Here is a 72,089-nt window from a genome sequence, read left to right on the forward strand (position 1 = left end):
CGCATCTCATCAGTAAAAACGCTCCTAGTATTATAAATACATCTCCAGCACATGCTCCTGTCCACCTTCTTCTCAAAACTAGCCCAATCGTGTTTCCAGGAGGACACCGTGATCTAAGCTGCTGTCGAATCATAACACAGGAACCGCTGGCCCAATCAGAACTCGTTACTTATTTCTGAAGGAGGGACTTTATAGAACAAGGAAGACATCAGCCCGTTTTTATGACAGTCAAAACAGCGGTATACAGATAGGTGAATTGTGTGAAAAATACTGTTTTTTCTTTTTTACACGCGAATCATGAACACATGTAATATTGCACACCATAAACATGATCAAAGCTTCAAAAAAGCACGAAAAACGGGACCTTTAAAGACCCTATCATACACCCGGCGCAAGCGACACAAGGCGCAGCACAAGTGTGTTTGCTAGTTTCAGTCCGGCAGCGTTCACATTTTCCCGTCCAGCGCCACATCGTTTAATTAGCAAATGCATTTGTCCCCATTTGTGCACCCATGGGTGGCTGGTCTAAAAAAAGAGGTGTGTTCAGGAGCTGAAAATAGACTGCGCCATAGACCAACTCAAACCTGGTCTAAAGTCTGGAGCAATGTTTTTACTTTGTTATTTAAAGAGTGTATGTATCATGGCCGCGGGAAGTGGGGGTGCTGGGGGTGCTGCAGCACCCCCTAGTGACGAGAGGGAGATAAAAAAAATGTAGGCCTATTAAAATATTTTGCACAATTTATAAATTCCTTATGAATATTTTAGAAAATGATTTTGACACACACAGTCTATTACGTATATTTTGGATTTTAATTTCATATTTTGAGGCCTAACCAACACAGGTTCGGAAGTTACGTTGTCAACGTCAGGCAGGCAGGTTTGGTCGCCGAGTAACGAGGTTTCCCGCTCGTTCCATGCAGAATACATTCATCTTTATATAATACAGCGCACCTCGACATTTGGACACCTGTAACCAGGGCACCCCGCCTGCATGTAGCTCAGGTAAGAGCATTGTGCTGCCGCGCTTGTAACATTTATTTTTTTTGGCAACAAGTGTGGGATCAGCTTTGACTAGCCAAGCAATTGTAAGTAGTAGCTACAGTATTTTTGTAAGGTGGTGGGGATGGAAATGGAGAGTATTATTTCGTTCGTGTGTTCTTTGCGTAATGGTTGTGGAGAACTGTTAAATAACGTTTAAATAGTCGGAGATTATTTCCTTGTGGTTTGTGTAAAAAGATTTTGGAGTTAATAGAGTTGCGTGTGACATAAACGTGCAGTGACTCAAGCCAGCTGACCAAATCGATTGCATTGTTTTAGCGTTATTGTGAAGTTTGATTAATATTATATTTTGTTGTAATATTATTTGTTGTATCTAAATAAGTTGCATGTATGTAACGTTATAGGCTCTCTGAAATTGTAATGAAAGTAATTATTTCGTTTTCTTTCGATTATTAAACTATTATTTCTGATTATGCTTCTGCTTCAGATTAATAACGCATTGCGCATATCTGAGAACTGATGTATGTGTGTTTCAGGCTGGCTGTGCACTGAAGTGTATATGACAATAAAGTAGTAAATCTCAATGTATTTATTTTTAAAATGTATTTTAAATAGGCCTATAGGCTCATAGGTTTTTTGTCAAAAAAAAAAAAAAAAAAATCACAGCACCCCCTGTTCAAAATTACTTCCCGCGGCCCTGGTATGTATAGATATATATATACTGTACTGTAGAGTAAACTGTTGATTTGTTAAGGTGTAAAGACGCTAGCCAGTAACATTACAGTATATTTGTAAAAAAATAAAAATAAAATTAAACATATTTTATGATGTATAGAGAACAGCAGAGCTCCAGAAAGCACATGTATGTCTCCAGAGTGGATTTACATAAACCATATACACCTTGTAGCTAAACAAATGAGATTTTACCACATGGGAACCGTGTTTTGGTTTATAATATTCACCTTTGTAAACACCCTCGCCGCTGCTCTCCTTCACGTTCAATGATGACGTATCCCTTTCGCGTGGCATTCTGGGATTGAAAAGTATCCCTCGATGAACCCTTCAGAATCTGGGCTGAAGGAGTACGACTAACGGGGATTTCTTGACTACTGTTTTATGAATACTGAGGTTTTTAAACGTACTTCTTTCTTCACATACAGTTTTTCTCTATTATGTATTAGATGAGTATGCATATTAAAACACAAATAACATATACGTACGTCCGAATCTCATGAGAATTAGTGCAATTCTCGCCTACTCTTTTATAAACACAAAAGATACAAACACACTCATTCGCTCGCCTGCTGCTTTTACCATACTATATAGTAGAGAAGTATGCCAGACACAGGCAGTGTGCAGTGCTGAGGAGACTCCAGAACAGGTCTGAGAGCAGCTGGTATATATAAACCCACAGAGATGAATCTGTGTAGATCTGTGCTTTAGCTGCATCAGGTGCTTCATTCCTGCTCCTAGAGAGTCACTCTATAACTCTAATTCAACGCACCTCCATCTACTAATCAATGTCTTTGAGTTAACTTGAACAACACAGCCATCTGTGTGGATGAGGAGCCCTGCTTCACATAAAATAAACTCATTAGAGACACTGAACCTGGGAAACTAACACTGAACTTGTAAATGGTTTGCAGCAACTTTTGGAAACATTTATACAAAAGGATAGATTTGAGGAACTCGGTTAAAGAAAGAAGAGGAAGTGCTGTGTGAATGTGTGAGAATTCACTGCGTCCGTCTAAACAGTGTTCAGAGATGATCTCAGATCAGTGTGTGTTAAACCAGTGCGGTCAAACTAACTGAGTTCCCACAAACAGATGAAAGATGACCATTATAGTGTTGAGAGGAGAGAAAAACTAACAGTTTATACAGCGCTTTCTTCACACACTTGTCTGCTCAGTGGTGCTGCTACAAAATACATACAGCTTTATATATTTACTAAAATTACAGAAGTTATATGTATTTTCAAGTTAAATATTCATAAAGGGCAAAGTTTTAATTCCTGTACATTCACTCTCAAGTGTGGATATTGAGACGAGACGAAAGATCAGTCAACATCTGAAAGACTCGCAGAGAACAAACACTTCTGACATCATGTCATCACATTTGATGATGTGTTAAAAACATTCACAGTTTGGTCATTTAACAACAAACCCATCATCTTTTACTGAAAGTCTTTGGAAGAGTTTGAAAAAGTAGATTTTCAAAACGCCAGACAGCAGGTTTGATCCACTGTGGCATTATGGGTATTATTTCTCTCAGTGTGAACACAATCATAGGAAGTGATTGATAGCGGAAACCTTTTCAGTAACAAACCAGTTTGATCAGTTTTCTATAAGTGAATGATTTTCTGTCTAGAGCTGAACTGCAGAAAGAAAGAAGTGAAACTAGGAGTAATGTGAAGAACGGCCTGTAGATCGTGTTCAGAGTAAATGTGTGTTGAGAGGTTAACAATAATCAGTTCTCACTGAAGAACATGTTTCACCACCGCTGTGGCGTCTGGTTAGTGGTTATGGTTAGGTCTTAAGAAACAGCAGAGGAACAGGTTTCATCACAACACTGCATCAGTCAGCGCTCGGGTCTCGAGGGATAATCTTGACCTGTTGAGGTGGACACAGAAACACTGCAGGTTACATCGGCTCCAGCTGACCTCACTTCTCCATTACGACTGACATCATGTTACTAAATAACAACTCTAGAGTCATTTCAACACTCAGTCGGTCAGATCAGAGGAAGTTAAAACCACACGAGGAGCTGAGAGTATTTAAAGAAAGAGTTGAGAGCAAATGATGAAGAGAAAGAGAAAATGTCTGAGTGTCATCTGTGTCTGCTGGGACTGATCGCTCTCTCTTCACTTCTCACAGGTAAAGACATCTGTGTTTTCTCTTCAACACATTCAGTGCAATCAGTCTGAGAAAGAGTTTCTTGTGTTTGATACAGAACACACTGATTCTTCCTGAACACACTCAAACTAGACAGATTCACTCTCAAACATCTCTGAATTATTCTCTGATGAAGAGTGTGTTTGTGATTTGAACAGCTCTCTGATGAAGAACAAGAGTTTATTCTGGAGAGTGTGTTTGTAATAACTGCTGAAAAAGACTGATCTGAACCTTCTGCTTTCTGTCATTCATTTATTAATATATATCATAATGATCACTCAGATCTTCTTGTGTTTCAGGTGTCAGTGGAGAGGATGATGTTCATGTGTTCATCAGTTCTGGTGAAGATGTCCGTCTGCCCTGTAATAATGCTCTTCATGATGCTCTTCATGACTGCAAATCAACTACATGGAGCTATAACAGACATTCAGCAGCAGTTGAACTGATTGTTTTAGGGAAAAAGATGAAAGACACAGAGAGACACGAGAGACTGAGTCTGGGGTCTGACTGCTCTCTGAACATCAGGAAGATCTCAACAGAAGATTATGGACTTTACACCTGCCAACAATGGACTGGTGAGGGTGGACCACGACTAAGAAATGACACACATGTTTATCTGCATGTTCTTCATGGTAATTTAATGATTATTTGTTCAGTTTAAAAATGACAAATTCTTCATTTACTCTCTCGTGATGTTTGAAGAGTGTGTGATGTGTGTGTTATTCTGTGTTTCAGTCTCATCCTCACAGACTCAGATCAGTTCAGATCTCTCTGTGTCTCTCTCCTGTCGGCTGTATTCATATCTTCGAGTCTCTTGTGATGAATGGATCAGTTCTGAGGGAATTCATCTGTTCTTGGTGAATCAGGCTGGTGTTAAACCGGTGAGATCATCCTCATCAGATCACTGTATCATCACCCTGACTACAACACTCCTGAATGAAGATCACAACAGAGAGTGGAGATGTAATGTTACTCACAGAGATCAAGTCAAGACCTCAGTCACAATCACTGTCAAGAGATCAGGTGAGAAAACATCTCCTCTATCAGTGTTAGACTCTCATAATGTGGGTAATATTAAGGACTGTTAGTATTATTGAAGCAGAACAAAAGCTTGGTTCAGTCTGACAGAAGAAACTCAAAGCACTGCTGCAAACTAATGTACAAATATTACAGTCAGGAAGTTCTGCTGGAATTATTTAAACTTTATATGTAATGTTATGATCTGAGTTAAAATATGATTGTCATATTCTGATATTCTATGTCAGGGCTTTTCACACTTTCTAGTAAACCATGTTTTCAAGGATCCTCATAATTAACAGTGTTCAAGGCTAAAGTGAATGTGGCTGTGTGTGTAATATACTGGTTTTATTGGTGTAAACGGTCCATATTTGCACTATTACGTATTTTACTGAACAAAAACAGAAAAATTTGTATAAAATGAAAGTAAATTACAGGGGAATTCACTGCAAACAACATTTATTTGACATGTCGAACCTATAAAAAGGTATTTAAAGTGAAACTGAAGCTGTGTACGTCCCTCTCATTCAGAATGGATCATTTCCATGAATTAATCATTAGCTGCAGAGGAACATTTGGTTTCTAAACTATTATTAAAGAAGGTTTTTCTTAAAACAGCATCGATTCACAGGAGAATGTGTTTGGAAATGTGCCTCGAATGCTCACGCTGACTGTCACAGATATTAAACAGATATTAAACAAGTTAGCATTGCTAGAAATGATTGTTATATGCTTGAAAGCTTGAAGTGCATAATTTGAAGTGTCTGCTCTTTGCTTTTTTTGAGGTTAGTGCATGTTTTTGAATAAATGTTAGCATGTTTCAGATGATAAAAACATGACTTGTAGTTCAGAAAATACTGTATAGAAGATGATTTCTCAGAGATGCCTTGTTCTACAGTATGATGAATCTGAACTAACATTCATTCTCTACAGATCAACCTCAAACGATGACACCAGTCTCAAACTCTCAGGATCCCTCAACTACAAACACACCAGAAACTTCTACACACACAGGTACATGATGCTGCTGCTCTTCATTGAGGATGTTACTGAAGATCAGTGATATCAAGACAGGCACCCTGAAAATTCAGGCAGAGTTAACGATACACTGTGTGTGAATTTGCACATTATAATGTAACTCCTTAACCTGTTAACTGTCACTCACGTTTTTGAAGATAGACTTGAATGTGCATGATACAAACCTACATTTTTATAATTCATGACTGAAAACATTTTGTAACATGATTTTGATGTACCATTTACATGGTAATGCAATGTCTGATTTTAAAATGGGTTTTAAAGGATGCATTTTGAGATTTTATGTTTTCAAGTGATATATAACTTCTGATGATTTCTAAAATGTGATAGAGAAAAAGGCAACGAGGAAGTCTTTTTTTTAAAGAAAGGTCAAAACTCCTTTTGTAATGTATATTTCTGAGGGTGCACTCTTGTCATAAATTCATCTATTACTTTTCCTACATAATTCTTAACAAAAAATATTGGTAAAATATATATTTGGGAGTCTTAGACCTTTTCAACGATACATAGTTTGTCAAGATTAGATTAGATTTGATTGTAATATAGTATAGTCAACGTAGGCGTCCCGTATACAGGACGGGGTGACAATTAACAAGTGATTTGATGGTCTGTCTAAATACTCAATTCTGATTGGGTTAAAAAATTGTTTAATTCACAGATGGCCGTGCATTAACCCTCACACACACACATATACATATAAATATATTAATATATATATGTGGCAAAAGCAGTAAAGGGACAAAAGTTTGCCACCATGTGTCTGGGCCAGGGACATCTATTAAATACATTTACCCCTTTTTTTAAGCAACACTGGTCAGCTCACGAGTCATTGGCAGGAGACGCGGATATACAAAAATAATTTTATTACAATTAAAAAAGGGTTTTTATTACATAAGGTAGAAAACAGTTGCTGAATGCAACAGTTCACATAACTGACTCAATTACAAACTTTAAGAAAATCAAACAATGGGCAACCTGGGTCATCAAAGACATCCAAAGTTCAAGTTACAGGTACTGAGGTTTGACAGCAGGACAAAAGGGCACAATCTGTCTACACAGCAAACCACCCTTCACTTACACCTGTGACACATTCACACACAAAACCACTTCAACCAGCACTCGTGAAAGAAACACCAACACCAGGAATCTTACTCCTGCATTAGGCACTCAGCAATCAGGTTATACACTTAAAGACAGCGTGATGAATCCACAGATGGATTATAATAAGGAGAGCTGTCCACCCACAAATTACAAGTACTTAAATCCCCCAAAATAACCAATAAAACAAAGCAATAATCAATAATAACCTGCAGGCACCAGCCAATGGAAATGCTTCTCTATCGCTGCATTTCCTGCTCTTCAAAAAACAGTTTGTGAAAGCAGACTGCAGTTTTTTTTTTTCCAGTGCTGAGTCATTAAAGCTCAGATCCTCTCATTATAACAAAGTATATATAAACCTGATTCTAAAAAAGTTGGAACACTGTACAAAAAAAGTAAAATATAATTTACAAATCTCATAAACTTATTTTTGATTTTTGATATAAAATATAGAAAACATATCAAATGTTGAAAGTGAGACATTTTGAAATGTCATGCCAAATATTGGTTCATTTTGGATTTCATGAGAGCTACACATTCCAAAAAAGTTGGGACAGGTAGCAATAAGAGGCCGGAAAAGTTAAATGTCCATATAAGGAGCAGCTGGAGGACAATTTGCAACTTATTAGGTCAATTGGGAACATGATTGGGTATAAAAAGAGTCTCTCAGAGTGACAGTGTCTCTAAGAATCAAGATGGGCAGAGGATCACCAATTCCCCCAATGCTGCGGCGAAAAATAGTGGAGCAATATCAGAAAGCAGTTTCCCAGAGAAAAATTGCAGAGTTTGAAGTTATCATCATCTACAGTGCATAATATCATACAAAGATTCAGAGAATCTGGAACAATCTCTGTGTGTAAGAGTCAAGGCCTGAAAACCATACTGGATGCCCGTGATCTTCAGCCCTTAGACGGCACTGCATCATATACAGGAATGATACTGTAATGGAAATCACAACATGACCTCAGGAATACTTCCAGAAAAAAATGTCGATGAACACAATCCACCGTGCCATTCGCTGTTACCAGCTAAAACTCTACAGGTCAAAAAAGAAGCCATAATTAAACATGATCCAGAAGCGCAGGTGTTTTCTCTGGGCCAAGGCTCATTTAAAATGGACTGTGGCAAAGTGGAAAACTGTTCTGTGGTCAGACGAATCAAAATTTGAAGTACTTTTTGGGACGCCATGTCATCCGGACTAAAGAGGACAAGGACAACCCAAGTTGTTATCAGCGCTCAGTTCAGAAGCCTGCATCTCTGATGGTATGGGGTTGCATGAGTGTGTGTGGCATGGGCAGCTTACACATCTGGAAAGAAACCATCAATGCTGAAAGGTATATCCAAGTTCTAGAACAACATATGCTCCCATCCAGACGTCGTCTCTTTCAGGGAAGACCTTGCATTTTCCAACATGACAATGCCAGACCACATACTGCATCAATTACAACATCATGGATGTGTAGAAGTAGAGCAACTAGAAGCCTGTATTAGACAAGAATGGGACAACATTCCTATTCCTAAACTTGAGACACTTGTCTCCTCAGTGCCCAGACGTTTGCAGACTGTTATAAAAAGAAGAGGGGATGCCACACAGTGGTAAACATGGCCTTGTACACCAACTTTTTTGAGATGTTTGATGCCATGAAACTTAATCTACTTATTTTTCCCTTAAAATGATACATTTTCTCAGTTTAAACATTTGATATGTCATCTATGTTGTATTCTGAATAAAATATTGACATTTGAAACTTTCACATCATTGCATTCTGCTTATATTCACAATTTGTACAGTGTCCCAACTTTTTTGGAATCAGGTTTGTATCAAAATGTCTTCCAACCAATACAGTCTGTGTACTTTTTCTTTCATTCATTATTCTATTTCGGAATGAAAGATGAAATTTAGAAAAGGGTGTTTTGAAACGAAAATGAAAAATGATCAGTTATTGTATGTTTAAATGCTACGCTGAAAACCAAAAATTTGAACTGAACACACAAAATGCTGCCTGAAAAAGTAGAATATTGACTTATTTTTCAAATTCATTTTGCACTTTTAACAAACATTTTAAAAATGCACAAATTAATATAGAAAATATTAGATAAAAAAAGACATTGCAGAATCATGGGAAATTTATCATCATGAAAATATATATTGGGATATAATTTTGTCTTAACTTTGTGTGCTATATGTGTACACATGCCTTATATATTTTGACATATTTTTCCCTGTTCACTGATGGCATTCACATAATTCCGCATTTAGGCTGTACAGGGCTCTAGACTCATTCTTCCTACAGGTCGCTGTTTTGCACTTTAACAGTTGGTAGCACTAGAACATCATTTGCAGTCTTATTTTTTGTTGCTTTTTTGCTACAACATGCCATTCATCAATGCATGCTGATGAACCTTTATCATAGTTTATAATAATATGGTAACATAATTATTTTTTTTTTTTAAATAGTGACAATTTTGGTCGCAGTCTATGCGGATGTTTGGAGCATGCGGCTGTCACTGGTCCAACAGCACAATGAAAAACAAAATTGGTTAAATTCTGAATGAATTGGCCAAGAAAGCATGGTCTGCACTCCCTATAATAATTTTATGGCTGTCATTCATTTCAGTTTGTCATGATCTCAAAAATATCTGTTATAATCAACAAGGCTCGACAATAGGAGGAGTTTAGAGAGACTACATTTTAGAACTGTTTCGAACAAATTGTTTGAGAATTGTTTAAAAACCTATTGTAGAAGACTCCCAAAGCAATAACCTTAGAAAAGGCATAGGGACACTCTCAGATCATAAAAATATCAAAGCTAAAAGTTTTCATAAAGCAGTTATTGGAGCCACGCCAGTAGCGTGAAAGGGGCAAAGCATCTGTATAGAGACGCCAAAAAAGGTAGAAATTAAATTTAGCATTTATATACACTTTAAAAAGCACATTTATTTAATTTTTACAATTTTAATGAAATAAAAAAAAATTGTAATAAGTTTGTGTCTGCTAATTCTATTCATCAGTGTTTTAACCATTAAAGAAGAAAACGCATTTTCCGTATTTAATTTCCTGGTTTAAAAAAAAAACGAAAAACGAATGGAACACTGACCTTTTATAGTTTTTTTTACGATCCCAATACACCCACATAGGTCATTTGTCAAAATCCCTGAAATACAACCCATCAGAGCATGTACATTTGTGCTCCTATTAGCAACAGGACACTTTCATATTAATGCTTCGTACTCTTTTATCTGCTTCATAATTCAAGTTTCGTATAGCTCAGTGGGTTGAGCATTAAATTTTATGAAAATATGCAAACATGTGATAATGGGTTCGCCCGAGATCATATGTGCATAAAATGTATACTGTTAATCAAGATTTTGCATGATTTATGTGAGGGTAGTTTTAGGGACGGGGTTAGTTGTGGTCATTTGTATGAATTCATATGAATTAGCCACCTAGTAAAATATGTCGAAAATTGTCATGAGATCAGGTTGGACCATGTAAAAAGTCCACAAATAAAATTTAAATAAACATGCATTTTGATTGGTGATGACAGTCATACTTCATTTCATGATGACAAACACAACACGACACCATCATTATTCTTACACCCGCTGGAGGGCAGTAAACTTGAAAACATAAATATAAATCATAATAAGGTGCTTGCACAAACAACCTAGGGTCATTTTTTGTTGGAGGACTGCCTGATATAAATGTGAAATATTGTTTCACTGAATAAAATTAAGGCAACTATTTGCATTATCTTTTTAAAGTATTTTCAACTCATTTTATTCTTGTACGTTTCAAACTTGAACTTTTAATTGATGGCAACTCAATGTTTTCAAATGGCAAACTCTAGTTTTAAGTTCATCAAACATAAACAGTGTTGTCTTTAAATTAATATTTACCTATTTTGAAAAAAAGTTTTTTTTTTTACAACAGTGTAATTAAACATTAAACAGGCATCTCAAAACATAAATGTGTCAAACATTTATTCACTTTACAATGTACAACAGTGCAACAGTGCAAATTACAGAGTAATATTAACATTAATGGTAACACTTTAGATTAGAGACCAATTCTCTCTTGAAACTGCTGGATAACATTTAGAATAGGGAATACTATTCACCAGTTGTTTATAAGCATGCATATTGCTAGCATAGTGACTGTTTATTAGTCCTCATAAAGCACATAATGTATTAACATATTAACAAACTCATCCTCTCAACAAACTCAAAACATTCAATTCAGGTTAATACAGGTTAAAGGATTAGTTCACCCCAAAATTTTAATTTCCTGATAATTCACTCACCCCAACGCCATCCAAGATGTTCATGTCTTTCTTTCTTCAGTGGAAAATAAATTAAGTTTTTTGAGGAAAACATTTCAGGATTTTTCTTCACACAGTTGTCTTCAACGACAACCAGAATGTTGAAGTTCAAATCAATGCCGTTTCAAGGGGCTCTGCATGATCCCAGCTGAGGAAAGGGGTCTTATCTGGCTAAACGGTTGGTCATATACTTTTTAACCACAACTGTTCTTTGTGCTGGTCTGCGATGTGCCACATATTTAACACTCCGAAATGGATAAAAAATTATCTATACAAATATACAATTAATTCAAATAAACCTGAAAATAAAAATAGCAAATTATTATTTTGAGCTTTGCCAATGAATAATTAGCACATTAAACGTCACACTAGATTGATCACCGTCACAATTCTGCGCTAGTGGGAACGAGAACAGCAGGTAAGGGTAAATTTAACTCTCTTTCTACTCCCCCTCATTATTATTTGCTCACAAATTCTTTCTTCCACCTGAAATCAACCTAACAACAAAACTGTAAGTGCTAGCGCTAACATCTGTGGTCTCCATGTTTACTTCCGCACGATTTACGTTATATTACTCTTCTGCACATGCGGGCCACATTTTAAAAATAATGTGAACAGTCAGTCAAAAAAAATCTCTGCTCTGGTAATAATTCGGAATTGATCATTAAGGCCTGCAGTCTGAACGTAGCCTTTGTAGCTTTCTGTGTCACTTTCTCTGTGCTATAACTGTTGTTAAAATACTTCTGTATCTGTAATAGGTGAAAATAATGAAACAAGCTAATGAATAGAGATGCACAGTTTGACCGGAATTTGCTGATTTTCCCGTGACTCATGATTACCATCATGCAATATCAGCATCACGGCAGTTTCACACCGCAAGCGTGAGTGGCGCATATTTTTTTCAGCATGCATGTTAACCAATGAGTGCATTCACACCGGCAGCAGGAGTGTTGCATGTAGTGAAGCGGGGCTTTCGGCACTGAGTCTACTTTCTGCTGCACTGCTCACGCTCAATTAAAGTGAAAGTACCCCTTTGATGGACAAAAATTTAAATAATTACACACAAAAAGCCTTCAAAATGCACAAAATAAACCATGTGTCGTGTGTTTTAACAAAAAATTGGAGCATGTCAGAAAGTAAATGAATAATAAAAATAAAAAATTAATCGGAATCGGCTACAATCGATATCGGCAGGTCAAACTTGAAAAAACAGAAATCAGAATCCGCCTAGAAAATTGTAATCGGTGCATCTCCACTAATGACACAATCAAATCCGCAAACCCTAACTACAGACACAATCCAAATATTATTAGGTAATGTAAGGCCTAGCCTAATAAGAAAGAAATGGGTACTAACATTGGGTTCTTCTTTAAAGAACAAATTCTCAATTAAAGCTGCAAGCAGCGATGAACGGGCCCTCACACCTCACACGGGCTCACCGGCAGCGAGTGGCTTTAGTAAAAAGGTTAATGGTGAGAATTATGCATTTAAAGTCATAAATTTAAGTGGAATATATCCAAGTATATTCAATATATATGCCAATCTTCCTGTTGCCAGCAGGTGGCGCTATCATTATAATGGAATATTGACCTTCAGCTTTGTTCAGGCCAGGACTCTCATCAAACATGTGAAGTTTGGGGAAGATCGAACATTTTATTGCCTGAGTTACAACAACTTCTCTTGCTGTGGCGAGACATCAAATTTTGTCATGGTGCCATGGACAAGCCCTTTAACAAAAACTCAAGATTGCACAGGCCTTTAGATTAGACTGACCACAAAAAATACATTAATGTCCAAAAACTTCTAGGAGTAGTTTGTCGCAGCATAAAACATGTCACTTCCTGTTGCCTTCAGGTGGCGCTGAATATAATTGAATATGGGCATGTAGATCTATTCAGGTCAGGAGTCTATTCCAACATGTGAAGTTTGTGCAAGATTGCATTTTATGCCTTAGTTACAACAACTTTCATACCCATTGCAAGATTTTGAACTTTGTCACAGTGCCATGGACACGCCCTTTCACGAAAACCCAAGATTTTCACAATTTAACATTTCGCAGGCCTTTAGATTAGACTGACCAAAAAAAAGACATTGATGTCAAAACATTTCTAAGAGTAGTCTGTCACAGCTGCCAACCCATTTTGCCACACCCTTTTCTGAATCCTATATCAGACGAAATATTTCACCAGGTTTGATGCATATGCAAAGTTTCATGCCTTTTTGAGCATGTTTAAGCCCTCAAAAATGTGATACATTTGGGAGAAGAAGAAGAAGGGACAGAGCAGATACAAGAGGGTCCTCGCACCATCGGCGCTCAGGCTCTAAATATAGCGGCAAGCAGCGATGGCGGGCTCAAGCCATCAGTGCTAATGCCACCCCGGTGGCATCAGGAAAATGGTGCCTAGCGGGAACATGCATTTATAGTAGCCCTTTGGCAGTCAAGTTTTAAAGGATATGTCAGTTAAAGGGTTAATCCGAACTAGACTTTGAAATCACATTCACAGAACAATATATATTAACTTTAGTAACAGGTTACAATAAGGTTTCATTAATTAACATCAACTATGTTAACATGAACAATAATTATATAGCATTCATTAATGGCAGTTAATATTCCAAACTTAAACATTAAAACATTGTTTTCAAGCACATTTTACAAATTCCAAACCATATCAATCTTAATAACTATCATTAATTTATTTAATAATTTATGAGTGATATTGGTTTTTGGATCACCAGTAGTTCTTTCGGACTGGTCGATTCAATAAACTGGTTGAATAAAACGGTTCACCGGTTCTTTTGCGCTTAACATAATGACGTCATTGGCGATGATTGCCCTTGATTCAAGCCTTAGGTTTACCTACGCTCATAACTTTAGCCCAGAATCAGTTCAGAATCAATCATCAAAAGAAGCAGTTTGGTTCAGACGCTCTGTGTGTTGGTCTGCTTCATACTGAATCACACTTGCACAGTATCATCAGCTCCTCGGTTCTCGAATCGGATGCGTCCGACAGAAATGGTTCTTGACTCGAGAACGTATCAATCTTTTGTTCATTATCTGGCTTGGCTTGGTGTTTATCTTCAGTTCTCTCTTCACAGAAGTTCAGTCAGTGTACTGTTTGAGTAAATTAATTACTCTGGGATATTGGTTTGTTTTAACTCAGAGGGAGTGTCAGCCACATTAAAAAAGTTAACAGTTTAAAAAGTAATTAAACAGACACGGAAGAGACGACAATGATGAATAAAGTTGTAGTTTTTGCTATTTTTGGAACAAAATGTATTTTCGATGCTTCAAAAAATTCTAACTGACCCTCAGAAGATGTTTTTATAATCTTTCTGGACATGGACAGTATACCGTACACACAGTTTCAATGGAGGGACTGAGATCTCTCGGACTAAATCTAAAATATCTGTTAGCCAGCACCCCCCATTATGGGACTCACAGCTGAAAGTGCTCTACCTAACTTAATAATTGTAACCGTTTCCTACTTCAGTGTGTTACAAACATAACTGTGGTGTCTTAAGAAAGAAGACCCTTTGAGCTTTACTTTACTTTACTTATCACCACATTTGATAATGCTCAAAATATTAAAAGTTAAAGACACTGAAGTGCCTTGAATTTTTTTTTACCACACTTAGATATTTTATATTTGATATAAAAATACATGAAATGAGCCCTGGAGCAATCTAGAAAAGTAATGGGTTGAAAGCCCCATGTATCACGAGTTTCTATTTCCAATCTGAATAAGATATCATGAAAATATATCTGCTAATATTTTTCTGAGACTACTTTTAGTCCGGACCATCAGTAAGGTGGTTGCTATGAACATAGAACCATAAAAACATTATAGGTCCAGCATAGGAGACTGTTATGCGAGAGGTTTCCACCTAACCTCGATTGGGTGGAGAGCTGGTGGTTACAAGGGAATTAGGAAGGGGAGGATAAAAGCAGTAGTTAAAAATCCCTAAAGGGAACGAGTAGATATGCTGCCTCGTCTGGATCACACCCCTTAGGTTCTTAGGTTACCTCCTCATGACCCACGATTCCTCTTACCCCTGCCCACAGGTTGGGGAGGAGCGTGAGTCACGACACTAGCCTTCTGTGTCCGTCTTTGATCCTCAGATCAAGACAGGCCAGGACCCCTATGTTGTCTGGGCTCAGACCTGGACCTTCGGGGAATTATGGATCTGAAAGCAGCGGATTGCGCCTTGGTCTCCCTGAACCTCTTGATAACCACCTCAATGAAAACACCTGAACAGGAAAAAGGCTCTTGCCTCTATCCAGGTCTTTTAGCAGATCAGTCTGATATGCTTTTTTAATTTATTTTTTATTTATTTAGCCAGGAGAATCACACTGAGGTCTTTATATCTCTTTTTCCAGTGAGACCTGGTCAAGACAGGGGCACATTAAATTTCACATAAAAGAGTAACAATAAGACAAGACCACAATTTACAACAATCAAAAGCCAATTAAAACCAGATCAACTTAAACAATTACAAGTATCCGATAAAACATTTAGCAAAATACATTTAAAGATGCTTAGGGTTACAAGTGCTAAATCTCTCGGACTAAATCTAAAATATCTGTTAGCCAGCACCCCCCATTATGGGACTCACAGCTGAAAGTGCTCTACCTAACTTAATAATTGTAACCGTTTCCTACTTCAGTGTGTTACAAACATAACTGTGGTGTCTTAAGAAAGAAGACCCTTTGAGCTTTACTTTACTTTACTTATCACCACATTTGATAATGCTCAAAATATTAAAAGTTAAAGACACTGAAGTGCCTTGAATTTTTTTTTACCACACTTAGATATTTTATATTTGATATAAAAATACATGAAATGAGCCCTGGAGCAATCTAGAAAAGTAATGGGTTGAAAGCCCCATGTATCACGAGTTTCTATTTCCAATCTGAATAAGATATCATGAAAATATATCTGCTAATATTTTTCTGAGACTACTTTTAGTCCGGACCATCAGTAAGGTGGTTGCTATGAACATAGAACCATAAAAACATTATAGGTCCAGCATAGGAGACTGTTATGCGAGAGGTTTCCACCTAACCTCGATTGGGTGGAGAGCTGGTGGTTACAAGGGAATTAGGAAGGGGAGGATAAAAGCAGTAGTTAAAAATCCCTAAAGGGAACGAGTAGATATGCTGCCTCGTCTGGATCACACCCCTTAGGTTCTTAGGTTACCTCCTCATGACCCACGATTCCTCTTACCCCTGCCCACAGGTTGGGGAGGAGCGTGAGTCACGACACTAGCCTTCTGTGTCCGTCTTTGATCCTCAGATCAAGACAGGCCAGGACCCCTATGTTGTCTGGGCTCAGACCTGGACCTTCGGGGAATTATGGATCTGAAAGCAGCGGATTGCGCCTTGGTCTCCCTGAACCTCTTGATAACCACCTCAATGAAAACACCTGAACAGGAAAAAGGCTCTTGCCTCTATCCAGGTCTTTTAGCAGATCAGTCTGATATGCTTTTTTAATTTATTTTTTATTTATTTAGCCAGGAGAATCACACTGAGGTCTTTATATCTCTTTTTCCAGTGAGACCTGGTCAAGACAGGGGCACATTAAATTTCACATAAAAGAGTAACAATAAGACAAGACCACAATTTACAACAATCAAAAGCCAATTAAAACCAGATCAACTTAAACAATTACAAGTATCCGATAAAACATTTAGCAAAATACATTTAAAGATGCTTAGGGTTACAAGTGCATCTAAATTGAGTATATTTTGCAATTCATTCCAGGCCAAAAAGCACAAAAGGAAAATGCACATTTGCCGAATTCTGACAATACCCTTGGCACTTTTAGCCTAATATGTGAACCAGACCTAGTACAATCATTATTTCTGTAGTAAATTAAGAGATTTGATATATAAAAGGGTAATTTGCCTAACAAAGCTTTTGCGATAAATAAATACATATGATATATAAAAGGGTAATTTGCCTAACAACGCTTTTGCGATAAATAAATACATATGTAACTTTCTCCTTTGATGTAAGGATAACCATGAGCATATAAAATACAATGATGCATCTGTGACTCTGCACCAGAAACAAAGCATAAGGCTGCATGATACACAGAATCTATTTTCCTAAGTAGGGTTGTAGCTGCTTGCATATATAGAAGATCACCATAACTGAGTATAGATAAGAAGGCACTCTAATATTTTCTTTTGGGCCTCATAAGGAAAACATTTTTTTATAGATAGAATAGATAGAAGAAACCTAATTTAGGTGTAAGCTTCTTCAACAGTTTATCAATATGAACATCAAATGCTAATCTTTCATCCAGCCATATACCTATATATTTGTAGGAACTCACTCTTTCTAATGGTATACCATTTGTATTTGTAATTTTGATATCAGTTAATGTAGAGCAACATCGACTAAAAATAATATATTTTGTATTTTTTCAATTTAAAGCCAATTTTAGTTGTGATAATGAGAGTTGCAGTACTTGAAGCAACTACATAACGCATTTCATTACTTGATTTAAGGAAAATGCTAAGGTATAAATAACTGTATCATCAGCATACAGATGTAATTTAGCAGAATCTATTCCGTGACCTAGATCATTAATATAGATGGAAAATAAAAGAGGGGCTAAGACGGATCCTTGAGGAACCCCAGTATTTACTTAAAGGAATGGTGAATTGAAATTTTCCTAATTTAGTGTGATCTGAAAGATAATTTTCTAACCAGTTTAAAGCTGCTTTACTAAGGCCTATTTATGATCTATGGAATCAAAGGCCTTTGAAAGCTCAACAAATAAAGCTGCACATTACTTTTTACCGTCTAGAGAGGTTATGATATAATTTGACACTAGCATGGCTGCAGAAATGGAGCTAGGTCCTGCTCTAAAACCAGACTGATAATCATAGAGAACATTATTGGCCAGTAGATATTGTTTTAGTCGGTCATTAATTAATGATTTAAAGACCTTTGCTAGAACTGGCAGTCTGGATATGGCTTAAGTTAAATAAAGATGCTATGGGCTCCGCTACAATATCGGCTGCCAATTTTAAGAGTTAGGGTTCGATTTTATCAATTCCTGCCTTTAAAAAAAAAATCTAATTTCATTAGAGCTTTGTGGACCTGAGAAGTGGTAAATGGCACAAAATTAAATGATTATGGGGTAGAGATCGACCGATATGGGTTTTTCAATCAGGACCACTTCCGTCAAGTATATGTTTGACAATTATAATTGCATACAGTTAGTGTTGGCGGTTTGGTTATGTTCTGTCCATGCAGCCATGCTTGGACAGAGCAGGGAGAGCTGCAAGACAAACCCCCCCGGGTACAGAACAGAACCATTATAAACATATAATGTTTATATAATTACAATTCACAATTACGTGAGTTGTAAACAAAATGTGAGAGACTGCTTCCAATGAAGAGACTGTGGATTGTCTCATTCTGTTTGTGACACTGTACGCTACAAAACCATGCCGTTTCCATTTCAGACCGTGAGTTATTCCATAACGGACGCAAACAGTTCTGTCGCTAAAGAACTGAAACGTAAACAAAGGAATTATGATCCATATTACAACGTTATTACTTCTTTGGACTAAACGGGCTTCATGAGATGTCTCATGAAGCACGTTTCTAACGTTTCTAACTAAAGCGTTTCTAATGTTCATGTTTGTATGTGTACTGCTTACACAAATGTAGCAAATAAAGTCTTTATAAGCCTTCCATTGAAAAACGGCGATCTTTCGTCGATGCTTGAGGCTTAGATCTTTATAATGATACATAGTTTGTCAAGATTAAATTTGTCCCGTTTCATTTAATCTATTCATAAACACTGACACATGCAAGTTGAGGGGCTTTCAGGACGAGGGCGTGCTGGCTAACAGGTTAAGCAAATGTGCTGCGGTACGAGGAGCATGTAATATGCATTAATGCTTTAAGTTGTGTAACAACAATGAGTTTTAAATAGTAATTAACTCAAATGATATATAGGGAATTTGAATAATTAATCAGGAATATGATTAATATATATCTCAGATGACAGTTACATTTAATTTTATTGATTATGAAAAATAGCTCAATTGTCTATACCAATAACTAATTACAGGGCACTGTAACTTACTCATTAATATGTCAATATCCCATTTTTCATATCAATTTCGGTTGGGGGCTGCCAGTTCCCCATTATGTCCCGAGAGGAGAGGGGAAATGCAGATCGGCCGAGCCAGCGCAGTGGAACCAGATGGCCACCAGTCCTGTGCATCGGCACAAAATGGCCGCCAGTCTAGTGCCACAGTACAAGATGGCCACCAGTCCAGCGCCACAGTACAAGATGGCCGCCAGTCCAGCGCCACAGTACAAGATGGCCGCCAGTCCAGTGCCACAGTACAAGATGGCCGCCAGTCCAGCGCCACAGTACAAGATGGCCGCCAGTCCAGCGCCACCGTACAAGATGGCCGCCAGTCCAGCGCCACAGTACAAGTTGGGCGCCAGTCCAGCGCCTCAGTACAAGATGGCCGCCAGTCCTGTGCTGCTGCACAAAATGGCCGCCAACCCAGCGCCACAGCACAAGATGGCCGCTAACCCAGCGCCACAGCACAAGATGGCCACTAACCCAGCGCCACAGCACAAGATGGCCGCTAACCCAGCGCCACAGCACAAGATGGCCGCTAACCCAGCGCCACAGCACAAGATGGCCGCCAGTCCAGTGTCACAGTACAAGATGGCCGCCAGTCTAGCGCCACAGTACAAGATGGTCGCCAGTCCAGCGCCACAACCCATGATGGCCGCCAGCCTAGCACCACAGCACAAGATGGCCGATTCAACGCCTGAGTCTCCTGATAAGGTGCCACCGACTCGCCATCATAAAGGACGGAGGAGGAGACAGGCGTCTGCCGTTCCTCAAGGTCCAGGAGGACGTTCCCGAGCGGGCCGCTGCCGTCCAGGAAGACGTTCCCGAGCGGGCCGCTGCCGTCCAGCAGGACGTTCCCAAGCGGGCCGCTGCCGTCCAGGAGGACGTTCCCGAGGCGGTGCCCGATGCAGTTCCCGAGGCGGTGCCCGATGCAGTTCCCCAGGCGGTGCCCGATGCATGTTCCAGAGTTCGTTTTCCTTGTGTGGAGAGGCGAATAGTTGAATAAACTTAGTAAAGAAAAGAAAACAAAACAACGAAAACGAAAGCTTCCGAAGGAGACGTGATAATGGCTTCCTTTTCCTCAGTCCCTGTGCTGAGGGGGCACGGCGTTATGAGCGCGGCCCAAGTCGCATAGGAGAGCAGCGTGTCCGAGAACGAGAAGAAGAGAAGAGAGGGGCTCGCGGGAGCGACCTGGGTCGATGCAGGAGGGAAGGGAGTCAGCGTAAGAAGAAGAGCGGATCTTGTTCGGCCGGTTCTTATGGCTTGGGATGGTTCCCGCCTCTTTTCGCGTGAACAGCCAATGAACGTCCGCGGTCTGAAGCGGAGGGAAAAGTTCCTTTGTCTCTGTGGAGACAACCCCCTGATGATTTAGGGCTTCTCCGATTTCATCAGGGATATTCTAGAAAGTTCGTAATTCCAGATTAAATACATTTTTCATTACTTTGCTCTAGATAAATGGGTCTGTCAAAGCATGACGATCACACAGATACTAAAAACAATATATGTAAATGATCAAAACATGAAGTTACATTCAAATGCAGAATTACACACATTTAAAGATTTGATTAACACATGATAACACTGCAGATAGTCCCAATTTATATGGGAAACCTCTAATGCACCGCAAAAACAATAATATACACATTAAGACTACATTTGAGTACATTTTACCATTCTTTTGTAAGGATTAGGTTTCCTGTCCCGTGTGGTCGTAAAATTTTACGAGCTGCAACGGACTGGGGGTTGCAGCACATGGCTTTCTTTGAGAAAGTTGGTGAGGAGAAACAATTCCAATTTATACGCTAGAAAAATTATAATCCTCGCATAACAAGGATTAACCATGGTAGACACAAAACATATTCAAAATACATATTATTAATAACATGATGAAAGTAAGGAACTTCTACGAAAGGTTTCCTTTGTGTTCAGGAATTTGGTTGGGGGTTTTCATTTCTCCTTTGAGGCTCGCCCATGTGACTCTGGAATTTCTTGTCATAAATAACTGTCACTCAAGGCAGGATGTGGCCGACTTCAGGGCGGCCAAAATGGTGAATTATGTAAACAACGAAGGTCCTTGTTTACTCACGTTTTGGTCTTTTGGGTTCCGAATGTGTTAAGAGTCAGGATTCACTAGTATGGAACAGATGGCTGAAATACCATCAGCTCATTAGTGTTACAGTTACATAATGGAGGGTAGTAGTCCAGCAGGGGAAGCACTCTTCGGAAACTTAGAATGACTTCCAGTCTGAACGAAAATGCTCCATATAAACACCTAAGTCAGAATAAAATTGCCCAAACCGAAATGGTAATCTGTTTAAAGGGGTGGGGTAACCTTCTATAACCAAACTAAATTAAAATTCTTCCATGTAAACGTGTTTAACCGATTAGGCCTACTTGTATCTATGTAACCACATCAATAGTCTTAGTCATCCGAATGGGAACGTGATGTCGGCAACGCTGTGCATTCAGTGATTAGTAGACACTGGCATTACAGTAGAGACTGGAAAATTGTGGACGAAAAAGATACAATTCCAATTATACAATAACACTCATTAGAATGAAATCTGGAAACTCATGACCAGAGCAGAAAGCTGATGTAATAGTGAGCAAAATTGACTGCTTTTCATATTAGAAACAACACTATGATAGTGAATGGCTCAATGAAAACACTTAACCAAAATTTGCCTGTCAGTGAATGAATTAAACAGATTCATTAACCCATTTGTAAATGTTGTGCGATAGCACGTTGCAAGAACTATCTGCGTTCATAAGCCGCCTCCTCATAATACATTGTTTAACGAACCTGGTGAGAAATCGTGTATTTTTCCATGTAAGTACACAATTATTATTTTAATTATTATTATCATCATTAGATTTTTTTCTCCTTTTTTAATATCAGAATACAATTCATTTCAGATTTGCATTACAGAAGGTCTTAAGCTACAGTTATTTCCCTTTGCTGAATTTACATAATTTATGGATGTTTCCTGCCAGCAACACTACAGAACCTTTAATCTTCTCATGTGTCACACAACACGCCAATATCAATAATTCTGTGTCACAGCTGAATGGACGAAGCAGTTTTGGTCCCAAGCGCAAATGCAGCGCTGTGCGGGAGACTCTGCTCTTGCGTGCTGCTGGCGGATCCAGTGCGTAGCGTCGCTTCACATTTTTGGCAGTTTGGTGTAATTTAGAAACAGTGCCTAATGTGGGGGAGGTTTCCCTCGCTTCGGCGATCAGCTGAAGGGTCGAATATTAGTCTTAATTCCAAGCAAGTGCGAGCAGTTATTAAAAATATCAATGCAACCGCGGGCTCGAAAGCACGTCCACATGTAAACACCATATCGGATTAGATAATGTCTCATTTAAACAGTCCACCGAATCTTTAAATCTGAATGAAAAAATTAAATACATGTAGACGTGGCTATTGAGATCACGTTCTTATAAGCCTATGTATAGAAACCATAGAGCGATAAATGCATGCTTTTGAAGTTGCATGCATCTGAAACACTCACACAGCTAATGTGACATCAACCTCAGAAATAAACACCAGTGACATTGAGATTTCGCCGCTAAATACAGCGAACCCCCATTGAAATACTTACACGAGAATGCTGGTCTCGTTTAACCCTGTTGTCATGGCCTTATCTGCGTGTCCTTAGAGTGTCACGCTGTCAGTCTCTGTTTTCCTGGGTGTTCCCTAGTGAGCTCACTTCTCCTTAGGCACTTCACCATAGGCACTTTAATTCCTCTCGTCTGGTTCTGTCTTCACAGTAATTGCACTCCAATTAGAATCGCACAGGTGCTGACAATCCTCTGTCATTAGTCTCCCTATGTATAGCTGTCTTTCTCTGTCATCTGTATGGAGTCCTTACCCTATGTGTGAGTTGTGCTCGTCTCCCGAGTTTCCCTTTACCTTCTTGTTCCTCCGAGTTTCCTATCCGTTTCATCCGGTTCCCTCTTTTGTTTGGTTTGTCTCTCATGACTGTTTATTTTGTATTTTTACCCTTCTGTAAATAAAACCCATACTTGCAATTGGATCCTACCCTCTCCTTGTGTTTTCCCAAACCCAACCGTCACAGAAGGACTCCATCAACAAGGATCCAGCGGTATGTCTGCTGCCATGTTCTCCCCAGCCAGCAAGCGGGAGAAAGGTGGCTTCGAGGGCTCTCGCCTAGTGGTGTTCCGGGGAACCAGGGGAGGTCGCTCCGGAACAAACAGTCGGGAGGAGGTCCGGCAGCGATCTCCACTGTGGGCGCCCGTCGACCCGGGATTCGGTTGGGGGCTGCCAGTTCCCCAGTATGTCCCGAGAGGAGCGGGGAAATGCAGATCGGCCGAGCCAGCGCAGTGGAACCAGATGGCCACCAGTCCTGTGCATCGGCACAAAATGGCCGCCAGTCCAGCGCCACAGTACAAGATGGCCACCAGTCCAGCGCCACAGTACAAGATGGCCGCCAGTCCAGGGCCACAGTACAAGATGGCCGCCAGTCCAGCGCCACAGTACAAGATGGCCGCCAGTCCAGCGCCACCGTACAAGATGGCCGCCAGTCCAGCGCCACAGTACAAGTTGGGCGCCAGTCCAGCGCCTCAGTACAAGATGGCCGCCAGTCCTGTGCTGCTGCACAAAATGGCCGCCAACCCAGCACCACAGCACAAGATGGCCGCTAACCCAGCGACACAGCACAAGATGGCCACTAACCCAGCGCCACAGCACAAGATGGCCGCTATCCCAGCGCCACAGCACAAGATGGCCGCTAACCCAGCGCCACAGCACAAGATGGCCACCAGTCCAGAGTCACAGTACAAGATGGCCGCCAGTCTAGCACCACAGTACAAGATGGTCGCCAGTCCAGCGCCACAACCCATGATGGCCGATTCAACGCCTGAGTCTCCTGATAAGGTGCCAACGACTCGCAATCATAAAGGACGGAGGAGGAGAGAGGCGTCTGCCGTTCCTCAAGGTCCAGGAGGACGTTCCCGAGCGGGCCGCTGCCGTCCAGCAGGACGTTCCCGAGCGGGCCGCTGCCGTCCAGCAGGACGTTCCCAAGCGGGCCGCTGCCGTCCAGGAGGACGTTCCCGAGGCGGTGCCCGATGCAGTTCCCGAGGCGGTGCCCGATGCTGTTCCCGAGGCTGAGGCGGTGCCCGATGCTGTTCCCGATGCAGTTCCCGAGGCGGTGCCCGATGCAGTTCCCGAGGCGGTGCCCGATGCAGTTCCCGAGGCCGAGGCGGTGCCCGATGCAGTTCCCGAGGCGGTGCCCGATGCAGTTCCCAAGGCGGTGCTCGATGCAGTTCCCGAGGCCGAGGCGGCGCCCGATGCAGTTCCCGAGGCGGCGCCCGATGCAGTTCCCGAGGCGGCGCCCGCTGTTGTTCCTGAGGCCGAGGCGGTGCCCGCTGTTCTTCCGGAGGCCGAGGTGGTGCCCGAGGCGGTTCCAGAGGCAGTGCCCGAAGCAGAGGTGTCTCACGTCTCCACAGGCAGTCTTAAGTCAAGTCAGGTGCCCATTGACTGTTCAGAGTTGAGTCAGTTCCCGGTTGACCCTCCGGAGTCGAGTCAGGTGTTCGTGGACCCTCCAGAGTCAGGGTTAGTCACCGTCGACCTTCCAGAGCTAGGGTTAGTCACCGATGACCTTCCAGAGTCAGGGCTAGTCACAGATGGCTTTCCAGAGTCAGGGCTAGTTACCGATGGCCTTCCAGAGTCAGGGCTTGTCACTATTGACCTTTCAGAGTCGAGTCAGGTTCCTATGAACTCTCCAGAGACAAGGCTAGTCACCGGTGATCTTCGAGGACTGAGTCAAGTCACCGGTGATCTTCATCCTCCCATGGGGTCGGCCACAAGAATGTGGTGGTCTTCCGCTCCACCCTGGGGGACTCTGGCATTGACTGCGAGGACGTGGTGGTCTTCCGCTCCGCCCTGGGGGACTCTGGCCTTGACTGCGAGGACGTGGTGGTCTTCCGCTCCGCCCTGGGGGGGCTTCTGCCTTGACCACATGGGTGTGATGGCCCTCTGTTCCGCCCGGGTGGGCATCACCTAATGTCCTCAACTACCCATGTTTTTGTTTGCATTTGTTTGTCTATTTTCCTCCTTTGGACCTGGCCCTCCGTCCCTCCCCTTTTTCCCTCCGCCGGTCCACAACCCTCCTGGACTCCTTGTTTTGTGTTACACCTTCCTGTCTCTGCCTTTCCATCCCATCTGGTTGTTCCGTCTCTGTTCTTTCCATTTTACCTGGTTGTCCTGTCTTTGTCTTTCCATTCCGCCTGGTTGTTTGTCTCTGTCTGTCCATGCTTCTGGTTCTCCTGTCCCTGTTGTCTGACCCTCCGTCCCTCCCCCTAGTCCGCCGCTGCTTCACCTCCCTCCTACCTCTTTTTCTGTTGGGTTTTCCGGGGTTTCAGGTGGAGCATCTGGGAGCTGCTCCGTAGGGGAGGGGGTAATGTCACGCTGTCAGTCTCTGTTTTCCTGGGTGTTCCCTAGTGAGCTCACTTCTCCTTAGGCACTTCACCATAGGCACTTTAATTCCTCTAGTCTGGTTCTGTCTTCACAGTAATTGCACTCCAATTAGAATCCGTTTCATCCGGTTCCCTCTTTTGTTTGGTTTGTCTCTCATGGCTGTTTATTTTGTATTTTTACCCTTCTGTAAATAAAACCCATACTTGCAATTGGATCCTACCCTCTCCTTGTGTTTTCCCAAACCCAACCGTCACATAGAGTGATTGCATGCTCTAGCTGTGTATTGCTCCAGGTATATGAACACAGATGTATAAATGCTGCTGCAAATATGCTCAATATTCGTTCCTGCAACCGATGCAAAACTATGTCAACCACTAAGCAACATACACAGAGATATGGGAATTTAAATAGACCGCATGTGGTAGGTGTCTATACTGGATTGGTACACGTCAGGAACAGCTGACTGTCAGCTGATGCAAGCGTGACTCACGTGGCCTGACTGAACTAACGCGATGCCCAATATCTATAGCCGATGCCGATGTTTAGAAGTCAGGGTCAGCCGATGGCCGATATGTGCTGCCAATTTTTAGGGCTGATATCTTGAAGTTTTCCCCTTCATTTGCATGCTAAATGTCACACTAATAAAAAGTGGATGCACAACATTTCTAAACTTATCATTTATTGAGCACCGACTCTCAAATCTTAATTCTGTGCATTGCACGGTATCAAAATTAAAAATGTATCCAAAGTTAACCAAACAAATCAATAAAATGACCAAGTATTAAATATATAAAACAGGTATATATATATATACGTATGTATATGCAGTGTTTGGAATAACGGCGTTTAAAAGAACGGCGTTAGGTAACGACGTTGTAACAGTTTCAAAGTTACTTATGGTGTTATTCTACTACCCACCATTGGGGGACACTGTTGTTCCTTTATGCTAAGGTTAAATACAGGTGAGAAGTAGAAGAGGAAAGCGATGCTGAGTCCCAATTCGCATACTATTTAGGACGGATAGTATGCGAATTGGGACTCAGCATCGCTTTCCTCTTCTACTTCTCACCTGTATTTAACCTTAGCATAAAGGAACAACAGTGTCCCTAGATAACTAGAATTAGTACGTCCCAAATCGTAGTATGTTGAAAATAGTATTCCAAAGATACCCGGATGGTCTACTATTTCCGGTTAGAATTCGAAGTGCAGATCAATGCACACTCTAAGTGCTAATATTGCCCACAACCCATTGTGTACGGGAGGGAGGAGCTTTGCGATGGCTTTGTGGTGATGTAAACATGGCAGCCGGGTGCAGCAGCGGAGATGCGCCCTCAGCTTTTAAGTGTAAGAATTCAAATGTTTAGCCCTAATTAAAGTTATATTTTATTTCGTTACACACATTGCACATGAACGTCAGAACCAGCCGCCTCACAAACGACCTGCGTTTGGTTCTACGACGACACAGCCCTGCTTCCTCACTCCTCAACTTGGTAGAAGCACACATAGTAAAATGTAAAAAATGATGGGAATAGTAAATAAAATTTTATTGGACATAAAGAATGAATGAAACGTTAACAGTTGTGGTGTGCGTAACTAGTCAACCACGTTGTCGTTCATGTTGCATGACGTCATCGAAGTATGTCCCAGGGAAGAACTGCTGAACATTCGGCAGAACATTCGGCAGAACGCACCACAAGATGTTTTTCCGGATTTCAATTATTCAGATGTTTTACTGAACGTTGTTATCGGAGGAGCGGCGGCGCTGATCAAGCGCTTCAGGACGCGCAGATGGGGGAAGCGAGCGGGAGCGCTCGTCAGACTCAGGAAGCACGGAATGCCGTTGCCTAGCATCCATCTGGCAAATCTCCGCTCTCTACCCAACAAAACGGACAAACTCCTTCTGCTTTCTCTGACAAATAAGGATTTCACACACTCTGCTGCTCTGTGTTTCACGGAAACCTGGCTGAATGACACCATACCGGACAGCGCGCTCCATCTGCCGGACTTTCAGCTGTTTAGAGCGGATTGCGACGCAGAATCAACTGGGAAATCGCGCGGCGGCGGGACATGCTTTTACATCAATGAAAGGTGGTGTACAGATGTAACTGTGTTAAAGAAGACGTGCTGCTCAAATCTCGAAACACTCTTCATTAACTGCAAGTTTGCAAGTTTCATTCGTTCATTCTGGTCAGTGTTTACATCCCTCCGCAAGCGCATGTGAGCTCAGCTTTACAGAAACTCGCTGATCAGATCACAGAGACAGAACAACAACACCCGGACTCTGTTTTAATCATTCTCTGGGACTTTAATAAAGCCAATCTGTCCCGTGAACTGCCAAAATACAGACAGCATGTTACTTGTCCCACAAGAGACAGTAATATATTGGATCACTGTTACACCACAATAAAGGATGCATTTCACTCTGTTCCACGAGCAGCTTTGGGACGTTCTGATCACCTTCTGGTTCATCTTATACCGTCCTACAGGCAGAAACTAAAATCAGCTAAACCTGTATCAAGGACTGTAAAAAGATGGACTAATGAAGCAGAGCAGGATTTACAATCTTGTTTTGACCTCACTGATTGGAGTGTTTTTGAAGCTGCTGCCACCGATCTGGACGAACTCACAGAGACCGTAACCTCATATATCAGTTTCTGTGAGGATATGTGTATTTCTACAAAGACTCAACTAATTTACAATAATGACAAACCGTGGTTCACTGCAAAACTCAGACAGCTCCGTCAGGCCAAAGAAGATGCTTACGTGAAGGGGGACAATGTCTTGTATAAACAGACTAAATACACATTGGAAAAGGAGATCAAAGTTGCAAAGAGGAATTATTCTGAAAAAATAAGGACTCAGTTCACTTCCAACGACTCCGCATCAGTGTGGAAAAGTCTAAAGAAGATCACCAATTACAAGACACCACCCCCCAGCACTGTAGAGAATCAATGACTGGCAGACGATCTGAACGAGTTTTACTGCAGGTTTGAAAGAACACCCATCACCTGCCCTGAACGCCTCCCCACAAAACCATTCACACCCTTCACAACTCCTGCAACCAGCCCTGAATGCCTCTCCAAACTACCGTTCACACCATTAACAGCTCCTGCAACCCATCCTGAACACCTCTCCAATCAAGCACTCTCACCGGTCTCACAGGTCTTCCGGAAGCAGAAAAGGAAAAAAGCACCAGGCCCAGATTGTGTTACACCAGCCTGAAATCCTGTGCTGACCAGCTGGCCCCCATCTTCACACAGATCTTCAACAGATCGCTGGAGCTGTGCGAAGTCCCTTCATGCCTCAAACGTTCCACCATCATCCCCATCCCTAAGAAAACCAAAATTATAGGACTAAATGACTACAGGCCTGTGGCTCTAACGTCTGTAGTCATGAAGTCATTTGAAAAACTGGTGCTGGCCCACCTGAAGGTCATCACGGGACCCTTGCTGGATCCTCTTCAGTTTGCCTACAGAGCAAACAGGTCTGTGGACGATGCAGTAAACATTGGACTGCATTATGTTCTGCAACACCTAGACAGACCGGGGACTTATGTGAGGATCCTGTTTGTGGACTTCAGCTTGGCCTTCAACACGATCATCCCAAACCTCCTCCTGCCCAAACTAAATCAGCTCTCCGTGCCCACCTCCGTCTGTCAGTGGATCAACAGCTTCCTGACAGACAGGCAGCAGCTAGTGAGGCTGGGAAAATACACATCCAGCACCCGTACAATCAGCACCGGAGCTCCCCAGGGCTGCGTTCTCTCCCCACTGCTCTTCTCCCTGTTCACCAACGATTGCACATCTAAAGACCACCTCTGTCAAGCTCCTGAAGTTTGCAGACGATTTTTTCAGTAACGCGGTAATCTAACTAATTACTTTTCCCATCGTTACAACGCCGTTAACGTTACTGGACTTTAAATGCGGTGCGTTACTATGCATTGATTTAATAAACTAAACAATCCGAACGGACCCCTGGCTCACACAGCGAGTGAGGAGGTGAGTTAATGACGAGGTTAGCGGTTGTGATTGGCTAAGGCAGAGTCATGTGTTTCATGGTAGCCAATCAGAGCCAGTGTTTTTACACACGTGCCGGCACACGCGGCAGCGCCAGCGGCGCCAAACACACACACGCAACAGCTACACAGAGATTCGCAGCAGAGATGGCGAGTCAGGAGCAATCCGATGAAAAGTTGGCATTTTCAAGGTGAAGATATAAGCACTACTTCAAATTCATTGTGGTCAAAGGCAAGAACGTGCATGTAATGTGTACATGTAATGTGTGACACGCATCTACAAAGCTAGTGGCCAAAAACACTTTTCTTACAAAGATAATACTTGAAGTGCAGGATAAAACTCTTGCTGTCTGTTGACGTGCAATAAATATTGAAAGTTATGTAAGAAACACCTGTCTGTTCTACTCATTTCAACTGACTTGTGAAAACTGAAAAAAAAAAGAAAAGTACAAATTCTCTGACATGTAGCAACTTTTTTTTTTTTTTTTTTTTTTATACAGTAACGCAAATAGTTACTTTCCCTGGTAACAAGTTACTTATATTATAGAGTAATTCAGTTACTAACTTGGAACAACTAGTGAGTAACTATAACTAATTACTTTTTTAAAGTAACGTTCCCAACACTGTGTATATGTATGTGTATATGTATGTATGTATGTCAATAATTTCCATTCCATTTCCATAATCATTTCCATTTTTAGAGCATTTATCAAGCAGAATTTTTCAAGTTTGTTGGAACATAAATGTAAACATAAACATACATTTAAATAAAATCAATAAAATTTTATAAATAAAAATGAATTAAGCCAAAAAATATAAAAAAAAAAAATATATAAAAAATAAATAGTAGTGCTGCAAATACTAGCAACCAGCAACATTTGTGTTTGGTATAAATGACACAGAACATCTAAAGTGCATTCTAATTTCAAACTTACATCGAAGTATGTTCATTATTGAACAGTCAACTAAACACTGGTCAGTTTAAATAGACCGTAGTATCGTACCGCTCCACTCTGCTGTTATGCCAAGGACGTGTTTGCTCATGTGAAGAGGATGATCTTTTCCGTCTAGTTTACATATAAAAAAAAAAAAAAAAAAAAAAAAATATATATATATATATATATATATATATATATATATATATATATATATATTAGGGGTGTAACGATACGCGTATTCGTATTGAACCGTTCGATACGACGCTTTCGGTTCGGTACGCGGTACGCATTATGTATACCGAACGGTTCGTTGGAGTAATTAATTATATTTGAAAAAAAAAAAAAAAGAGAGAGAGAAATATAATGATATGCGTTCAACAAGGTAGCCCAATAACCCAAACAACGTAACAGGCAACGCCCCTGACACTCCCGAAGAAGAAAAAAACACCAACTTATATGTTTATGTTAGGCTACTCAGCAGGCGCTCGCTCACTCAGTACGCGCTGAAGGCTCGTTGCAAAATAGCCAATGCGTTTAACAGACTAGAAATGAGAAGATCCTCCAATAACCAACAGGTCTGGTGTTTGGGTGCACTTTGGATTCCCTTTAAGCTATTATGGTGATGGCAAGAAAAAAACACCAGCGGGAATATCTGGGATATATGCGTCAGTACTATCTGGGAAAAGACGAAAAAAAGGAGAAACATGCACGCAGCAAACTATCCCTGCAGCATTTAGACACTATAGCTTACAGGGAATCCAACCCAAACACCAGATCTGTTGGTTATTTTAGGATCTTATATTTCTGGTCTGTTAAATGCATTCGACATTTTGCAACGAGCCTTCAGCGCGTGCTGAGTGAGCGAGCGCCTTAGGGGCCGTTCACATATCGTGCCTAAAAACGCATGGAAAACGCTAAGCGCGTCTTTCTCCTCCTTTCCAAAGCGCTCGGGCAGAAGCGCTCATGAGGCGTCTGTCTTTGCTAAGCAACAATGACGTGCTCTCTCCATGAGACGCGGAAATTTCAGAGAAGGATAAATGGATTTGCAGCTCTAAAAATCGCTTGCAGTAGCTCTGCTACTAAATTTATTTCAAAATTGCAATCCATATACAACTATGATCAGCAGTTCCTTCATCTTGGCTGAGCTCTCAACGTTGTTACGGGAAAGGATGAAGCTGATTGGTTGGTTCTTGTCACATGACCCGCGGTGCGCTTGCGGCATTCTGAAAAGTTGAGATGTTTTTACATTTTGCTGTATCTAAAACGTATCGAACCGAACCGAACCGTGACATCAGTGTATCGTATCGAACCGAACCGTGAATTTTGTGAACCGTTACACCCCTAATATATATATATATATATATATATATATATATATTATAGTTTAACATTCAGATACATTGCGAATGTCGAAACATCTGGATATGTGCAGAACGAGACATGAGCAATAACCTCCAAATAAATCTAGCCAAACCCACACTTTTTCATCCTAGTATAAAAGCATGCATGCTCTCAATCTCATGCACTGTAAATGACAGATTTTTTTTAAACAAATAGGCCTAGCGGTCAACCTCTATTGTGGAGGGCAGTATTGAATCAATTCAGCAATATCCTTGCAAATAGCACCTGAAATAATAAATTCAGAAGTAGAGCCAGCTGAGATGAAAAAATTATTGAAAGTATCTGCAATAACTTCTCTGCCCTTAACCACGGTATGATTAATTTTGAGATCTGGAAATTTAGAAGACTTGTGAGGTGGACTTGACTTGTTTCCAACATTTTGTAGGGTTGTTAAATTTTTCATTTATCGCATGCAAGTAATAATCGTGTTTTGCACTCTTGATTAATTTTGTACATTTATTTCATAATGTTCTATAGGTGGTCCAATCTAAGGAGTTGTTTGATTTCTTTGCCTTGGCCCATGCAGCATTTTTCTGTTTTATATTAGTGGAAACAGTGTTATTGAACCAAGGATTATCTTGACCACTTATCCTTATCTTTTGATTGGAATGTGTTTGTCACTAATGGATATAAATATAGAATTAAAATAATACCAAGCCCGAGTAACATCTCTGGCATAACATCATGGCATGCATGACACAACACCCAGACCACTATTGAGGAGATTGTGTAAAAAAGCTTGATCATTAAAATGCTTAAGAAATATTTTATATATATAACGCAGTGAAGTTTTAAGAGTTAAGAGTACAATTTCTCACACAGACAACAGCACAGTGATTGCTAATGTCATTACAAAAAACACCAGAAGCAGAATATCTGTGGGAAGTATTAGTTAAAGTTATATTGAATAAAGTGGATCAGTCTATATCCTTTTGATTCATCCTAGTTGTTGAACTTATCAATTGAACCAAACGAAGAGAGTCACAAGTCTCTTTGGAAAGATCAGAAGATGACGACAACCAATCCCAGTAGAAATCATCTGGTAAGATCAATTCATATTTAGTCCAGTCATGAAAGAAGTTTGCAAGTAAAGTACATTCCTCACTTGATGATGATGTGGGTGGGTGATAACAACCAGCCACAACCATACCATTTGGTTTGTTGATTAAATGTATGCAGTTTAAATTAGATTTCATGTATATAGCAACCCCCCCCCCTCCCTTTTTAACACGATCAGTTCTGAAGACGTTGTATGCATCAATTTTGATCATATCGTTTGTGACTGATGTTTTTAGCCAATTCTCGGTAATGAACGTATTAGCCCAGATTCTTAAAGAATCCATTGTATCAATAAGGCTGCGCACATTCAGATGAAAACAGCGTAATCCATTTGATGCTTTGAAGTCATCAGGCATTTGTGGTTGATGAGCTGCTTGAAGTATGACTATCGTGTGTAATAAAGCCACAGCCTGACCTGCTGCCGCGTATGCCTTGCTATTTAAGCGAGATGTATTTCTTGAAGGAGCCTAGATGGCAAGGCGGGAGATTAAGAGAGGATGTCTCCCCCGCAGAAAGAAAGCTCTTTAAACAGGGGGCATCTTCTCATAGCTGCTTTCACGCATCGCCATAACTCTTATGCCGAAACGATGGATGCGAGATAAGAACGGCCTCTTTCATTTGTTTTCGATCTCTGTATGGAGAGCAGGCAGAAAAGGAAGGCTCACCTGAGCTGGAGGGCTATGGTCAGAAAGATAACGCTCATCAATGGCATGGTAAATCTTAGTTCAAGTAATCTCACAAATCTCTGTTATAACACAATTAATATATGCATAATTAATATGTCATAATGTCTACAATTCGTGTGTTATAATGAGGGGAAACGTGAGCATGCAAATTTCAGCAATGCATTGCTCAATGCTGCAAACGTGTTATAGCCTAAATAGAAACTCTGCTTACACTTGCACTTGCTAATTGTTTGTATTTTATATTAGTTCATGTTGCTTTTGTGCAATAGATTAATACTAATTTATTTGTTTTAGATATTTTATGTATTTCTATTTTACTGGAGTCCCATGAATCATTTTATTATACCGAATCCCGCACACACATAAGTCTCTGCACTCGCCTATCAAGTCTTGTCCCACGCGCTGCACTCCATTGCGTTGGGTCTCGCGGGAGAAGTTCTCTAATCCACTGGCACTTTACTTGACAGTGCGTGTGCTACATAAGTTTTACTATCTGTAGATTATAACACACTGCATTCTGTGAGCAGTGTAATGCGGCAGTAACGTATTGAGACCCACTGTAAATCAAGATTTTGCATGATTTATGTGAGGGTAGTTTTAGGGGGGGGGGTAGTTGTGTTCATTCGTATGAATTCATATGATTTTGCCACCTAGTAAAATATGTACAAATTGCAGTGAGATCAGGTTGGACAATTTACAAAGTCCACAAATTGCATTTAAATAAACACACATTTTGATTGGTAATGACAGTCATACGTCATTTCATGATGACAAACACAACACGAAACCATCATTATTTTGAAACATGCTAGAGGGAACTAAACTTTAAAATGGGACATTGCCTCTCCTCGTTCCTTGCTCTGTGCTCCTCACAGTAGCACCCCATGACAGAATTCCAGACCCCAAAACGAAAGTAAGCTATAATGGAGGAACGAGCGAGGTTCCTTGACGTGGCTCAAACGAGCCTTTACCCAGTTAGTTACGTGAGGGCATTAGTGCTGCTCGCCCTCACCAGCTCCCTCGAGGGGAAACCCTAGTGATGCTGTTACGGATCGGGATGACATACTGTAACCCTGCAGAGCTCCCAGTCACTACCAATCTTGGCTGGAAAAAGGCAGTCATCTGGTTTCTGGAGAGTCTCTGATTGTTAATGTTAATGTGGCAAGCCCCCAGGACATTAATATGGCAAGTGTCCGCCAGAGCCAACTCCTCTGGAGCGCCTATCAAGATAATATTGTTGTATAAAATTAATGTCACATTTGCAAACTTCCTTTGTCACTCATCTTAGTTCATTATGATCTCACAAACTTCTGTTATAATAGGGCTTGGGCATTGTGACGTCATTACTTAGCATGGCCGGCATGTTGATGGCCTCCTTTACTGCTACTCGGACTACTGAGCAGTGTTTAGATGTACTCCCTCTCAGCCGTGTGTCTTAATTTGATTAATTAAAAATATATTTCAACCATGGTAAACCGTTGATATACTGTAGGGAGTAATAGCGCAACACATAAATGCATGGGGAAAAATGAAAATGGAATAACTTTCCACCACTTTCCTGCTTTGATACGTGACCACGGAGACCATAACATCTTTATATTTACTGAAATTTCCCAGCGTACTCATCCAACATACCAGAAAATTTCAACATTCATCTTTCTGTTGCTATCCCTCTGCTGACAGCAAAAAAATCGTACTACAAAACTGCTGCATTAACTAAGCGAGTTGTGAAGCTAGGTCTAACATGACTTTGCTTACAGATTGGAGTGAAATCGTGCTCTCACAACAACCACGCTATCTTAAAAAGTCCAACATCATGCTAAGGTTGTTTTTTTAAGTAAGCAAAACGATGTTTTGAAAACATCTGTTTCGTTGGAAGGGCAAGGGGTAGCAACTGGAAAACCGCACAGAGACTTGACAGGTCTGATGCAAGTTCCAATATATATATTTTACAGCAAAATACTAAAACGGAAAGACAGCGGGAAAAGAGCTCAAATACGTGAGAACCCCGGAAAAAAAAATGGGAGGGTTGACAGTTAATAACTATACTTTTGAAACGCATAGTTAAAAGTACATGTGTAAATGGTTGTTAGCACTAACGGTTACTAAACTAGCAGCTAGGTGAAGCGCAGTTTACCTTTGTCTGTATTACTGTATACAGTTTGCTGGCTTTATGATCTGCAGCTCCTGAACCTTCCCATTTGTGAACTGCACATGAGACTCCAATGACTTCTAGCTTCGGAACTGTTCTGAAGTGTAGGCGCTCACAAAACAAACAAGGCAGCCGAAGATATCTGTAATGCAAAAGTGCTGCAGCAAGTCGTCATCGGTGCTCCACTCTTTGGTGGGAATTTCATATGTATCCAAATCGTTAATAGTGCCGATTTTGTCCACATACCGGTCCCTGGCATCCCTATTTAGCAAATCCCACAACAATTTCACGATTTTAACATATTTTTTCTTTCTCCCAACTCGACTTGGTGTTTGTTTACATATGCGAGGCCATCGACATGGCCGCCATGTCCCATAATGCAACGCGGCGCCCAAGCCCTATTAATGAAGCTCTCTACTCTGCACACTAAATCTATTATTTACATTGTGTTTACAAACCTGATTCCAAAAAAGTTGGGACACTGTACAAATTGTGGATAAAAACAGAATGCAATGATGTGGAAGTTTACAATTTCAGTATTTTATTCAGTATACAACACAGATGACATATAAAAAGTTTAAACTGAGAAAACGTATCATTTTAAGGGAAAAATAAGTTGATTTTGGCATCAACAGATCTGAAAAAAAGTTGTGACAAGGCCATATTTACCACTGTGTGGCATCCCCTCTTCTTTTTATAACAGTCTGCAAACGTCTGGGGACTGAGGAAACAAGTTGCTCAAGTTTAGGAATAGGACTGTATTAGGTTTTCTTTGTCACATCTTCATCTTTATGATGCACCAAATGTTTTCTATGGGTGAAAGATCTGAACTGCAGGCTGGCCATTTCAGGACCTGGATCCTTCTTCTACACAGCCATTATTTTGAAATTGATGCAGTATGTGGTCTGGCATTGTTATGTTGGAAAATGCAAGGTCTTCCCTGAAAGAGACGATGTCTGGATGGGAGAATATGTATTGACAAATAGTACTCGATGGCGCCGCACATGGATGCTTCAGTGCTTGGCTGTTTGTACTGTTGTACTGTTTGTACTGTTTTTGTTCATTTTTCCTGTTTTTTGTTTAACAAACACGATCAGTATCACCAGGGATGAACTGTTGAACATTCGTCAGAACACACCACAAGATCTTTTACCGGATTTAAATTATTCAGACGCTTTACTGAACGTTGTTGTCGGAGGAGCAGCGGCGCTGATCAAGCGCTTCAGGACGCGCAGACAGGAGAAGCGAGCGGGAGCGCTCGTCAGACTCAGGAAGCATGGATTTCGAACACTGTTGCCTAGCATCCACCTGGCAAATCTCCGCTCTCTACCCAACAAAACAGACGAACTCCTTCTGCGCTCTTGGACAAATAAGGATTTCTCTCACTCTGCTGCTCTGTGTTTCACGGAAACTTGGCTGAATGACGCCATACCGGACAGCACGCTCCATCTGCCGGACTTTCTGCTGTTTAAAGCGGATCGCGACGCAGAATAAACTGGAAAATCGCGCGGCGGCGGGACATGCTTTTACATCAATGAACGCTGGTGTACAGATGTAACTGTGTTAAAGAAGATGTGCTGCTAAAACCTCAAAACACTCTTCATTAATTGCAAGCCTTTCTATTCACCGCGGGAGTTTCACTCGCCAGCGCACGTGAGCTCAGCTTTACAGAAACTCGCTGATCAGATCACAGAGACAGAACAACAACACCCGGACTCTGTTTTAATAATTCTTGGGGACTTTAATAAAGCCAGTCTCTCCCATGAACTGCCAAAATACAGACAGCGTGTTACATGTCTCACCAGAGACAGTAATATACTGGATCACTGTTACACCACAATAAAGGATGAATATCACTCTGTTCCACGAGCAGCTTTGGGACATTCTGATCACTGTCTGATTCGTCTTATACCGTCCTACAAGCAAAAACTTAAATCTGCTAAACCTGTAGTAAAGACTGTGAAGAGATGGACCAGAGAGAACAAAGCAGGATTTACAATATTGTTTTGACCTCACTGATTGGAGTGTTTTTGAAGCTGCTACCACCGATCTGATCAAACTCACAGAGACCGTAACATCCTTTATTAGTTTCTGTGAGGATGTATGCATTCCTACCAGGACTTATTTAACATTCAACAATGATAAGCCATGGTTTACAGTAAAACTCAGATAGGCCAAAGAGGATGCCTACAGAAATGGGGACAGGGTCTTGTACAATCAGGCCACGAACATACTGAACAAAGAGATTAGAGTGGCTAAAAAGACCTACGCTAAAAAGTTGGAAGACCAGTTTACTCCCTACAACACACCTTCAGTTTGGAGAGGACTGAGAGCCATCACAAACTACAAGACACTATCCCCTTGCACGGAGGCTAATCAACAACTTACTAACGACCTGAATGAGTTTTATTGTAGATTTGAAACCCCCAACACCCATTCTGGCCATTCTGATCTCCCTACACAACCATTAACACCTCCTACAATCCCCCTGTGCATACCTCTTGCTCTTCAAATCTGTGAAGATGATGTAAGCCAGGTCTTCAGGAAGAACAAAAGAAGAAAAGCACCAGGCCCAGATGGCGTTACACCAGCCTGTGTGAAAATCTGTGGTGACCAGCTGGCCCCCATCTTTTCACAGATCTTCAACAGATCCCTGGAGTTGTGTGAAGTGCCTTCCTGCTTCAAACGGTCTACCATAATCCCCATTCCAAAGAAACCCAAGATAACAGAACTTAACGACTACAGACCTGTGGCTCTAACGTCTGTCGTCATGAAGTCGTTTGAAAAACTGGTTCTGGCTTATCTGAAGGACATCACTGTACCCTTACTGGACCCCCTGCAGTTTGCCTACGGAGCAAACAGGTCCATGGATGATGCAATCAACATGGGATTGCACTTCATCCTGCAACATCTGGACAAAACAGGGACTTATGTGAGGATCCTGTTTGTGGACTTTAGTTCGGCCTTCAACACCATCATCCCAACAACCCTCCAGACCAAACTGACCCAGCTCTCTGTCCTTAGCTCTATCTGTCAGAGGATCACCAGCTTTCTGACAGATAGGCAACAGTTAGTGAGACTGGGGAAATTAATGTCAAACAGCTGCTCCACCGACACTGGTGTCCCTCAGGGATGTGTTCTCTCCCCTCTGGTCTTCTCCCTGTACACCAACGACTGCACCTCTAAAGACCCCTCTGTCAAGCTCCTAAAGTTTGCAGACGACACTACAGTAATTGGCCTCATCCAGGACGGTGATGAGTCTGCTTACAGACAAGAGGTTGAGCAGTTGGCTGTCTGGTGCAGTCTTAACAACCTGGAGCTGAACACGCTCAAAACAGTGGAGATGATCATGGACTTTAGGAGAAATGCCCCTGCTCTCCCCCCACTCACCATCATGAACAGCACTGTGACTGCAGTGGAGTCATTCAGATTCCTGGGCACCACTATTTCTCAGGACCTGAAGTGGGACATTCACATTGACTCCATTGTGAAAAAGGCCCAGCAGAGGTTGTACGTCCTTCGCCAGCTGAGGAAGTTTAACTTGCCACAGGAGCTGCTGAAACGGTTCTACTCAGCCATCATTGTACTGAGAGTTTAGAGTCTGTACTGTGTACTTCAATAACTGTCTGGTTTGATTCAGCAACAAAATCAGACATCAGAAGACTACAGAGAACAGTTCGGACTGCCGAAAGGATTATTGGTGCTCCTTTGCCCACCCTTCAAGAAATGTATACATCCAGAGTGAGGAAAAGGGCTCAGAAAATCACTCTGGATCCCTCACATCCAAGTCACCCGAGCTTTGAACTTTTGCCATCTGGCCGGCGCCTCAGAGCTGCAAATACCAGAACAGCAAGGCACAAGAATAGTTTCTTCCCCCAGGCAATCTACCTCATGAACAGTTAAATGTTCCCCATTATACTTATGCAAAAAAAAGAAAAAAAGTGCAATATCCTTATATTTATTTGTTACCCCTCCATCCTAGTACAATCCATGCATCTCATTCAATCCTATTCCATTATCATTTATAGCACAATTGTTTATACACTTATTTATTGACCTAATTTTTTTTTTTGTGTGTGTGTTGGTGTCTCTGTGTACTGGAAGCATATGTCACTAAAACAAATTCCTTATATGCGCAAGCATACTTGGCAATAAAGCTCTTTCTGATTCTGATTCTAGAACTTGGATTTACCTTTCAGCATTGAAGGTGCCTTTCCAGATGTGTAAGCTGCCCATGCCACACGCACTCATGCAACCCCATACCATCAGGGATGCAGGCTTCTGAACTGAGCAACGATAACAACTTGGGTTGTCCTTGTCCTCTTAAGTCCGTATGACATGGCGTCCCAGTCTTCCACAAAGAACTTCAAATTTTGATTTGTCTGACCACAGAACAGTTTTCCACTTTGCTGCAGTCCATTTTAAATGAGCCTTGGCCCAGAGAAAACACCTGCGCTTCTGGATAATGTTTAAATATTGCTTCTTTTTTGACCTATAGAGTTTTCGCCGGCATTGGCGAATGGCACGGTGGATTATGTTCACCGACAATGTTTTCTGGAAGTATTCCTGAGGCCATGTTGTGATTTCCATTACAGTAACATTCCTGTATGCGATGCCTGCAGGGCCTGAAGATCACGGGCATCCAGTATGGTTTTCCGGCCTTGACCCTTAGGCATAGCGATTGTTCCAGAATCTCGAATAACTTCAAACTCATTGCAATTTTTCTCTGGGAAACTCCTTTCTGATATTGCTCCACTAATGTTCGCTGCAGCATTGGAGGAATTGGTGATCCTCTGCCCATCTTGACTTCTGAGAGACACTGCCACTCTGAGAGACTCTTTTTATACCCAATCACGTTACCAATTGACCTAATAAGTTGCAAATTGTCCTCCAGCTGCTCCTTATATGTACATTTAACTTTTCCGGCCTCTTATTGCTACCTGTCCCAACTTTTTGGAATGTGTAGCTCTCATGAAATCCAAAATGAGCCAATATTTGGCATGACATTTCAAAATGTCTCACTTTCAACATTTGATATGTTATCTATATTCTATTGTGAATCAAAAATAAGTTTATGAGATTTGTAAAATATTCCATTCCTTGTTTTACTCACAATTTGTACAGTGTCAAAACTTTTTTGGAATCGGGTTTGTATATTCTTTGTTATAATTAGACGATGTGAGCTTTAATGACTCCGCACTGGAAAAAAAACTGCAGTCTGCTTTCACAAACTGTTTTCTGAGGAGCAGGAAATGCAGCGATAGAGAAGCATTTCCATTGGCTGGAGACTGCAGGTTATTACAAATCACAAAAGCCGACATAAACACAAATATATAAATTATATATTATAGCACTGCAAATAATGAGATCGCATTATGGTTTTTTTAATATTGAATTTCAATACTGAATTCGTAAAATATAGAACTACTTTCATTTCCCCCAAAAACTAAAATCTGGAAGAAGTTTACACTATGATTGTGATCAATGACCCTGACTATGACTGTCTCTTTACAGACTCTTTAACGACAGTGATGCCTGTTGTTGCCGCTGTGTTCATTGCTGTTATTGCTGTCATTGCTGTCAGTGCTGCTGTTCTCTGGTTGATCTGGAGAAAAAGAGCTGGTGAGTTTCAGATTCACTAATTTCTATCAATTAAAAGCAGCTCAGATCTCACTGTAATGATTAGCAAACAAGCACATCATGTTCACATTGTTTGTATTATAGAAACGTGGATTATGTGATTATGTGAAACAGAAATGTATTCCTGTAATGTCAGTCTCACGGAGTTACCAAGTTTATATCATTCATTCTAATGATTCTACTTAATCTTGCTTCTTGTGTAATCTGAATGTCATTAGCATTGTTAGCATTCAGTGTTTTGCATGTGTTTCATAAAATGTATCATTCATATGAGGCACATTGTTTTCAGGTAATAAAAGAGAGACGGGTGAAACAGCGGTGAGTTCAGTAATACCAGTGATTTAGATCTGATTTCTGTCTTTAAATCTCAATAAAGAGTGAATCCTCAGTTTGAACTGTTTGTTGTCTGAAGGTCAAAGATGAGAATGAAGATAAAGTGACGTATGAGACGATCAACATGTCGATTCCTGCTGCTGCGAGAGACAATGTGAGTCAAATAAAGCATTAGACGTTCAGTTCTGGTCTATAATCTCATATTATTTGACACATTACAGTGACAGAAATGTCTGTTCTGTGTGTTAAACTTTTAGGAGCAGACAGATGATGTGACTTACTCTGAAGTCTCTTCTTCCAGTAAAAAGCCAGTCAAATCAGTCAAAGTGAGTAGACAGCAGCTCCTTCTCTTGTTCTTCATCACTATTCAGAGAAAACAGCAGCTTCTCTCGTCTGTACGCTGCTGAGATGTAGTTCTGAATCTGAATCTCAGATAAATGAAGCTTTATCAACGTGTCTGTGGTTCAGACACTGACGGAGAAACTCTGTGCTGTTCTTTCAGGATCAAGATGATTCAGTGACTTACGCTGCCATCAGAGGAACACAAAATGAGCTCCACAAATAAAGATTCATGATACAGAGGAGTGTGAGCTCCTCACATCAGCAGCAGATGTGACGCTTCTATGACTGATGAGATTTATAGCTTTGCTGTTTGGAAGAATTAGATATTTGTATGTGAATTAACAGAACTTGTATGCAGATATTTGTTGAATTCATACAGAGCCCCTAAAAGTACATGGTAGTAGAAAAAGTTTGATGTGGGAGGATTTTTTTTTTTTTTTTTCAAAACTTTGCATTCCCTTTAGAAAGTTTTGCATTCTCTCGCAAACCAGTTGAGTACACACTCTTCCTGTTTACTTTATCATTATTATTATTATAATTTACATAATATAAAAAATCATATTCAATTCTTAATACCCCTGTAATATTGGGCCTGCCTTTACCTAAAACTGTTTCTCAACCGTGTTTCTTTTTACCCCAGAAACCCCTTCTCTCCAAATCAGTACTGCAAGCCAAAACTTCTGTATTCACTAAAACTGTATTCCAGTGCTATTATTTCTCAGTTACCGGTAATTTTTTTTAAACAAAACAAGATAGAATTTGTTTTATGTTTTTTGCAAACATACTTGGCAAAACTTCATTGCAGATATTATATATTGCTTAAAAGTACATAAAGCTCAATTATACTGAAACAGATTGTCACAGTGTCTGGTTTGTGTTCCCTGGGTTTACACTAGCTGTCCTCCTTCCCCACGGTGTCTGTCACTTCATTAACCACATTCCTAGCATTCTCTGCCTAAATCATTGCACCCAGCTATCACGGGTTATCAATAATTGCACTCAATTAATTTCCCATTAGCATTTGTCTCTCCCTGTGTATTTATACCCGGTCTGTCTAAGTATTTGTCATGCTTGGACTGTTTACCCTTTGGATACCCCTCAATAAATGTCATACACGCACTTGGATCTCTATTCGTGTTTCCTGTATTCCGGCCGTGACAGAAGGACTCTGTCACAGCGAAAATTCAGCGGTATGTCAGTTGTTGCTTCTTCCCCAGCCACTGAGCGGGAAAGAAGCGCTCGTTTTGAGGGAACCCATCTGGTCGTGTTTCGCGGGATCAGGGGAGGTCACCGAGGAGGGAATGGTCAAGAGGAGGCTCAACATCGCTCTCCACCATGGACCCTCTTCGACCCGGGGCTGGTATGGGATGGATCAGAGCCACCATCTCACCATGGTGGATGGAGAGGGAAGAAGAAGCGCACTTCTGCCAGGGGGCGCCGCTGCCCATGATGGCCACCAACCCAGCGCCACAGCACAAGGTGGTCACCAGCCCGACGCCACTGCCCAAGATGGCCGCTCGTCCAGAGTCATGGCCCAAGATGGCTGCTTGCCCAGCACAGCTGCACAGGAGGACAGTCACAGCTGAGCCTCTGGAGTCGAGTCAGGTTCCAGTTGACCCTCCAGAATTGAGTCAGGTTCCACTGAACTCTCCAGAGTCGAGTCAGATTCCAGTGAACTCTCCAGAGTCGAGTCAGGTTCCAGTGAACTCTCCAGAGTCGAGTCAGGTTCCTGTTGACCCCCCAGAGTCGAGTCAGGTTCCTGTTGACCCCCCAGAGTCGAGTCAGGTTCCAGTGAACTCCCCAGAGTCGAGTCAGGTTCCAGTGAACTCCCCAGAATCGAGTCAGGTTCTAGTGAACTCTCCAGAGTTGAGTCAGGTTCCAGTGAATTCTCCAGAGTTGAGTCAGGTTCCTGTTGAAACCCCAGAGTCAAGTCAGGTTCCAGTGAACTCTCCAGAGTCGAGTCAGGTGTTCATGGACCCTTCAGAGTCAGGTCTAGTCACCGATGACCCTCCTGAGTCAGGGCTAGTCACCGCTGACCCTCCAGGGTCAGGGCTAGTCACCGCTGACCTTCCAGAGTCAGGGCTAGTCACCGCTGACTTTCCAGAGTCAGGGCTAGTCACTGATGACCTTCCTGAGCCAAGGTTAGGTACCATGGACTTTCCAGAGACAAGGCTAGTCACCGTTGACCTTTCAGAGTCAAGTCACTGGTGATCTTCAAGGACTAAGTCAAGTCACTGGTGATCTTCAAGGACTAAGTCAAGTCACTTGTGATTTTAAAGGACAGAGTCAAGTCACTGGTGATCTTCAAGGACTGAGTCAAGTCACCGGTGATCTTCATGAACAAAGGCAAGTCACCACTGATCTTCATGAACAAGGGCAAGTCACCATTGATCTTCATGAGCAAATACAAGTCACCAATGATCTTCATGTACAAATGCAAGTCTCCTATAATCTTCATGAGCAGTGTCAAGTCAGCACCGATCTTCTGGAATCCAGTATAAACACCATGGGATTACCAGAGTTTCGTCCTCCTGTTGGTCCGACCACAAGGTTGTGGTGGTCTTCTGCTCCGCCCTGGGGGCCTTCGGCCTCGACCACAAGGATGTGGTGGTCTTCTGCTCCGCCTTGGGGGACTTCCGCCCTGACCAAACGGTTGTGGTGATCTTCTGCTCCGCCCTGTTTTGTTTTCTGTATGTTCCCCTCTGTTAGCCTGGCCCTCTGTCCCCCTGAACCTCCTCCGTTCCACCTCTCTCCTGGTCTCCCTGTTTTGTGTTTACACTTCTGGTGTCTGTTTCCCATGTTTCTTTTCTGGCCCTCCGTCCCTCCCCCTGAGCCTCCACCTGTCCGCCTCCCTCCTGGTCTCTGTTTTATGTTTTGTCGTGGAGCGTCTGGGAGCCGCTCCGTAGAGGGAGGTATTGTCACTTTAACTATAATTTTGCATTATTGACACAGTGTTTTCCTAATGAATGTTGTTCCGTTGCTTTGACGCAATGTATTTTGTTTAAAATGCTATATAAATAAAGGTGACTTGACTTGACAAAGGTGTGATGTTATGTAGTTTATTCTCTTGACCATGGTGATCATATGTAGACAGGTTTGCAAGCGGGAATTTTAAGGCAGTTAACCATGGAAATAAAACTGAATAAACTGATTATATTTATTTATTTTAGCATAGTACAGTGGCATCTGTGACAGCTAACAAAAAAATCAGAGGTGGATTGTAATAGAATACATTTGTTAAGCATACTCGTACAAATATAAAGTACTACGTTTTTCACAGGACAGCAGCACTACAAAAATATGGTCTTTTACAACATGATGCATTGTTGTAGATTAAACTATCCAACAGTTTTACTCTCAATACCTTAAGTATATTGGAGTACAGGGAGTGCAGAATTATTAGGCAAGTTGTATTTTTGAGGAATAATTTTATTATTGAACAACAACCATGTTCTCAATGATTCCAAAAACTCATTAATATCAAAGCTGAATATTTTTGGAAGTAATTTTTAGTTTGTTTTTAGTTGTAGCTATTTTAGGAGGATATCTGTGTGTGCAGGTGACTATTACTGTGCATAATTATTAGGCAACTTAACAAAAAACAAATATATACCCATTTCAATTATTTATTTTCAGCAGTGAAACCAATATAACATCTCAACATTCACAAATATACATTTCTGACATTCAAAAACAAAACAAAAACAAATCAGTAACCAATATAGCCACCTTTCTTTGCAAGGACACTCAAAAGCCTGCCATCCATGGATTCTGTCAGTGTTTTGATCTGTTCACCATCAACCTTGCGTGCAGCAGCAACCACAGCCTCCCGGACACTGTTCAGAGAGGTGTACTGTTTTCCCTCCTTGTTAATCTCACATTTCATGATGGACCACAGGTTCTCTATGGGGTTCAGATCAGGTGAACAAGGAGGCCAAGTCATTAGTTTTTCTTCTTTTATACCCTTTCTTGCCAGCCACGCTGTGGAGTACTTGGACGCGTGTGATGGAGCATTGTCCTGCATGAAAATCATGTTTTTCTTGAAGGATGCAGACGTCTTCCTGTACCACTGCTTGAAGAAGGTGTCTTCCAGAAACTGGCAGTAGGACTGGGAGTTGAGCTTGACTCCATCCTCAACCCGAAAAGGCCCCACAAGCTCATCTTTGATGATAGCAGCCCAAACCAGTACTCCACCTCCACCTTGCTGGCGTCTGAGTCGGACTGGAGCTCTCTGCCCTTTACCGATCCAGACACGGGCCCATCAAGACTCACTCTCATTTCATCAGTCCATAAAACCTTAGAAAAATCAGTCTTGAGATATTTCTTTGCCCAGTCTTGACGTTTCAGCATGTGTGTCTTGTTCAGTGGTGGTCGTTTTTCAGCCTTTCTTACCTTGGCCATGTCTCTGAGTATTGCACACCTTGTGCTTTTGGGCACTCCAGTGATGTTGCAGCTCTGAAATATGGCAAAACTGGTGGCAAGTGGCATCTTGGCAGCTGTACGCTTGACTTTTCTCAGTTCACGGGCAGTTATTTTGCGCCTTGGTTTTTCCACACGCTTCTTGCGACCCTGTTGGCTATTTTGAATGAAACGCTTGATTGTTCGATGATCACGCTTCAGAAGCTTGGCAATTTTAAGAGTGCTGCATCCCTCTGCAAGATATCTCACTATTTTTGACTTTTCGGAGTCTGTCAAGTCCTTCTTTTAACCCATTTTGCCAAAGGAAAGGAAATTGCCTAATAATTATGCACACCTGATATAGGGTGTTGATGTCATTAAACCACACCCCTTCTCATTACTGAGATGCACATCACCTAATATGCTTAATTGGTAGTAGGCTTTCGAGCCTGTACAGCTTGGAGTAAGACAACATGCATAAAGAGGATGATGTGGTCAAAATACTCATTTGCCTAATAATTCTGCACACAGTGTATGCTAGATACTTAAAGGACAGTTCAGCCAAAAATGAAAACTCTGTAATCATTTACTCACCCTTATGTTGTTCCATTTTTGAAATGTTTATTTTTGGGTGGACTGTCCCTTCAGCAAATGTTTTAAATATGACAACTAGTAGTTTTTCCTCAATACAGTATTAGTAGTTATTATAGTTTACTAAAGTATCTCAATATTTCCTTTACTATGTTGTCATAGCTTTAAACAATTTATCTTTTCCTTCCTTCCCTAAATCAGATCAGACCCCTGTACTGCAGGGTTAAGCTGAATGGACAGGTGTTTGATGGTTTTGTTCTGAGATGTGAGGCCCTGGCAGTGCTGCAGGATCTTCTGAGGGGTGAAGGGCAACAGTGATGGGTGCTATGATCCAGACCCTGGTGTTTCTCTTCTATCTGCCAGTGGAACATCATAAAGATGGTCTTCAGAGTATTTTGATATGTGCCTCGTTCCACTGTCACCGCATCTCCCCCAGTTTGGTGTAATTTAGAAACCATGCCTAAAGTGGGGGAGGTTTCCCTCGCTTCGGCGATCAGCTCTCACTCAACCGGACCAAAAATGTCCCGGTGCTCCCGATGGCATTTGAGCGGAGTTCTCTCGCTGCAGTGGATGCGCATAATCAGTAGATGATGGGCGGGGGAAATGTGAAATCACAGAACTGATAATGCACCAATTACAACAAAGAATCACTAGTTTCACAACTGTATGGTACACCATTAAAGGGAATGGTTCATGATAGTAAATTACAGACTGTGCGAAGCAACAAAACAAGTGGGTATACTTAATGGCCCAGACCACACCAGTGGTACAATAGAAGACAGCCTTAGTGTGTATATGATCGTGTTCGGGCCACATGACTGAGTGCACGAATGAACACTAGAGGTTCAATATTAGTCTGTTAATTCCAAGCAAGTGTGAGCAATTATTAAAAATATTAATGCAACCTCGGGTGGGATTTAAAAAAAAATTTCTCTCTGATAATTTGCATGTCATCGTAGACACTTAGTATGTCCCAAATCGAAAGCACGACCACATGTAAACACCATATCGGATTAGATAATGTCTCATGTAAACAGTCCACCAAATCTTCAAATCTGAATGAAAAAAATAAAATACATGTTGAGATCACGTTCTTTTACTCCTATGTATAGAAGCCATAGAGCGATAAATGCGTGCTTTTGAAGCTGCGTGCATCTGAAACACTCACACAGTTAATGTGACATTAACCTTAGAAATAAACACCAGTGACATTGATATTTCGCCGCTAAATACAGCGAACCCCTGTTGAAATACTTACACGAGAATGCTGGTCTCATTTAACCCTGTTCTTATGGCTTAATCTGTGTGTCCTTAGAGTGATTGCATGCTCTAGCTGCGTATTGCTCCAGGTGTATGAACACAGATAATAAATATAAATGCTGCTGCTAATATGCTCAATATTCGTTCCTGCAACCGATGCAAAACGACATTAACCACACAGCGATATGGGTTAAAAGAGCATTCACTTATCTTAGAAGCAGATTTCAGATGTTCTGAAACAAACTGCAAGTTTGATTTGTAAGCAGCGATGCGATGAAGAGACACTGAAGAATGGGAATTTAAATAGACCACAGGTGATAGGTGTCAAGACTCGATTGGTACACGTCAGCTGATGCAAGTGTGACTAACGTGGCCTGACTGAACTAACGCAATGCTCGATTTATGCGACTTCAATTATTTTTTATTAAACTGAAATTGAAGTAAAATATTTTTTTTTTTTTTTTTTGAAAAAACCACGTCCTGGCGTCAGTCTTCATTTACTGCTGAATTGGGCAACACGCATATAGAAAAATAAGCAGAGCAAGAGATTGATTCCTAACGTCAGTTTATTTTTATACTATAGTACTCTAAGTACTGTAGACACTAAGACATGTTCTCTATCATCGGGAACATTAGCCAGTCATAGCACAACATCATAAAAACATGAAATTACAGAAACTGCATTATTTTTGGTGTCAGGTCTGACAAATATACAATGGACAGTATACTGCATTGATCATAGATTTTTTTACACTACAGTTTCCTTTTCTGTTTGGGTTTAGTAAATGCATGTATTTTGTTAATTTTGCTGCAGAAATGCAATACAATTATTGAATGACTCCTCTCAGAGTAGCTTAAAACATCAAATGGTTTATGTGGGGAACAAAGACAGAGACAGAAATGCTGCAGTAAAGGCTTTAGACATTGGAGAAAAAAATTATGAATAATGCAAGAAAACAACAACACAATATGTACAATATAGCTGTCATTTATTATTCAAAAATACAAAATTAATTGAGGTAAAATCACATCATTCTTTATTGAAAGAACCTCCACACCTGAGAGTGTTTCCAAATGGGAATAAACTCAATATATTTGCATAATTTCAATCATATTTTTCATTAGTTATGTAATAAAATACAGGAGACATATTTGTGTTTCAATTCACAATATGAACAGCTGTTCATCTGGAAATTTGACTGTAAAATTACATGGTTTTGGTCTTGGTTGAGCTTGTGTGTAAAGGAAGTTCAAGCATTTTACAGTATTGTTCAAAATAATAGCGGTACAATGTGACTAACCAGAATAATCAAGGTTTTTAGTATATTTTCTATTGCTACGTGGCAAACAAGTTACCAGTAGGTTCAGTAGATTGTCAGAAAACAAACAAGACCCAGCATTCATGATATGCACGCTCTTAAGGCTGTGCAATTGGGCAATTAGTTGAAAGGGGTGTGTTCAAAAAAATAGCAGTGTCTACCTTTGACTGTACAAACTCAAAACTATTTTGTTGAAACAATTTTTTTTTCTGGGATTTAGCAATCCTGTGAATCACTAAACTAATATTTAGTTGTATGACCACAGTTTTTTAAAACTGCTTGACATCTGTGTGGCATGGAGTCAACCAACTTGTGGCACCTCTCAGCTGTTATTCCACTCCATGATTCTTTAACAACATTCCACAATTCATTCACATTTCTAGGTTTTGCTTCAGAAACAGCATTTTTGATATCACCCCATAAGTTCTCAATTGGATTAAGGTCTGGAGATTGGGCTGGCCACTCCATAACATTAATTTTGTTGGTTTGGAACCAAGACTTTGCCCGTTTACTAGTGTGTTTTGGGTCATTGTCTTGTTGAAACAACCATTTCAAGGGCATGTCCTCTTCAGCATAGGGCAACATGACCTCTTCAAGTATTTTAACATATGCAAACTGATCCATGATCCCTGGTATGCGATAAATAGGCCCAACACCATAGTAGGAGAAACATGCCCATATCATGATGCTTGCACCTCCATGCTTCACTGTCTTCACTGTGTACTGTGGCTTGAATTCAGAGTTTGGGGGTCGTCTCACAAACTGCCTGTGGCCCTTGGACCCAAAAAGAACAATTTTACTCTCATCAGTCCACAAAATGTTCCTCCATTTCTCTTTAGGCCAGTTGATGTGTTCTTTGGCAAATTGTAACCTCTTCTGCACATGCCTTTTTTTTAACAGAGGGACTTTGCGGGGGATTCTTGAAAATAGATTAGCTTCACACAGACGTCTTCTAACTGTCACAGTACTTACAGGTAACTCCAGACTGTCTTTGATCATCCTGGAGGTGATCATTGGCTGAGCCTTTGCCATTCTGGTTATTCTTCTATCCATTTTGATGGTTGTCTTCCGTTTTCTTCCACGTCTCTCTGGTTTTGCTCTCCATTTTAAGGCATTGGAGATCATTTTAGCTGAACAGCCTATCATTTTTTGCACCTCTTTATAGGTTTTCCCCTCTCTAATCAACTTTTTAATCAAAGTACGCTGTTCTTCTGAACAATGTCTTGAACGACCCATTTTCCTCAGCTTTCAAATGCATGTTCAACAAGTGTTGGCTTCATCCTTAAATAGGGGCCACCTGATTCACACCTGTTTCTTCACAAAATTGATGACCTCAGTGATTGAATGCCACACTGCTATTTTTTTTTAACACACCCCTTTCAACTAATTCAACTAATTGCCCAATTGCACAGCCTTAAGAGCGTGCATATCATGAATGCTGGGTCTCATTTGTTTTCTGAGAATCTACTGAACCTACTGGTAACTTGTTTGCCACGTGGCAATAAAAAAATATACGAAAAACCTTGATTATTCTGGTTAGTCACATTGTACTGCTATTATTTTGAACAATACTGTATATGTGTGTTAACTGTATGCATTTTGTGTCAAAGCAACAAGAAATGTGTTAATTGTAATTCTTACACAGACGGATGTCATGTTAACTCTGTTAAGATTTTAGGAAACAAAAGTTTTTCAGTATTCAGTATTACTAACAATTAATAAAAATAGTGAAATACAGAATAGGGGTGGGTAAGTGCTGTAATCTGGTTTACAATGTTTCATGTGGTCAACTCTTTGCCATCTAATTTTGCAAAAAATTCCATATTTTTTCCTCCCTTGTTTTCTTCTTATGTTACACATATTTTGTTGTGTTGTTCATGGTTGGTTCACTTAAACTCGTTACTTGGAATGTCTAAGGAATTGGCCATGTAATAAAAAAGGAAAAAAAAAATCAAAATCAAACTCATTTGAAAAAACAAAAACGCAATATAGTAGCGCTTCAGGAAACAAAAGTATCTGATACTGAACATGTGAAGCTTGGGAGAGACTGGGTAGGTCAGGTTTACTTCTCCTCCTACTCAGAACAAAAGAGCTGTATTATACATTTTATTCACATCCTCATGATTCATGTTCTAAGCTAGACTATTTTTTCCTCCCTAAACAATTTTTGCATTCGGTTCAATCTTGTCACATTTACTCTTTAGTTTTATCAGATCATGCAGCAGTACATTTGCAAATTGATCCTGCTTGCAGTATTCCTACAACTTTAAATTGGAGGTTCAGTGGATCTTTTATAAACAGTGACTCTTTTTCTTTGTTTCAGACAGTTTATCTCAATTCTGGCTGGATAACAGTGAAAGTCATGACATTTGCCAAGTATGGTAACCCATTCTCAGAATTGATGCTCTGCATTTGACTCATCCAAGTGCACACACACACACACAGACACACACACACACACCCGGAGCAGTGGGCAGCTATATATCCAGTGTCCGGGGATCAACTGGGGGTTCAGTGCCTTGCTCAAGGGCCCTTCAGTCATGGGTACTGAGGGATCACTCCCTCCCACCTACAACTCCTGCTAGCACCGAGACTCAGACCTGTGACCTTCTGGTAACTAGTCCAAATCTCCAACCATTAGGCCACAGCTGCCCCTAACAGAGACTATTTATAAATAGAACTTTCAAGGATTTTTATAAATCTCTCTATAGTTCAGAATCAAAAGCAACAGACTCTGATATCGCCGCCTATTTAAATAACATCCCATTACCATCGTGCACAGAGGGAGATCGTTCTAGCCTAAATGCTCCATTTACAGTGGAAGAAGTTTGGACAGAAAATCAGTCCATGCCGAATGGGAAATGTCCCGGTCCAGATGATTTCCCACTGAAATAAAATAAAAAATTCTTATTCCTGCTCTTGGTGAAATTGCCCCTTCCTGGATACATGCTTCAATTAGTTTGCTCTTACAAAAAGATAAAACTCCCCTGGACTGTTCATCTTATAGACCCATCAGTCTCCTTAATGTGGACTATAAAACCATTCTTCCCTAAGTTATAAATTCAGGCAGTCTTTGTGAAATCTAAGTGTGGTTCGGATAATGTACGCCATGCTCTTAACATTAGACATTATTTTAAAACTTAAAACAAAACAGTAATGATTTACCTTTGGATTCCAAAAAGGCCTTCGATCGCGTAGAATGGTCCTTTTAGTTTAATTTGGCGGTAACACTTTACGGTAAAGGTACACAAATCACCATGAAATAATGCATATATTAATGATGAATTATGCATTACTTCATGCAGTAATATCTCATAAACTATCAAGAACTAACATGAGCTCATAATCTTTCATTCAAGACATTAAATATGGTGCGTACATCATTGTGATTTATGATTTATTACACATGATCATGATGTTTCTTTGTTCGTTTCTTTGTTTACTGTTTCTTTGTTCACAAAATACTATACTATACATTGTGGTCAATGTAAGATCCAATACAGTAGTGATCATTAACTAAGCTTTAGCTTCTCATGACTTCATCATGTTTGTGGTCCCTCAAATAAAGTAGTGACCTGTTCCTTTGGAATGCTGATAAACAGTGTGTTATTGATGACAGCATCATTTTGACATGAATATGAACCTGAACTTTCAAGCTTTTGCACACAATGTACTATGGACACAAAAAGACTTTGATAAAAACTTTCTGCTTTATTCTTAAACAGTATAACCCAGTTAAATCAACAACAATGCCTGGGAAGAGCTGAGAAGAAATCAGTATATATACCATGAACTTTAAAGAGGCACACAGATGGGGAATAAAAAATGACCTGTATTACAGTGTATGATGTAGCTGTCCATCAGTGTAAACAATGTACAAAGTAATTAAACCAAAAAGTACACGATTTATGAAGTTATTGGCTTCTAAAGTAAGGAGTCGACTCTGAATCGCTGAAACGAGTTGTTATAGATTTCAAATCTTTTGCCCATCTCTATGTACGTCACTAGAACACTTTGCATAATAATCTCCGCCTACCGTCTTGAGAGAAACTGACCTCTGACCTGCCCCCCCCCCCCCCCCACAGACGCTCTGGTTGGTGTGAGAGCATCATGTCGAGGAGACAGTGTGTTTTTAATTGTAAAGGCACATTTGTTTTATTTTCACTGCCAAAGAATGAATATCAGAAGAACCAATGGCTAAAATTCATTTTTACCACAATACCAGAGCAGTACAACAAATCCCTTTTGTTGTGTTCACAACATTTCACTGATGCCTGCTTTTCTAATCTCGGTGAGTACAGCGGGATTTTCAAAGCGTTTGGCCATAAAAGAGGGTTCATTACCAACTTTATTTAGACCAACGAGCATCTCCGAATCACAACGCGAAGTATGATTATGAAGTTATGTGTTTGTTTTCTCCCGAGCGTCTTATCAGTATGTGTGCTGTCTGCAGCCTTTGTCTGCGCTGATCTTCATTTACAAACGTCATTAAAATGAAGTGTAACTCCGTGAATACTCAACAAAGTGACATGAGAGAGATATCTATAGAAAGCCTGACATGTCTTCTTTAAAACTAAACAAGTGCTGCCGAACAGATATTCTGAGATAAAGTAATCCATATGAAAACGACGCGATGTCTGTTTTTCACGTCTCCCTTCGTTATATCTAATGTGACCACGCCCCCGCGCTGAACGCTCTATTCAGATTCAAACTGAAGCGCGCGACTTGAATACACCCACACAGAAGAAAAAGCAGCGAGACTGTTCAAGTTTTTTATTTTACTGTTTGCTTCGCGATGAGAGGAATAAGACATAATTCACCCCAAACAGATGCTAATGCATAGCCGTGGAGTTGTGTGCGGAACAACCAATCAAACCTGACTATGTTAGTTGACCAATCAGAACACAGTATGCTACCGAAAGGTGGGGTTTAAGGAAACTGAATCTTTTGAAAAGCTTCCCGCGAACCGTTTGGGGATCTCTGAGAATTTTGGTAATTTTAAAATGATATTTTGACAAAATGACAATGTTTTTTAACCTTGGATAGATTTAAACCTAATGTACAGGACTTATAAACAGTGATAGGAAGCTCAGAATTTTCATCTTACTGGCTCTTTAACCCTTTAGAACCTAAAGCTAAAATAGGCCATTTTAACTCATTCAGTTTTTTTTTGAGTATAAAATTATAACACAATGTGGTATCTTCATGTGCGTATGGAGCCAGAAGAGTCTCAGTAAAGATAAATGCACACACTACAGTCACATATGCACACATAGGATTCATACATGCACACACATGATTCATAAATACACACACAAGATGCACAAATGCACACAAAATTCACAAATGCACACACAAAATTTAAAAAGCACAGAAGATTCACAAATGCATACAAAATTCAGAAATGCACACAAAATTCAGAAATACACACACAATTCAGAAATGCAAACAACATTTACAAATGCACTCAAGATTCACAAATGCACAGGACAAGATTCAGAAATGTATTTCTGATGCACACACACATATATCTTGATTTACAAACTGCTTGCGGTCTGTGAACTTCACTGCATTTGTGTGTGAATTTTGAGACTCCCTTGACTTGGCTCAACACACAAATGCCTTTTTTTAAACAGGGAATGATCTGCAACCAATCAGATATCTCCCTTGTTTTAGCCAATCACAAGAATGCACCCCACGTGGGGGATTGTTTACTTATAAGCCAATCAGCAAACGACTCACTTTCCTCAGCGAACAACTCCCTTTCCACACGCAGCAAACAACTCACTTTCCTCAGCGAACGACACACTTACCTCACGCAGCCGGCGACTCACTTTGCGCAGCGAACGACTCACTTTCCTCACGAGTCACACAGCGAACAACTCACTTTCCTCAGCGAACGACACACTTACCTCACGCAGCCGGCGACTCACTTTGCGCAGCGAACGACTCACTTTCCTCACGAGTCACGCAGCGAGCGACTCACTTTCCTCACGAGTCACACAGCGAACGACTCACTTTCCTCAGCGAACGACTCACTTTCCTCACCCAGCGAGCGACTCACTTTCCTCACGAGTCACGCAGCGAACGACTCACTTTCCTCAGCGAACGATTCACTTTCCTCACCCAGCGAGCGACTCACTTTCCTCACGAGTCACGCAGCGAACGACTCACTTTCCTCAGCGAACGATTCACTTTCCTCAAGCAGCCAAGTTGAGCGAACGATTCACTTTCCTCAGGCCGGTGACACACTGGATGCGTGGCGTGAGCGCCGCGTGTCTGAAGCGTCCCAGAAGCGTGGCGGATTCTGTGTCTTTACACACTAGAAGCGTGCCTGACGCGGCGCTGGCGCGCTGCTGCTGTAAAGGGAGACCGTTGACAGACCAGGCTCATGTCTTCATTACAACAATATATACTTTTTTCTACAGACCTACACCTACGCCTACTGATAAAGGACGAAATAGATTATGTTTGACAGGTGCAATATTTGAAAATCGATAATTATTATTATTTTTTTATATTACATTTATATCTGAATTTATGTCAACCTATGGACTTTCAAATATCAAAATATCAGGAAATCATATGTATTTGTGTACAAAATGACATTTAAACACATTTTCCTATTATATTTAGCCTGGAAAAGCTTCCAACACGCGCGCGTGTCGCGGTAAAAATAGGCGTCGGTTCTATTTCTAGCAAGCAAGCGTTTGCCGCGCGGCTCGAGCCGCGCCTGAGACGCGCATCTCACGCAGGCGGTCTGTAAGCTCTAACCTGTTAACATGGGAGCCGAATTAAAAACCGACACGCCACGCGGCTGAGACGCTTGCGCCACGCATCCAGTGTGTCACCGGCCTCACGCAGCGATCAACTCACTTTCCTCAGCGAACGATTCACTTTCCTCACAAGTCACGAAGCGAGCGACTCACTTTCCTCAGCGAACGATTCACTTTCCTCACAAGTCACGAAGCGAGCGACTCACTTTCCTCAGCGAACGATTCACTTTCCTCACGCAGCGATCAACTCACTTTCCTAAGCGAACGACAGCCGCAGACTCACTTTTCGCAGCCAGAGAGCCACTTTCCTCTCGCAGCGGACCACTGACTCTCTCTTCATGTAGGGACTGAATATTATAATTAAAGTGACTTCTATATTGCATCCAAAATAATATTTACATATATTTAAATATTCAAAAAGGTTTAAAAATTATTTTTTTTTTACTTTCATTAAAATATTTCAATAAAATGAAATAATTGCCTATTGCAAATTTATGAATCCATGGTTAACTTTTTTCTGCAGTCACTGGGCTATATGTATTGAGACATTTTTAAATTTATATTTTGTAAAAAATAATAAAAAATAAACCTGAATTGTAATCTAAACATCTGTATTTTCATACAATTTAATACAATTGCTGTGTGAACACGTTCATGTGATTGGCTTATAAGTAAACAATCCCCCACATGGGGTGCATTCTTGTGATTGGCTAAAAGAAGGGAGATATCTGATTGGTTGCTGATCATTCCCTGTTTAAAAAAAAGTTCAGTGAAAATGCAGTGAAGTTCACAGACCGCAAGCAGTTTGTGAATCAAGATATATGTGTGTGTGCATCAGAAATACATTTCTGAATCTTGTCCTGTGCATTTGTGAATCTTGAGTGCATTTGTAAATGTTGTTTGCATTTCTGAATTGTGTGTGTATTTCTGATTTTTGTGTGCATTTCTGAATTTTGTATGCATTTGTGAATCTTCTGTGCTTTTTAAATTTTGTGTGTGCATTTGTGAACTTTGTGCGCATTTGTGCATCTTGTGTGTGTATTTATGAATCATGTGTGTGCATCTATGAATCCTGTGTGTGCATATGTGAATGTAGTGTGTGCATTTATCTTTACTGAGACTCTTCTGGCTCCATACATGTGCAGGGTGTAATTTTTTTCCCAGAAAATTATTGACTTTCAGGGAATTACAGTTATTGTACATTATTGTGTGTGGTGTTTTAGTAAATATCATTTAATTGGACAAAAAACTAACGAACAGACAAAATTTTAATGCTTTTTATTTAAAAAAATATGAACACTCATGAATGAAAGAATCTAATGCCTTAATATTGAAAAAGGCTATGCATTAACTATAATACACATTGTGACGAGCACTCCCAGAGGAATCAGCATCGCCCTGGCAACCAACGGAAAACACCTGCACGTCCTCATCACCGGCTGATCGGTCACAGCTGCTCCCCATCAGCCAGCACACTCTTAAGGAGCACACGCTGCACTCAAACAACAGTCTCGAACCGAATGCAATGCTGGTCTAATCCCTCTCTCATCTCTCTACAGAAAGCAGTGAGTGACCGACAGCTCCGCCACTTTGGAGCACGTCTGGACACCCACTTTCACCTTAACTGGCACAGAAGAGCACGAAGAGCACACGGGAAGCACCAGGCACCAGAAAACAGAGCAGCACATTTCACCAGGCACCCCACAATATTCAATAAATCCACCCTCCGGGGCTTTTGATTTCACGTACCCCTTGTCGAGTGATTCTTATGTGCTTCTTCGTAGGTAACTGGAGAAGACACATCGGGAAGAAAAATAGAGCATGTGTTACAAACTCACTATAAAGTCCTAAAAATACTTTTTATTATAAATCTAATTATTAGTAAGAGCAAAACTGTAAAAAAAAAAAAAAAAAGGTAACTATAATAATAATACAATAACAATGAAATAACAATAAAAATATAGCCTGCAGTTGCTTACACACACACACACATATGCAAACACATGCATATGCACACACACCTTTATAAAAATATGCAGATATACACATGCTTGCATACATGAACGCATGTACACGCACATACATAAATATCTTGTGTGCAAACACAAACAAGTTTGTGGTGAGAAATCTGGAGAGTAAGAGATTCTCATGGGCTGATGTATACCCTGAAGAAATAAGTAACGTTACGTAGGTCTGCTTCTCTACATGGGTGTGATGGATCTTCCCAAAGTGAGGGACACTTTTGTATTATTCTCGTGTAGTCATTCAGAATAGTGTCTTACCAAGAAATAACCAAGAGCACACATGTTTGCGTCTAGCTTCCGTCTTTACTGGATATCAACTGCCTCTCATACAGAAAGCTACCAACCAATCAACATTCAGTATGCAAATAATCACATGTGAATCGATAACATTACAACTTTCTCAGCACTTCCTGGACATGGCAGTAACCAATAGTTTCATTTTACACAAAGACATGCATGTATACATGCAGACACACCTATATACACACACGTACATACATACACAAATATACAGATATAAATGCATGCACGTACACACACATTCACATACACACCATCTACCATGTAAGATACATGCAGACATACACACTCACCTTTACACACACATATATGGGTCATTCCTGGGATTCGGTTATATTTCCGTCCCCTAGATTTTTGAAAGTGGTGGTTCACCAAACTGAAATGTTAAAAGCTTTTCACAATACTTTGGTATGATCGAGAAACGAGTGAATCGTTACACCCCTAGTAATCACTCATGCACATCCAGACGTTCCTCTCTGTCTGGCCACTTAATTTCATCTACATCACAGCGAATATCATCTGTTGCAATTAGGGGTGTAACGATTCACTCGTTTTCTTGATGGACCGATTACAAACCCTGTCGATTCATATGCATCGATCTTGAAACATTATTTTTGAATAATGTTCAAAGTGTTCTTAGTGCTGCGTTCGACACCATAGATCATGACATACTCATAGATCGATTACAAATCTATACAGGTATTCAAGGGCAGGCTCTAAGATGGTTTAGATCCTACCTGTCCGATCGCTACCATTTTGTTTATTAAATGAGGAGTCATCTCATTTATCACCAGTAAAATATGGAGTGCCACAAGGATCCGTCCTAGGTCCCCTTCTATTTTCAATATATATGTTGCCCCTTGGTAATATTATTAGAAAATACGGAATTAGCTTCCACTGTTATGCTGATGATACTCAGCTATATATCTCAACGAGACCAGATGAAACTTCCCAATTATCTAAGCTAACAGAGTGTGTTAAAAATGTAAAAGATTGGATGACACACAATTTTCTCCAACTAATTTCGGATAAGACAGAGATATTAATTATTGGACCAAAAAACACTACACAGAATCTTGTAGATTACAATCTGCAACTAGACGGATGTACTGTTACTTCCTCTACAGTCAGAAATCTGGGTGTTATATTAGACAGCAATTTGTCTTTTGAAAATCATATTTCCAATGTTACAAAAACTGCATTCTTCCATCTTAGAAACATTGCCAAGCTACGAAACATGTTATCTGTTTCTGATGCAGAAAAGCTAGTTCATGCATTCATGACCTCTAGACTGGACTATTGTAATACACTTCTAGGTGGTTGTCCTGCTTCTTCAATAAACCAGCTACAGGTCGTCCAAAATGCAGCAGCTAGAGTCCTTATGAGGTCAAGAAAATATGATCATATTACCCCAATTTTACAGTCTCTGCACTGGCTACCTATTAAGTTCCGTATCAGTTACAAATTATCATTACTTACCTATAAGGCCCTAAATGGTTTAGCTCCAGCGTACCTAACTAGCCTTCTACCACGTTACAATCCATCACGCACCCTAAGGTCACAAAACGCTGGACTTTTGGTCGTTCCTAGGATAGCAAAGTCCACTAAAGGAGGTAGAGCTTTCTCACATTTGGCTCCCAAACTCTGGAATAGCCTTCCTGATAATGTTCGGGGTTCAGACACACTCTCTCTGTTTAAATCTAGATTAAAAACACATCTCTTTCGCCAAGCATTCGAATAATGTTTCTTTTTAATTGTGAGTGTAGTTGCATCTGTTCAAAGTTGCATTTTTATTCATTAGCTTGGGTTAAACTAATTTTACTTTGTTGGATCAGCAGCTATGCTAATGATGTCTGTATTTTGTTTCTATGTTTCGCCACGGGATTTACATCCCGTGGTAACTAGGATTTACACAAGCTCCAGTCTGGATCCAGAACACCTGAGAAGAGATGATGCTGACCCTCAGAGGACCCCAGATGATGCTAACCTTGAATCAACAAACAGAACTAACAATTATTGCTAAATGTGTGACTGAATCATATAATAACTTAATAATATTGATAGTTCATCGTCTAGCTGACTACGTCTTGTATTATTATTATTATTTTTTCTAAAATCCTGTCAAATGTGCACAAACTACTAGCTACTACTAAATATTGTAGAAACATAATTTTCTGTAAAGTTGCTTTGTAACGATTTATTTTGTAAAAAGCGCTATACAAATAAACTAAAAAAAAAAAAAAAAAGAATAGTGAATCGCCGATCTTGGACAGTATTCGATTCAAAATGCTAAGAATTGAATGAATCGCGATTTCTATAGCGATTCAATGCTTTAAAAATGTATACACATTAAATTACTACACACATGAATTAATGGAGACCTTGAAGAGTGTTCATGAATCGTGTCTCTTATCTGTCCTTCACGCGCTCCACTGTTTACCGCCTGAAGACTGTCACAGGATTGTGCTCGCGCTCCGTTCGTCTCTGACGCAGCTGACGTGTGATCTATAGGACTCGTGGCCAGTAATGCTAACGTGAAGTAGTTTCACTTTTCTGTAGTTTGTCAATGGCTCTATGCATCTTACCGACGGAGTTACCGGAGCTGTCGACAGCTGTATTTATTGCATGGATGGAGCAGGAATGTAAGTGTCTAAATCATACGCACAGATCCATTGAATGCTAAATGTTTTTAAACAATGTGGATGAACCGAATATACGAATGAAACTTTTAAAATTAACCACAGCATTAACAACGACCTTGAAATAAGAGTGCGAGATTTATCTGATAATCAGATGCATGGAAGTAGCGTTTGTTTCATTAGCAAACAGACATCTGGCGCGTTTTCTCTCAGAATCATTTGCTGATGGAGAGGAAAAGTTAAATAGAGATGAAGACGTTTTCACACTGAAAGAGAAGCGATCTCACTCTCATAGACGTGCCAGGCTATATCTTCAGCTAAACTGAATAAAAGCAGAATGAACTGATGAAACTAAAACAAACCCACAAACAATTCATGAATGATGCAGTGGAGTTTGGTTTCTGAAGCACACTTTCCCATTTTGAAACCACTTGCACAGAAAGTGATGTCTTTCTTCATGAGCACATACACTTGTGAGTCAACATTTTCGACCATGAACACTATCAAGAGGAAACAGAGAAATCGACGGACCCTTGCTCATCTTGAATGTCTCACTGTGATTGCAACAACAAACTACAAATAAAACATGAAGAAAGTCAAGTACATGCATGCCAGCTTTCGCTCATCCCACTATTAAAGTAAATCTGGTCTTAAACGAAAATGTATTGGCTGTGTTATTTCTTTTTCGTGGGATGTCTAATTTATATGTAGAAATGCACATTTGCAAAGTGACTTAGTATGTTGTCGTAAAAGTGGCTCGCCTTTTGATTGTGCTCTGCCAATGTGGCTCTTGTGAAAAAAAAATTTGTTTTCGTTTAAAAAAATTTCAAGCTTTCTGTAGATATATTTTTAATGCATGTGAGACACCACAATATCATGTTAATTAAAAAATTATACATTCATTAACATGTAAGAATTAAAGTGATGAGACTGCACCTTCCTGTCATTAATGCACATTAATAATTTTTGCACAAACACTTGAATATGAGCGTTGTGGTTTTCAGCCATATAACTGCATATTCAGCAAGAATTCATGTTAAACATATTTAGCTTGATCAGAAGGTTGACTGCAAGAGTCGAGCGGGATGTTAAGAGTTTGTCTGTTTCTTTTACTGATTATTTTCGGGTTAAAGCATGATTTAAACAGATTCACACTCAATCGTTTTCGCAATAATGCATTCAAACAAATGTAATCTTACAGTGCTACTACATTATCAGCATGCTATCTGATTTTGAAATCTTGAAGAAGTTAATCGATCTGTTTAGATAAAATAACTGACAAAAATGTTATTTCCATCACAAACAAAATTTTCACAGCATATCCTCACAATTATATTCCTTCTTAGAGAAAAATGGTATATGTGAGGATTTCCAGTCAGGATTTAGACCGTATCATAGTACTGAGACTGCTCTCCTTAGAGTTACAAATGATCTGCTCTTATCATCTGATCGTGGGTGTATCTCTCTATTAGTTTTATTGGATCTTAGTGCTGCGTTTGACACAATTGACCACAGCATTCTTTTGCATAGACTTGAACACTTTGTTGGCATCAGTGGAAGTGCATTAGCATGGTTTAAATCTTACTTATATGACCGCAATCAGTTCATAGCAATGAATGAAGATGTATCATATCGATCGATCACAAGTGCAGTATGGAGTACCTCAAGGCTCAGTACAAGGGCCTCTACTCTTCACGCTTTATATGTTACCCTTGGGAGATATCATCAGGAAACATGGTGTTAGCTTTCACTGTTATGCTGATGATACTCAGCTCTATATTTCTACCAGAAAGACTCTGGAGATAAAATGATGTACGAAGCATACATTTATTGACAGCTCAGCGAGCACAATTATAAATTTTTTTGGCGGAAGGCCCCGTCCATGGTTCATAATCCGAGGGTAGCGAATCTGCATTTCCTGCCTGAAGACGAAGGCAGGGGCGCAGCCGATCCCCCTCGAAGGTAAGGACAGGACCATCCTGGTGGTGGTGGGGAGGGTGGAGGTTGTTGTCGCGTCGGCATCTGCGAACTCAAACATGTGTAAGTACGATCTTTTATACAGGAGTATAAGGACGTGATTGGATAATGATGAAGGTAATTGGTGACGGAGTGATTGAGTCTTCCTGGCAGAACTTAGGCTAAAGCTTCCATTTCTTCGAGGCCCGGTGAAACACACCAATTTGAAAAACTAATGGAATGCATAGTCGATATAAAAATTGGATGACGAGTAATTTCTTACTGCTAAATTCAGAAAAAAACAGAGGTGTTAATTATAGGACCTAAAAATTCTGCTTGTAATAACCTAGAACACTGTCTAAGACTTGATGGTTGCTCTGTCAATTCTCCATCATCAGTTAGGAACCTAGGTGTGCTATTTGATCACAATCTTCTTCCTTTCCTCTTTCCCTAGCATTTTTAAAACTGCATTTTTCCATTTCAAAAATATATCTAAATTACGGCCTATGCTCTCAATGTCAAATGCAGAAATGTTAATCCATGCATTTATGACTTCAAGGTTAGATTATTGTAATGCTTTATTGGGTGGTTGTTCTGCACGCTTGGTAAACAAACTACAGCTAGTCCAAAATGCAGCAGCAAGAGTTCTTACTAGAACCAGGAAGTATGACCATATTAGCCCGGTCCTGTCATCGCTGCACTGGCTCCCTATCAAACATCGTTGCACTGGCTCCCTATCAAACATCGTATAGATTTTAAAATATTGCTTATTACTTATAAAGCCCTGAATGGTTTAGCACCTCAGTATTTGAATGAGCTCCTTTTACATTATACTCCTCTACGTCCGCTACGTTCTCAAAACTCAGGCAATTTGATAATACCTAGAATATCAAAATCAACTGCGGGCGGCAGATCCTTTTCCTATTTGGCGCCTAAACTCTGGAATAACCTACCTAACATTGTTCGGGAGGCAGACACACTCTTGCAGTTTAAATCTAGATTAAAGACCCATCTCTTTAACCTGGCTTACACATAACACACTAATATGCTTTTAATATCCAAATCCGTTAAAGGATTTTTAGGCTGCATTAATTAGGTAAACTGGAACCGGAAACACTTCACATAACACCGTACTTTCTACATCATTAGAAGAATGGCATCTACGCTAATATTAGTCTGTTTCTCTCTTGTTCCGAGGTCACCGTGGCCACCAGATCCAGTCTGTGTCCAGATCAGAGGGTCACTGCAGTCACCCGGATCCAGTACGTATCCAGACCAGATGGTGGATCAGCACCTAGAAAGGACCTCTACTGCCCTGAAAGACAGCGGAGACCAGGACAACTAGAGCCCCAGATACAGATCCCCTGTAAAGACCTTGTCTCAGAGGAGCACCAGGACAAGACTACAGGAAACAGATGATTCTTCTGCACAATCTGACTTTGCTGCAGTCTGGAATTGAACTACTGGTTTCGTCTGGTCAGAGGAGAACTGGCCCCCCAACTGAGCCTGGTTTCTCCCAAGGTTTTTTTCTCCATTCTGTCACCGATGGAGTTTCGGTTCCTTGCCGCTGTCGCCTCTGGCTTGCTTAGTTGGGGTCACTTCATCTACAGCCAGTGTTGGGGAGTAACTAGTTACATGTAACGGCGTTACGTAATTTAATTACAAAATTAATGTAACTGTAATTAGTTACAGTTACTGAGAAAAAAGGAGTAATTAAATTACAGTTACTTATGAAATTTTGAACGATTACAAAGGGGATTACATTTGAATATTTACACACATCCACATACAGATTTAACTGATTTCCCAAATTGCACTGACTATTCTGAGACATACGCCCTAATAATTTCCGGGATGCGGAAATACAGTCTGGTTAATAGAATCCAGTCATAAAAATGGAATGCCTAACGCGGATGGAATATGCCATATTTTGGATGATTAAATCAAAAGTAGGTCAGTACACTTGAATCAAAACATGATATGGACTAGTGTCTGTGAATATTAAGCCCCAAAAATGCAATATATGACTCCTGCACGTTCTGCGTGTCAGTTGAAATCAGTGAAGTGAGAGTCAGTGAAATCGTGACTTGCGCGCTCTCCGCGCCTTCGCGCCTCGGCCAAACGGTTTGGATCAGACTCCGAGTAATCAATGCGAAAGAGAGAGAAAAGAGTGGACTGTGGAAGCGCACAGCTGGAACAGAGAAGCAGAACTACTGTTCAGGGTTTAAGGTCAGTTTCATCTGTAAAGATGCTTTTTTGTCTTAGTTTTTTTTTTTTTTTTTTTTAATCAAGCAGCAGCACGTTGCTCATCAGTCATCACTCAAAATATATAAAGGACATCATTATCTGTTGTAATGTTACAGTAGTAATTTAGCTGAAAAATAATCAGAATTTTTGGGAAGCTGAGAAAATGGTTACTATTGTTTAACTGTGGTAAACAAAAATGTAAAGTTATTTTACAAATGTATTTATTTAAAAATAAATACAAATCCATTTGCAAAACAAAAAACAAAACAAGTTTATTGTACTTTTATATAGGCTAATAAAAGCATGGTAAATTTTTGTAAAGGAAAAACATGACTCGTGTACAGTATTAGGATTTTTCTATAAATATATTGTTGTATTGTAGAGTATTGTAAAGTATAGTTTTGTTCAATCTTGAGTATTAAAGTCATGAGAGAGATGGATAACAGGGCAAAATAAAGAGACTGAAGAGAAAAATGGAAGTGAAGGTGCAGTTCAGGAGAGAACTTTTAATTATTTGCATGTCCCCAAAATGTTTAAAGATTTAAACCTTTTTTATGTCAGGTCCATACAAAAAATAGTATTGTCCATGAATTTGTTTGTATGAGTTTGAATTTTCCATTCTGAATTTTTTTCCCAGTCTGCCCCTCCTGTAAATTAATGGCAAAGACATGGTTTCATTTACTACACATAGGCCTACTGAAGCTTGCAGTGTTATCAACCTCTGCCATCTTAATATAGGAGTACACAAGCACATAAACATAATTTCTTGTAACGCCACGCCAGCAGAGGGAGCCCTCTCCCGAGTACTGACTGTGATCCGCTCCCTCTGCTTCACCTGTACTTCCTGTTTGTGCTATATATAAGCATGGCCGCCACCACTGTCACGTTGCGAAGTATTGCCAGCCTGTCTGCCTTACCGAGCGTTTTTCCCATTGCCATAGTTTGCCTTCTTGTGTATGATCTTTGCCTGGTTTCCCTGTCTCTGTCTTTGGATTTGCCCACTGTCTTGTTGTTTGGATTGGACTGCCTATCTGTGCATGATTCTCTGCCTCCTACGATTACGATTCCCTGCCTACTGTTTGGATTTGTCTGCTGTGGAAGTGTCAGAACATTTAATCATAAACAGAACGAGCATCAGTTCACTGATGGGGATCGTGTCCAGTGTATCCATCACTGTGTTCTGCTGTATTTGGTTCGATCGTTCCTAACGATGGATTCTAACGCTGCCTCCGCGTCATTACATTTCTAGAACTGCTCTGTCACTTCATGCGTTTTACTTATTTTGAGAAAACTATCATCATATCATATACAAAGAGACAGCAGTTAAAAAAAAACACCAATGTTTCAGGAGTTTATTATACAGAATATGACACATGCTTATTAGATAACTGTATTTGAGTTGATGTATATGCTTTTATTTATTATTATTTAATTTTCACAAATTTAGAAAAGTAATCAAAAAGTACTCAAAAGTAATTAGTTACATTACTTTAATAAAGTAATTGAAAAAGTTACACTACTATTACATTTTAAACAGTGTAACTTGTAATCTGTAACCTATTACATTTCCAAAGTAACCTTCCCAACACTGTCTACAGCGATATCGTTGACTTGATTGCAAATAAATGCACAGACACTATTTCAACTGAACAGAGATGACATCACTTTATTCAATGATGAACTGCCTTTAACTATCATTTTGCATTATTGAGACACTGTTTTCCAAATGAATGTTGTTCAGTTGCTTTGACGCAATGTATTTTGTTTAAAGCGCTATATAAATAAAGGTGAAAGCAGAAAGCACTCTCCACTTTGAAACTCTCCTGTTATTTTATTTTATTATTATTATTTTATATGCTATGCTATGAACATAACATTTCAAACATACTGAAATACTTTATTCACTGGGTAAGGCGGAGCGTGTTTCTGGTATCAGTGCGCGTGGAGGGGAAGTTTGTTGCTTCTCACAGACTCTGATGCGAGTGAGAGAGATGTTTCACCTGACGAAACGAACATCTGCCAAAAATCAACCTGAAGCAATGCTCATTCATCCACTCGCCAAGCTTTACTTTTGTAGGTCGCATGGCAGTAAATAATTCGATAATATGACCATGCAGTCAAGAGAGATATTTAATAAAAACGTTAAAACAAGCAGGGCTGTAACATAAAACAATAAAAAATGCATGCCAGGTCTACACCGGTCTGGAGTGGAACGATCGAACCAAATACAGCAGAACACAGTGATGGATACACTGGACACGATCCCCATCAGTGAACTGATGCTCGTTCTGTTTATGATGAAATGTTCTGAAACTGTGTTCAGATGATTTGACACTATAGTGTGATGTCATCAAATTTAGACACACTTTTCGCTGTGGGACACAGATGACAACTCTGCCTCCGGTGTAGACACAGACAGGGACTGCTCTATTTACAAATAAGTTCTATAAGAAAAAAAAAAAAAAAAAAAAAAAAACTAAACCAGCGGCATAACGAGATGGAAATATAAACTAGAAAAAATATTAACAGGTCCTCCATCCATGACACTGACTCACTGCTGAGCTGCCAGTTTTAATCTGAACAGCTCTTAAAGCTGAGTGGATGAGTTAGATGCATGATGGGCTCATATTAAAAATAAATAAATAAATAAAGGTCTTTCCAGCATTTAGGTATAACAGTACTGTTTTTTAAAATCATCTTGTTGCAGTTATGAATTTGAAAAATAAAAGTTCCATCTATATATCATTCAATATCTGAGAATCTTTTCTTTTTTTTTTCTTTCAGCCAACCTTGACCAAGATGCCGGTTGAGCAGGAGATGACATTGCCTTCCACAACACAGGTGATCATGCTAGGTATGAGAAATAATTATTGAGAATTCAATTACAAGAAACAATTTAGCTGAAGGTGCTTTTGTTTTAGGGAGTAGTCTGCTGTTTGCAACCCACTGGATGGTCAGCATTGAGGGGAAGGTCTTCTATGAAGCTAACCAACTTCATAACTTTGCCAGTGCTTTCGCTGTCTTTTTCGGCTCCTTTTATGTGTTTACTCCCACAGAGGGCGTCGCGTTTCCTGCTCATCCCTGTCAGTATCTGTGTCTGTGTCTGTGTCTGCATCTGTCCCTTCAACTGAGCCTTCTGCATCATCTTCCTCTTCTTCATCACTGTCTTCTCTCACTGGTTGAAACTCATCCTCATCTCTCTCGTCATCTGACAACTCTAAATCTAAATCTCCCTCGACTATTTTGTAAAGAATTCTTTCTGCTTCAGTTCTGTTTCCTATAACAACGTGGAGTCATTATTTACATTAAGATAGTCCTGATGTCCACTATAATTGACATTCATACAATGGCAAATTTTTCAAAAGATACATAATGTATTTGCTATCAGAACTAAATATATGATTCCTAACACCTTAATGAACAAGAAAATATATGATTATCATTTTACTCACCTTTTATCTTTCCATAAAATGTGCTTGTTCCTATGCCGTCCATTTTGGAATGAAAGATTGAGGGGGTAACCGGCCTCCCAGCCAATCAGATAACATATCACTGAAAAGCCCAGGATGTCCTCTGTACAGTACAGCAGGAATTAAGAGACTTGCACAAAAGATTCCAAGGAGAGGGATGAAACTCAAATGTCCACTACAGTGGACATAAGTCAATGGGCTGGGTCTCAAGAGGGTAATACAAAAAGAAGATAATTTGAAGAATGTTGATATATATATCAGGTGCGACTTATTTATTAAAATTAATTTGACATGAACCGAGAGAGATGAACCAAGAGAAAACATTACCGTCTCCAGCAGTGAGAGGGCGCTCTATGCTGCTCAGTTCTCCTGTAGTCTACACTGAAGAAATAGAGCGCCCTTTCGCAGCTGGAGACGGTAATGTTTTCTCTTGGTGCTTGGGTCTAAATAAATAGGGGTAGTACCCCCCCACCTCCACAATGGTTGCATACGGGCACTGGAACAATCCTTCCTAAAATGCATTAAACTTTCGTTTACAAAGACTTGAAACTCACCGAGTTGTCAGGGGTGTTCACTGATATGCTCACTGCATCTTTTGCACTGAATTGCTGCAAAAGATGCTTTCCAACAGGTTTTATCGTAGTTTTTGTCCTACTCCATTGACTTGTATTGGATGTGCTATGAGGTACGGTATTACTCTGCCGCCGGAAACGGAAATGGGGTTGTTAGTATTCTTGGGCTGGAGTGTCTATTATTCCAGCTCTCAAATGAAGAATGTATGGGCATGAGGCGTTTGGAAAAATAGGTCCACAGTTTTACAACGAATGGTAAAACACTTGTTGGAAAGCATCTTTTGCAGTGATTTTTGTATACACCCCTGACTACTCTTTGTAAACGAAAGTTTAATGCATTTTAGGAAGGATAGTTCCAGTGCACCTATGCAACCATTGTGGAGGTGGGGGGTACTACCATAGAAACCGGAATTACTCGGGCCAGCAGCATGTGTCCAAATTTCAATATTAACTATCTGAAAACAGGGCTTTTAGTGTAAAATACCGAACTTGTCCTTTAATGAATGTTAACTTGTTTTTAATTTATATTAGTTAGTAGTTTTAGTTGTGGTATCGAAATTGTAATTGAGAATTTCACTGGTATCTAAAATGTTGGTGTCATAACCTTGTTAATTACAATACAAACTTTTTTGTTATCAAAAACAATAACTATTCCATTAATTGATTACCTAAATGAAATGTTACGCACTACTTTATCTCTGTGTATGATTTAAAGTGGGCAGAATGCTGGATCTAACGTAACTGTCGAAAGTAACCTTCAATTTGTCCCTTCTGGTCAAATATGAAAAAAAAAAAAAAAGTGAAGTGACATTCAGCCAAGTATGGTGACCCATACTCAGAATTTGTGCTCTGCATTTAACCCATCTGAAATGCACACACACAGAGCAGTGAACACACACACACACACACACACACTGTGAGCACACACCCGGAGCAGTGTTCATCATTTATGCTGCGGCGCCCGGGGAGCAGTTGGGGGTTCGATGCCTTGCTCAAGGGCACCTCAGTCGTGGTATTGAAGGTGGAGAGAGAACTGTACATGCACTCCCCCCACCCACAATTACTGTCGGCCCGGGACTCAAACTCACAACCTTTAGATTGGGAGTCCGACTCTCTTACCATTAGGCCACGACTTCCCCTAAATATTGCGAACTTTCTGCAAACAGCAACAATAGTTTTAAGTTGTCAGTGCTGCCAAATGACCATGGTATAATGATTTAGAGTCATTTCGTTTTGGGTGGTTCTTTGCCTCCATGTCATTAAAATCAATAAATGCACAGGGCCGCTTTTAAAGATGACTACTGTATGTGTTAATATGAACATTTAAGACCTGTGTTTGTTTTTCGATTCTTTGTCAGGATCAATCCTGAAGAGGGCACAAAGTGCACTGCAAAATTCGGTACAAGCCGAAAGACAGGTGGAACTGTACAGAGAAAAGTTGCAGCCATCAACTCCCAGGTAGCAACATTCCTGCAGAGGCTTACGGAATTTGAATGGAAGACTGCAAATTAGGTAATTTTCTAATGCAGGGCTGGACTGGGATAAATATTTGGCCCAGACAGGCCACCACAATCAGCCAAACACCAGTACACAATCTTTGCAGTTCCATTAAATATTTGTCCCTACTGTACTCAGGGTGTCCGTGGATCCTTTAAAAGTCTTAATGTCTTAAATTTGTTAATGAAAAGATAAGGCCTTAATCAGCATTAAAATGTCTTAAATCCAGGTTTCAAAGGTCTTAAAATGCAACCACAGAGAAGATTAACATTTTATTTGCATTTGTTGCTTTCTGAAATGTTAAATCCATGTCAATGCATTGAATGTCATGACTGCTTAAAGTTACTGATGCATTTGAGCGATAAAGAAATGTGGGTAAATGAGAAAAAGGCAAAATGCCAAAATGTGTGTAAGTTATTAAAATTCCAATAAACCATGCAAGATATCTGAATTTAGCACTTGCATACTGACAGGCAGCACTCTGTGCACACTCATTCGAAGAGTGAGCACACAGTCTGTCAGCACTCGAGCACCCATTTCAGTTCTG

At 40.3% G+C, this 72,089-nt stretch overlaps 1 protein-coding gene across 1 annotated transcript; it reads left to right on the plus strand.

Moving 5' to 3' along the window:
* Positions 1-3,718: 3,718 nt before the first annotated feature.
* LOC128026693 (uncharacterized) lies at positions 3,719-44,028 on the plus strand. The gene is made up of 9 exons (XM_052613955.1): positions 3,719-3,872; positions 4,190-4,522; positions 4,626-4,913; positions 5,841-5,921; positions 41,693-41,800; positions 42,108-42,136; positions 42,231-42,305; positions 42,409-42,477; positions 42,654-44,028. Exons 1-9 carry the CDS (start codon positions 3,815-3,817, stop codon positions 42,714-42,716), a joined length of 1,104 nt encoding a protein of 367 aa, XP_052469915.1. The 5' UTR covers positions 3,719-3,814; the 3' UTR covers positions 42,717-44,028.
* Positions 44,029-72,089: the final 28,061 nt, after the last annotated feature.

Source organism: Carassius gibelio, chromosome A13 (assembly GCF_023724105.1).
Source record: "Carassius gibelio isolate Cgi1373 ecotype wild population from Czech Republic chromosome A13, carGib1.2-hapl.c, whole genome shotgun sequence".
NCBI lineage: Eukaryota > Metazoa > Chordata > Actinopteri > Cypriniformes > Cyprinidae > Carassius > Carassius gibelio.

Excerpts from the sequence above, each read along its gene's own strand:
- LOC128026693 (XM_052613955.1), top strand. The coding sequence starts at position 3,815 with ATGTCTGAGTGTCATCTGTGTCTGCTGGGACTGATCGCTCTCTCTTCA. Across the intron at positions 4,914-5,840 it reads AATCACTGTCAAGAGATCAG|ATCAACCTCAAACGATGACA; the intron begins GTGAGAAAACAT and ends CATTCTCTACAG. Across the intron at positions 42,478-42,653 it reads AGCCAGTCAAATCAGTCAAA|GATCAAGATGATTCAGTGAC; the intron begins GTGAGTAGACAG and ends CTGTTCTTTCAG.